The sequence below is a fragment of the Lepidochelys olivacea genome, assembly GCF_965140295.1.
Source record: "Lepidochelys olivacea isolate rLepOli2 genome assembly, chromosome: 27".
NCBI lineage: Eukaryota > Metazoa > Chordata > Testudines > Cheloniidae > Lepidochelys > Lepidochelys olivacea.
Window position 1 is genome coordinate 14,275,158 of NC_140437.1, and position 71,357 is coordinate 14,346,514.

General features: G+C 47.1%; 2 protein-coding genes across 3 annotated transcripts in view; both read right to left on the reverse strand.

The window, feature by feature from the left end:
* TBKBP1 (TBK1 binding protein 1) overlaps positions 1-7,253 on the reverse strand; it is a 59,518-nt gene extending 52,265 nt beyond the window's left edge. The window contains exon 1 of the mRNA XM_084615999.1: positions 6,883-7,253. The gene's annotated coding sequence lies outside the window, so the exon portion shown is untranslated. The remainder of the gene's footprint in view (positions 1-6,882) is intronic.
* A 14,177-nt stretch (positions 7,254-21,430) lies between these two features.
* Positions 21,431-56,481, reverse strand: KPNB1 (karyopherin subunit beta 1; the record flags this gene model as incomplete). 2 transcript variants are annotated; one of them, XM_084616063.1, is made up of 22 exons in its annotated part: positions 56,285-56,480; positions 55,844-55,902; positions 52,565-52,747; positions 47,744-47,944; positions 45,305-45,457; positions 43,747-43,806; positions 43,331-43,420; positions 41,158-41,268; positions 39,266-39,367; positions 36,600-36,824; positions 35,795-35,986; positions 33,982-34,112; positions 32,647-32,794; positions 32,287-32,358; positions 29,756-29,900; positions 27,689-27,771; positions 26,923-27,030; positions 26,537-26,680; positions 26,322-26,427; positions 26,103-26,217; positions 25,184-25,345; positions 21,431-24,598 (listed from the first exon to the last, which is right to left on the reverse strand). In XM_084616063.1, coding segments are annotated over exons 1-22 (2,631 nt in total). In that variant the 5' UTR covers positions 56,325-56,480. The 2 variants fall into 2 exon arrangements, with proteins under 2 accessions (XP_084472189.1, XP_084472188.1); XM_084616062.1 differs by lacking the exon at positions 21,431-24,598 and having other exon boundaries at positions 25,180-25,345; positions 56,285-56,481.
* Between the last annotated feature and the right edge of the window lie 14,876 nt (positions 56,482-71,357).

The window sequence follows — 71,357 nt, forward strand, 5'->3', positions numbered from 1 at the left end:
CACCATTCTGGAGTCCTTCATGTCTCAGTTATTTGTTCTGGTTTGTGCCCACCCCGAGGGGACGCATTTATTTCCGTTTCCCATGTCACAGGTTATTCCTTAAGAGGCCTGAGCTTACCCCAGAGGACTGGGCACAACAACATGCAGTTGTCCTAACCCAAGTTATCAGGAAACCCTTATATGTGAGATTTGCTTGAGACAAGCAAAGGCAGCACCGCCCAGCGAACAGGACTCCTGGGTTCTATTCCTGCTTCGAAGCGGGGAGTTGGTTTGAGTGCTTACAACAAAATGGACTGGGAAGCAGGACTCCTGGGTTCCATTCCTGGATCTGGAAAGGGAGTTGGGTTTAGTTAGAGCAGGACTGCTGGGTCCTAGTCCCCACTCTGCCATGGACTCACTGTGTGACCACTTTGCCTCTCTGTGCCTCGGTTTCCCCATCCGTACAATGTGGAATAATGAAACATACTCAAGAATGCACAGCGTGTATGCTGAGCGTCCTCGGGGCTTGTGCACTCTCCAGTAACCCCTTGCCTTCTCCAGCAGCCCTGTACAACAGCCTGGAGAGTCTGCAGCAGTGTCGGACAAATCAAAACATTGAGACATTCACTGAATCCAATAGGAAAGCAAACCATGCAATTGCTACAGCTTCCCCACTTATTGCATGCCATTTATTTTACAAGGCCTCTACATTTTTAATCGTCCGTCTGCTGCAGAACTTTGCAGTTAAATGCATTACTGCCTTGCAGGAGTTCTTGGCATAGGTGAAGCTGTGGGTTTTAGTAGCTGGGGAGAGGACAGGTGAGGTGTTTGGCACCTGGGAAGGTGTGGTGGCAAACGGCAATAAACATAATAGTAAGTATACCAATAGGTAACTAACTAGTTAACAATAGTTTAATAGTTGACACTGATTGTGTCATCATTAGTTTTCAGAGTTAACCGCCCCCTGATATGAACAAGGCAGTTCACCTCTCCTGTGTTTTGGTTTCAGGCTGTCTGCAGGCTCTGTGGGGGGAGGGATAGGAACTTGAATCACCGCCCCCCAGAAATACCTGAACTGGTGTCACTGGCAAGCATGATTGCATCAGTTATGTCTGAGTGATGAACTTTGCAACCATAAGGCCTAGAAACATTTTATTTACATGAAGGAACAAGAAGCCAAACATTCCCCAGCTGCAGAATCACGGTGCACCTGAGCCTCAAAAGCAGGTAGGCAAGTAACCGGTAGGATCAATTTCCAGCACGAACGCACAATCCCAAACACCAGGCAGGTGCTAGACTCCTTGGCCAAAATTCCCCAAGGGCGGCTTGATTCTCAATAGTTTATCATACCCTGGCCATCCCCATCGTCTTCGGTTCTCTCCCACAGGAGCCAGTCAATCCCACAGGAATCAGTGGGAGTTCCTCCTGTCCCAAGGGGAGACACTGGGCCCCGGCTGTGCAGCGTGACGGCTGGCTGGTGCATTTCAACAGCACCAAACCCAGCTCTGGTTTGCAGATCGCCCAGGGGGACAAGAGCTAGAGGGACCAAGGACCCTCCTCAGTGCCTGCTTCACTGCCTACTCCCAGCTCTCTCCCACTAAGAGCTGGCAAAGTGAACAAAGAATTCAGTTTTTCCACTGAATGCATCCGATGAAGTGAGCTGTAGCTCACGAAAGCTTATGCGCCACCTAGGGAGGTGGTGGAATCTCCTTCCTTAGAGGTTTTTAAGGTCAGGCTTGACAAAGCCCTGGCTGGGATGATTTAACTGGGAATTGGTCCTGCTTCAAGCAGGGGGTTGGACTAGATGACCTTCTGGGGTCCCTTCCAACCCTGATATTCTATGATTCTATGAAATAAATTGATTAGTCTCTAAGGTGCCACAAGTCCTCCTTTTCTTTTGCGAATATGGACTAACACGGCTGCTACTCTGAAAAGAATTCACTGAAACTCAGACCGACATTGACATTTGACAAGCACCACTTCACCATGGGACCATCCCAGATAACAACAGCTTCCCAGGCCCGGTAGTTTAAAAAGCAGGGGAAGATGATTCGAGAGTTACCCCCTTTCATAGCGTACCTTCCCCAGCCCCTACAAAAAACCAGCTATGGCTGTGTCCTCCCCACCCCCAGCAGATCTGAATCTCTTTCCTGCCCCTGAGCTTCTTGGTTACTCAGCAGTGATGGGAAAGATTCCTCCCTTAATTACTTTTCATTTCCCTTGCCTGCTTTCTCTTTCACTTGTGACCAAAGCAGCAGTAACTCGCTGCCCAACAGGGATCGCTCCAGGTATCGGGGAAGGCGGCAAAGATGGCGCGCATGGGTAAGGGGGGGGCTGGAACACTTTGCACTGTGGGGTTGCTGAGAGCCATTGAACCAAACGGCAAGCCCTGCATCCAATGGGAACCACTTCCAGCCCAGGGGTGCGGCAGCCTCTCTCCTTCCAGCACCTCTGCGCATGGGTGTGCAGCCGTGAGCCTCAAGCGTGCGAGCGAAATCCCGCCAGCGTGCGCGATGTGGGAGGGAAGCTTGCCAGCTGGCGTAGAGGAGCGTGAGAGAGCGCGCGCGTGTGTGTGTCTGGGTGCAAAGAGTGCGACAGTGTGTGTGACCAGCCGTACGAATGTGCGTGCGTGAGCCTGAGTGTGCACACCGGCACATGCCGCAGGGTAGCAGTGAGCGTGCCGGCGTGTAAGGCCGGGTGCGTGTGAAAGGAGCGTGCATCAGGGTGCGTAACACTGAGTGTGAACGTGCAACACTGTGCTCCTGAGCGTGCACACGGGCCTGTGACCCGCATCCCGTGTAAAGGGCGAGTCTGACTGTGCAGGCAACAGCGATGTTGTGAGAACAAGCCGCGAAACCGTTATCCCCTTCCTCTCTGCTCTGCGAACCGCAATGCAAACACTCAACTTCCCAAATGGAGGGCACCAGAGCAGGCCTGGGAGCCAGCCGAACATCCCTGCATCCGCTCCAGCCAGCCAGGAAGATGTTTGCAAACGATCAACTACCGTTACCTGGCTGGCAAAGCCCCAGCTCCCTGCTGTGAGCCTTCACAGAGATCAGCCTGCAAGCCCAGACTCCCTGCCCCTCCCTCTCACCCCACACAGAGTCATCCCAAGCAGCCAGATGTTGCATTTGCTTCCAGATGTCTGGTCCCTGAGCCCGAAGTAGAGCTGATGGGGGTGGGAGGGGAAGGGTCTGTCCAGCTGATCCCTCTAGTGTGTAGAGAGTGGGGTGAACACACACAATGGGAGCAGGATGGGGGAGGGGCATGCTTGCCATACTTGGGGGGAAGGGTCACCTGAATGGGCCAGGGTGTGGCGGGGGCTGCATGTGCAGCTGTATTAGCTTTACAAGTCACATATGCAGAGTGGTCAGAACGCGGGGGGGGGGGGGGGGGGGAAGTCACAGAGGCGGGGATTGCAATGGGATGGGGGGGACAATGATGCAATGGGGATGGGGGGTGGGGATCAGGGTTGGAGTGTCTCACAGACACAACAGGGTCCCGGGAGTTAGGCTGCGAGGGTCACAGATGCAATGGGGTCACAGGTCTTAGGATGCAGGAGGTCAGAATATGGAGGGCCCAGAGGTGCCCTGGGATCAGGATGGAGGAAGATCACAATTAGAGGGGTCACAGATTCAGGGTGTCAGTAAGCAATGGGGGGACAGACACAATGGGATCAGGGAGTTAGGGGTGTGGGGGTCATGTAGGCAGGGGTCAGCACACAGAGGTTGGAGGATCACAGATACAATTGGTTGCGGTGGGGTGTCAGGATGGGGGAGTCATGGATACAATGGATAGGATGGGGGGATGTTATAGATGCAGGGTGTTAGGATGCTATGAAGCAGTTGGCCCGAGATCAGAATGTGGGGCGGGGGGGGGGTCACAGATGCAGGGAGCTGGGGGTCAGGGTAGGGACCAGAGGCGAGGGGATTAGGATTGGACAGGTGGTACAGATGCAGGGAACCAGGCAGGTCACAGATACATTGGGACCAGGGGCTGGGGGTGGAAGGGTTGGTATACAATGTGGTCTGGGGAAATTAGGGTGCACATGTGGGGTCATAGATACAGGGGGCCAGGGTTTGGGGGGGTCAGTATACAATGGGGTCCAGGGAGATGGGGGGGGTCAGAGATGCAGAAGCTGAGGGGTGAGGGCAGGGATCAAACATGCAATGGGATCAAGTGGCTAGTGGTGGGGGTCACATATGCAGGGATCAGTATGAAATGGGGCATCACAGATGCAATGGAACCAAGCATTGAAGTGTGTGGGGGGGTCAGTACGCAATAGAGTCTGGGGACTCGGGGAGGTTGGGGTGTGGAGGACTCACGGATATAGGGGCCTGGGGGTGGGGATCAGGGCAGGAAGGGAGCAGGGGTGCAATGGGGCCAGGGGAGGGTCAGGATGGGGGGTCCGGGCACAGAGGAACTAGGGATGCAGTGGGGCCTCGGGGAGGGTTGGGATGGGGGGGTTCCAGATGCAGGGGCAAGGGAGGGGAGGGACCAGGGGTGCAATGGGGCCGAGGGAGGGTCAGGATGGGGGTCTGGGCAGGGAGGGAGTGGGGGTGCAATGGGTCCGGGGGAGGGTCGGGGCTGAGGGGGTCCGGGCAGGGAGGGACTCGGGGTGCAATGGGGCTGGAGGAGGGTCGGGGTGCGGAGTCCAGGCAGGGAGGGACCCGGGGTGCAATGGGGTTGGGGGGACCAGGGAGGGACCCGGGGTGCAATGGGGTTGGGGGGGTCGGGCTGGGGGGCTGGGCGGGGAGGGACCCAGGGTGCAATGGGGCCGGGAGGGTTGGGATGGGGGGGTCCAGGCAGCGAGCAAAGGACCAGGGGTGCAATGGGGCTGGGGGGGTCGGGCTGGGGGATCCGGGCAGGGGGGTAGCAGGGGTGCAGTGGGGCCAGGGGGTTCAGGATCGGGAGGTCCAGGCAGCGAGCGAGGGACCAGGGGAGCAATGGGGCAGGGGGAAGGACCTGGGGTGCAATGGGGCCGGGGCAGGGGGCATCCTGGGGGGTCCGGGCGGGGAGGTAGCGGGGGTGCAATGGGGCTGGGGGGAGGGAGTCCAGGCAGCGAGCCAGGGACCCGGGGTGCAATGGGGTGGGGGGGAAGGGAGGCTGTGGGGTCCGGGCGGGGAGGTAGCAAAGGTGCAATGGGGGGGTGTCGGGATGCGGGGGTCTAGGCAGCGAGCGAGGGACCCGGGGTGCAATGGGGCCGGGGGGGGGGGAGGCAGCGAAGGTGCAATGGGGCTGGGGGGGGTGTCGGGATGCGGGGGTCCAGGCAGCGAGCGAGGGACCCGGGGTGCAATGGGGCCGGGGGGAGGAGGCAGCGAAGGTGCAATGGGGCCGGGAGGGTGTCGGGATGCGGGGGTCTAGGCAGGGGTGCAATGGGGCCGGGGGGGGGATCGGGGGTCCAGGCAGCGAGCGAGGGACTCGGGGTGCAATGGGGCCGGGGGGGAGGGACTCGGGGTGCAATGGGGCCGGGGGGGGAGGCAGCGAAGGTGCAATGGGGCCGGGGGGGGAGGCAGCGAAGGTGCAATGGGGCCGGGGGGGGGGGAGGGGAGGCAGCGAAGGTGCAATGGGGCCGGGGGGTGTCGGGATGCGGGGGTCTAGGCAGGGGTGCAATGGGGCCGGGGGGGGGATCGGGGGTCCAGGCAGCGAGCGAGGGACCCGGGGTGCAATGGGGCCGGGGGGGTGTCGGGATGCGGGGGTCCAGGCAGCGAGCGAGGGACCCGGGGTGTAATGGGGCCGGGGGAGAGGGACCCGGGGTGCAATGGGGCCGGGGGAGAGGGACCCGGGGTGCAATGGGGCCGGGGGAGAGGGACCCGGGGTGCAATGGGGCCGGGGGAGAGGGACCCGGGGTGCAATGGGGCCGGGGGAGAGGGGAGGCAGCGAAGGTGCAATGGGGCCGGGGGAGAGGGAGGGACCCGGGGTGCAATGGGCCGGGGGGTGTCGGGATGCGGGGGTCTAGGCAGGGGTGCAATGGGGCCGGGGGGGAGGGACCCGGGGGGCAATGGGGCCGGGGGGGGGAGGCAGCGAAGGTGCAATGGGGCTGGGGGGGGGTGTCGGGATGCGGGGGTCCAGGCAGCGAGCGAGGGACCCGGGGTGCAATGGGGCCGGGGGGGGGGATCGGGGGTCCAGGCAGCGAGCGAGGGACCCGGGGTGCAATGGGGCTGGGGGGGGGATCGGGGGTCCAGGCAGCGAGCGAGGGACCCGGGGTGCAATGGGGCTGGGGGGGGGATCGGGGGTCCAGGCAGCGAGCGAGGGACCCGGGGTGCAATGGGGCTGGGGGGGGGATCGGGGGTCCAGGCAGCGAGCGAGGGACCCGGGGTGCAATGGGGCTGGGGGGGGGATCGGGGGTCCAGGCAGCGAGCGAGGGACCCGGGGTGCAATGGGGCTGGGGGGGGGATCGGGGGTCCAGGCAGCGAGCGAGGGACCCGGGGTGCAATGGGGCTGGGGGGGGGATCGGGGGTCCAGGCAGCGAGCGAGGGACCCGGGGTGCAATGGGGCCGGGGGGGGATCGGGGGTCCAGGCAGCGAGCGAGGGACCCGGGGTGCAATGGGGCCGGGGGGGGGATCGGGGGTCCAGGCAGCGAGCGAGGGACCCGGGGTGCAATGGGGCTGGGGGGGGGATCGGGGGTCCAGGCAGCGAGCGAGGGACCCGGGGTGCAATGGGGCCGGGGGTGGGGGGAGGCAGCGAAGGTGCAATGGGGCCGGGGGGGTGTCGGGATGCGGGGGTCTAGGCAGGGGTGCAATGGGGCGGGCTGGGGGGCGCGGGGGCCGGTACAGCCCGCGTTGCTCGGACCCGCCCGGAGGAGACAGCCCCGCCCCGCCCCTCCCCCCGTGGGACCCCCCAGCGCGGGGGCGGGGGCCCGACCCCCGGCCGCAGGCGCCCAGCGCGGCGGAGCCGACTCACCGCAGCCCGGCGGGCTCCATGCTCGGCGCGGCCGGATCCCCGCGAGCAGCGCCGGGGTGGGGGTGGGGCGGCTCCTTCGCCCCCCACCGGGAATGGCTCCGCCGCTTCCCTTTTCCTGCCGCCCCTTTCTTCCGCTCGCACTAGCCCCCGCCGGCCGCACCACGTGGCCCCCGCCGGGCCGGGCCGGGCCGGGCCGAGCCGAGCCGGGCCGGCTGGATCCCCACCCAGCCCGGCACCGCCCGCCCGCGGGCTCACCCCTTCGCCCGGCTCCCCGCCTGGCCGGGGCTCGCCTGGGCCATGCCGGCTCCTGCCCGGCGAGCAAATAAACAAACCAGACACAGGGCGAGAGGGCCAGAGCCGCCCTGGTCCTTTCCAAGAGGGTCGGATCCTGTCCCCTTATCCCCCCCCCCCTCAATCTCTGCCCCCCCCCCCTTTAAATGCAGCGATGTGTTTTTAAGGGAAGAGGAGGAGCTGGGGAAATAAACCTCCCCACGCCTCTCCTCTCCCCCAGCTGGCCGCCGCCTCTGCTGCTCATCCCACAACTTCCCAGAGAGGAGCGGCAGGTTCAATCTCCTCCGTGGTTATTTGTCTGGTGTCTGCCTCCCCCCCGCCCCCCCCAGTCTAAATGTCAAGAGGCGACTGACCTCGGCCGGCCAGAGCCCACTGAGTTAGCCACAGTTTCCCTCCCTCCCCTCCCAAAGATTAGGCTCAAACAAATTTGTGAGTCTGGAAGGTGCCACAAGTCCTCCTGTTCTTTCTGCTTCGTTTTTGGGGGGCCCAGATCTGAGACCCTCCCTTCGGGCACCCAATGTTCAGAGGCCTGCAGCCCGTCGCCTGTCCCTGCTGAAAACCAGGCCTCTTTAAGAAGGCTCAGGCCAGCCCCAAGACGACAGTCACTTTTGAAAACCCTAGGCCTGTGAGTTTCCCCCCCCCCCACCCCCGTCTGTGAAATTTCTCCTCCTTCACAAAGCTGCAGGGAGCCCTCAGGAGGGGATGTTTGCAAGTCGCTTGGCTAGGGGAAGTCCTGTGTAAACACTACCTCTGCCTGTGGTTATAATTGATTCGTTTAAGGTGATCAGCAGTTTCAGGACCTTGGTGTTGTTTCCTCCCCCTGCCAGTGCTGGAAATTTTACACACGAATCAAATTTAGTTCATTCCATTTATGCTGATGTCCTAGATGCGTAACGGGTGGGATTGTGAAAAGTGTCTAAGTAATTCAGGGGCATTTAAAGTGCCCACTGGAGAGGTTTTCCACACTGATCATTTCCAGGCCTAAGGTTTGACTGAGATTGTTTTGGTTTAGGGGTATTTGCTTGAAATGGGATTCTGTATACCCAAGGGGAAAAACTGAGTCTGCCAGTCTCTCCCCCCCTTGATAAAACAGACACTCTGTGCATGGAGCGAAGCAGAGATGGAGAACTGAATACCCCCCCACATCCCACCAACCTACACCCAGAGCCACACTGTAACTGCTATGCCAGCCTTCCAGCGGGAGTCTGTAACTCCTGGGCATGCCTGGTGCAGAGTTTATGGCCACTGAGTCTAAGCATTGATGCAACAACCGACTCTCAACACCCCCCTCCAGCCAACCTCACTGGAGCTTAGGATGGCATGATCACTTTACCTGTGTGCCCATCATGGGCAAGAGGTCTCCATGAGGGGGACTGTGGGTGGTACTTCCTCCAAAGGATGTATTTCATGCTAGCATCTACAACCCCCAGCATGCTCCCCAGTTCACTAGTCACGCAGCCCTGATTGACACGATGGGAAGTGTTTTGTTTTGTTGGAGAGCTCCTGCAAACTGATTTATTCCTTCTCAAGTCTTCTCAAGAAAGCCGTAGGAGTAGATTACTTCCATATTATGTATGAAAGATCAAAATAAAATTGAGACATTTTAAATAGAACAGTGGGAGAGAAAAAAAAACCAAAAAAACCAAACCCCATTAAATACATGCAATGGGGCGTGGGATTTTTTTTTCCCCAGTGAGAACATATTATTCTTTAAATATCTCTCTATTTTGAGGCTTCCATTATGGAATTACATTATTTTTTCAGTTAGCTGCCCAGGGGCTTTATTAATAACTGTTAGCCTTTCTCTGGTGAAGCTGTCACTGCGGGTTTTCATATAGCCGTGTATGTTAACGGGGGTTGATGCAGGGCCTGAATGTATCCTTTTAACAAACGCATCGTTGTCGGTGTCAAGAGGGCTGTAGAGTTGATGGTTGTTGGTTTTCTGAGGTCACACCCAGAGGCCCCAGTTGAGGTGTCCAGTTGTGGGGACGCACACACAGCCAGTAAGAGACATTGTCCTCCAGTGATCAGAGGGGTAGCTGTGTTAGTCTGTATCCACAAAAACAACAAGGAGTCCGGTGGCAAATAAATCTGTTAGTCTGTCACCGGACTCCTCATTGGTTTTGTCCTTCCATGGAAAGTCGGAGCCGAAGAACCTTTCAAGATCTGGGCCTTACAGTCTAAAATGGACAAAACAGACCAAAGAGTGGGAGAAAGGAAGCCTCATGAACCCCATTTCACAGATGGAGCACTGAAACCCAGAGAGATTTGAAACTGACCTGGGGATTTGGGGTGCCCCAAACCTGGGTGTCCAGAGAGCAGATGCTCAGTGCTTTGAAAACCAGGCTGCTTTAAGGAGGTTCCAGTTGCCCTTCCAAAATCAAAAGACTTTTCGAAATCTTGACCACGATCACACAGGATGTTTGTGACCGAGGCAGGAATTGAACCTACGTCTCAGAGGTCACTGCCTTCACCGGAAAGCCTTTCTTCCTGGAGTAGGGAGAATGGAAAAAGAAGTAAACGTGTGGTTGATTGGAAAACCAAACTGTGTTTGTATGTAAATACCCGAGATGAATGCTGCAAATAACACATGAATCTTCACCATATTTCATCTCTGTGGGCTCTTATCTCCCTTTTACAGATAGGGAAACTGAGTCAGAGTGACGTGACTTCACCCTCAGTGGCACAGCTGGGCCACGTACTCAGGAGATCCTGGGTAGTCCTTTAGTGTCTGATTTTGTGCTAGTGTAACCAACAGGAATATGGATATTAAAGTCAGCTACTCAGTGACTTTTCTCTCAGTCATATTTTTCACTTGTTGAATGAGTTGTCTCTGCATGCCCACAAAGGGGAAATTCACTGATAGCTGAAAGAGATCTTGTCTCAGTGGCAGATCGCTGTGTGCTCTGACCCTTCCAGCTCCCACAGGCTGTGCTACGTCGTTACTTGGGTGGGCCCCTAAGAAGCAGTGCTGGTCATTCAGTAGGCGACAGTCTTCCCTCTAGGTAAGAGTTTAACCAATGTCCCAGCCCAGGGTTAAGAGGGATGGTGGGTCTTGTATGGTGCAATAAAAGAAATCCTACTATGACACTTTTCACTAATAATAGGAATACCTAGCTCTTATTTTTATCCCTAGATCTCAAAGCCCTTTCCAAAGCAAGTCAGTATTATTACCCTATTTTACAGATGGGGAAACTGAGGCACAAGGGGAGACACGACTTACCCATGGTCATGCAGCAAGCCACTGACAGAGCTAGGAAAGGAATCCAGGTCTCCTGAGTCCCCATCTAATGCCCTATCCACTAGGCAATACTGCCATCCCCCGCTGTTTGGGCCAAACCCCTCCTTGGGTAATTCCATTCGCATCCACCCCTTCTGCAGTTTCACTTGGTTATGCTCCTCTTCATTTCCTGCTCTAAGCAGTTGCGTAACATTGCTGGAAGCAGTTACACAGCTTCCACGTTCTGCCCCAGAGGTGGCTGCTTTTCAGGCGTGGGGGATGTGATCCCTGTGTATAGTGCACAAAGTGCTATGGCGATGAAAGACGCTAAAGTATTTCTGCTGGTCAATAGACTTCATAATGTCTAGCTCTTGGGAAAGTGCTTTGACATTGTCATAGTAACTCACTCCAGTCAATTATATATTTTTTCAAAGAGTGTCCCCTACTTCACCATTGCAAGCAGCATAATTTGCCCTGCTACTGCATATCGTGAACTGTGTTTTCATGTTTCATCACCCAACAGCGAAGATGAAACTAGCCTGACAGTTTTTCATTTATTAGCCGCTGAACACTGACAATGCGCCAAAGTAACTGCCCCAGCAAGCTTACGCTCTGAGGGCCTGAGTCTGCAAATCTTTGCTTGCCCAGTCCTTACCTCTAAAAGCAGACAAGAGGGACGATTACTCAGGTGAGTAAAGGTTAGTAGGGTGTGTGTGTGTGTGTGTTCAGGTTAGGGTAGATATGAGTGTGTGTTCATGTTAATAAACTTTAGCAGCAAAATGCATTCATTTCCCTTTTCGTCTGTGCTTAACTCTTAAGCACCCTGTCAAGTGGGCTCAATTATTACAGGTTTCAGAGTAACAGCCGTGTTAGTCTGTATTCGCAAAAAGAAAAGGAGTACTTAAGAGACTAACCAATTTGAGCAATAAATTGGTTAGTCTCTAAGGTGCCACACGTACTCCTTTTCAATTATTACAGTGATTGTGCACTGCAGAGATAGATAGATATTGAATACCGATGGTGATGACAGACAGATATTGCGTGATATTCCATAGATAGATCGATAGCCCTGATTCTAGGGAAGCAGAGTTTCACTAAAGCAGAATTAAAATGCACAAGCCAGGCTTGTAAATATGCCTTGGCGTTTGGGACTTAACAAGAAAACCCAACCTCGCTCCTCTACCGCAAATAGGGCTATGGAAAAAAACAAAAAACCAAGAGACAGAATTTCAGGATTTGTTCACGCTCGCAGATTGCCGCAGAATACTTTGAAGTGCAAATTGAGGCCTTCTATCAGGTCTGAAGTTAATTTCGATGCAAAGAAAAAACTCAGCACGGCCTCTGTCTGTGCATGTTGGGGGGGGGAAGCAGGTGTCACGGCATCTGAATTCAGCGTCTGGAGTCAGCTGAGAACTGACGTCCTTGCAAGAATTAGCACAGGAGGGGAAAAGAGCGAGACGCTTGGAAACCTGAGTCCAGCCCCAGAACGAGCATTAAGGGATAGCACATTTGGACGCTCTCGGACTGAAATATGAAACTTAACCTTGCTTTTGTAAGTGGGTTAAAATCTTATAACGTTCCACTGAGAAGATTCCATGCTGTAGACTAGTCTGATGGGCTCAGTAGAAATGCACAGACACAGAGATATTAGAAGGCCAGTTTTGACAGGTGTCGGGCCTGAGTCACAGCGGGCTTTGACCCACCCCCTCGCAGGGTCCGAGGACCCAGGTCCTGAGTGTTGCTGACTCGTGTGTGGATGGAAGTGGGGATTGGGCTCAAACCTGAGCCAGACCCCGAGCTTGTGTGTGCAGTGTAAACATACCCTAATAGAGATTGGCTAAAACCCTGAAACGTAAGGTTGACTGTCCCTCCCAGAACCCGTTTTACTATTAACTATAACAGCTCAGGCCATCCTTGTTATCCACAGGAACACACCACCAGGAGGGACGCCCTGGGTCGTGGAGTCCCCTACTAACACAGACAACTCCTAATACTCCCATTCATAAACTTATCAAGCTCCATTTGAAAATGAGTTAGATCTTTTATTCCCACTACATCCAACCCCTCTTTTCATCTGGCTAAATTCTGGGGCCCAACAATAGCATGAGGCAGGAAGTTCTGCAATCAAATCACACGCTTTGTGGAAAAGTATTTCCTTTGATCAATTTTGAAGTTGCGCCCTACCTCCTGGTTTCATTTCTCATCAGGCATTCTCTCCTCATTGGTGAAGCTTAATGCTAAATGAAACTTAGAGCCAGATTCTTAAAGGTATTGGGTACCCAACTCTCACTGAAATCAAAGGACCCTAAACTATCTTTAAGAATCTGGCCTCTTAGTGCTTTCTTTATTGAAACGGTTGAATTGAGGGGAGGCAGCAGATTAGCCAAAGAAGTTCCTTTCACATTACTATAACTGAAACATCATTCCACCATTCCCATTGACTGTCAATAGGAATGGGGTCCCTAACTCCCTCAGGCGCCTTGAAAATCCCAGCTACAATCAAGATCTGCAAAGGCAACAATGCTTTTGAGGAAAAGATGCTCACGTGGTTCCGGATAACAAACAGATTGGCAATGGGGGCTTTCACCAGTCTCTCGCCAGCTCTAATCCAGTCCAGGTTGGGCAGTAACAAAAAAACCCACCTCTTATTTACCCTACTGTCATCCACTTGGATTCCACGTCTGAAATCAATGGGAGTTCAGCGCTTCACATTCTAGGCCTTTGTCCTCAGCTTTCTGCCTCAAAGTTGGATCTGGCATATTATTTGTATTACAGGTACTGTCTAGCATCCCCAGTCATTGGCGTTGTAGGTATCCAAGCCTTACTGCTCACTTTGCATTACGCATGCACCCAGATCCTGCTCTTGCAAAGGGACGCCCTTGGGGGAGATTACCCACGTGAATAAGGGGTTAGCCTGATCTGGCCCCGATATTCCACGCAAAGGAATGGTCTCACATTTCTACAATCAACCCCCAGAGAACCCCAACCCCGATAACCCAGCAGGGAAAAGGAGGAGGAACATCTCTGGTGTCGAAGGAGCTGTGCCAGTGTGACAGGGCAATCGCCCACCTGAGGAAGGAGCCAGGGTATCTTACCTTGTAGTTTTACTCCCTCGGATTGTTCGAATACACTGGCTTCTTGTATAAATCCACAAAGGGCTGGAGGTAAAATGTCCCCCTGTGGCCCGTATTCCGGAATCAAAGAGATTTTATCTAGAATAATTACTCTGCTTTGTAAGTAACAGAGTGGGTAGCTACTCTGCAATAAGTGTGCCGATCAATTGCCACATGCACGAGCCCTTAAAGCATTAATGTCATGGACCCGTGTTAAAAAAACCATCAGCTTGGGTGAAATCCTGGCTCCACTGAGGTCAATGGCAAAACACCCATAGACTTCCACGGAGTCAGGATTTCACCCCTTCTCTCTGTCGATGTAAGAACACAACCACCTATCTCCCTCTCAAACAGCAACTCTGGCTCCCCCAGCGATTGCAGAATCCAGTTCAAAACTGCCATCTTTGTTCTTAAATCCCTCCATGGACAATATTCTGACTCTCCTCCTTCTGCCTGCTTAGATCTGACCTCCCCTTCACCTCTTAGTTTCTCCACTGTTTGTGCAAGACCTCCTATCACAGTCTCCCCTACATCTCTCCACCTCACCTGCTCTGCATGGATTTTCAAGCATCTCATGTTTGTGTTTCTCTCTCTCATATTTATGTTAACTTGGTAACTAAGTTACTTAAACAGAGCGAGGTGCTGCACAACCTCCTAGGGGAGAGACATGCTCTATCTTGACGACGTTATAATCTAAGGCGAGAGCGGGGGACAATAAGGAACTGCAGGACATCTGCAGAAAACCAAGGCCAGTAAATGTAGAGAAATCCCAATGACTTCAGCGGGCACGGGCCATAGCTAGGATGTTGGGAGACAAACCGGCTAAGAATCTCTTGGAAGGACATCTTTACAGCGTCTGACCAAGGAGAAGATGAAGTGATAGTATTCTGTTTGCCGAAAGCCGGGAATGGGTGATTGGGGATGGATCACTTGACGATTCCCTGTTCTGTTCATTCCCGCTGAAGCGCCGGGCATTGGCCACTGTCGGAAGACAGGGTACTGGGCTAGATGGACCTTTGATCTGACCCAGTGTGGCCGTTCTTATGCACTGAGCAAGATGTAAGAGCTCTTAATGTGAATTACGAACAGTGGGGAAAATATGCCCTTGACAGAAAGAGGTAGGGGAAGCTGTGAGAGCTGCCTAGGTCCTCCGTGGTCTATAAAGCCAGGGAGTAAATCAGTCAAAGGGTGGGGGGGAGGGGAAATGGTCCATTTTGCACATGGGGAACTAAGGCCCAGAGAGAGGTTGAGTGACTTGACTAAAAGCACACAGGAAACCTGTGGCAGAGCCAGGAATTTAACCAAGATCTCCCAAGTCCCAAGCCAGTGGCTTAAGCTCAAGACCAAGCTTCCTAACTCAATTTAAGGTCCTTTTTGGAATGAAATCAAGCCCCGGGAAGTAGGTGAGTTTGGACCTACTGCAAGCCATGAGTTGGTGCAGGGCGTAGAATCGTTTTTCAAGGCTATGAAATAGCATCTCAAAACAGAAGCAACCCGCCTTCCACAGGCCATGTCAGGCAGTTCCCACAATAGGGCGCGCTTATTCTCGCTACAGCGCTCACAACAGGGTGGTGGCAATGCTTATGGACAGAGTGCCAGGAATAAAAGATTTATTCCCAAGAGATTAGTCTGGTAGTAGCTGTGGTACGTTTTCACCATGACCTGGGTCTTTCACAAGCCCAGAGGAAGAGTTTTAAGTTTAAAAACAAAAAAACAAAACAGTATTTTTTGGAGGCTCCATAGACTACGTGAAAAACACCACATTTAGCCACTTCCTCTTGCTGGGCCTCCATTTCCTCTCCCACCCCTTTGCCTTGTCTATTTAGGCTGTAGTTCTTCAGGGCAGGGACCGTTTCAGACTGTAGACGTACAGCACCAAGCACAATGGACCAACCACCGTAATACCACCACCTTTATTTAAATTGTGCGTTCATTTACCATTAACACAGCAGCGCTGGCCCGAAGTGGTTATGATTTTCCAGTGGCTCTGGGGAGAGCCATGAAAGCTCACCAGTGACCGCTGCGCAGCTGGTGCTGGGGGGGATCCACAGCCCTACCTGTCAGGCTCGGTCTATGGTAAGGAAATTTGCACGGCCCAAATGTAATGTAGGCAAGCTGCGTGGGTGCAAACTGGTTCCCTTGAGTAGGGCACCAGATTAAGCTGCAGCTGGTTGCAGGTGCCACTTTGCGTTGCTGCAGCGTGTCTGCATAGGATTTGCACAAGGGTAACTACACAATGCGCGTGTTTTCACTAATTTCCCAATGTAGGCTGGCCCAAAAGACGGGCTTTTGTTTCAGTCGCAGCCCAGTAGTCCGAAGGCAAACCACAAACCAGCAGCTTGTTGTCTGACACTGCTTAACGAACATGCACTTGAGAGGCTGAATCCTTACTTCTGATCTGAATTACCATAGTGCCTGGAGTTCCCAAGGAAGCTCAGGGTTGTGCTAGAATCTGTACAAACAAATAATCAGAAAGACAGTCCCAGCCACAAAGAATGTACAATCTAAGCAGACAAGCCCAAAGATGGGAGAGGAAACAGCAGTACTGAGAGGGTAAGTGACTTGCCCAAAATCACACAGCAGGTGAGGGGCAGGAATAGAATCTAGATGGCTTGGCTGCCAGCCCAGTGTCTTACCCACTAGACAATGCTGCTACCCAAGAAAGTCCTACATTCGTTCCACCCTGCAAACTCTCAGGCTTCACGGGAGGTTCCAGACATACCAGGAATGCCATCTGAGCCCGAAGATCCATTTTTCCACCATCTCTTTCATGAATTCCATTTAGCAAACAGGTCTGTTTTCTCCTTCGGTATTATTGAATATATTGCTTTAATAATAGCCAGCAGGAGCTGGGGAGCTGTGCAGCCCTTTCACATCAGTAGAACTGCTCACCTAGGTTACTCACATGCCAGAAGGTTTGCAGAATTGGACTCCTCCATTCCATCTTGCAAAAATAACCTAATTGTCCTTTTACCAGGGAAACTTAAAAAAAAACAAAACCAACAAGAGCAAAAAATGAAGGCATAATAAAATATCATTAGTTTTCTTCATTCTCCCCCTATAGGCTTGGCTTTTAAATGTTGATATTCAAGAACCTCCTTCAGCATTGTCTGGTACCACGGCTGCAGTAAGGATGCGTGGGAAGATTTTATGCCTGGGCTGGTAAATTCTGATGTCAATTTAACATAGTTGTTGTAGATCAGACTTGTGTTCTACCTCCTCTTTGTTAAGATCGCGATGCTTTAAAGAATCAACCTCATTTGCAGCCACATTTGTGTGCTGCGGCTAACGTCATTCATTTGAAATTAGAAACTAAAGGCTGGGGTTTTCAAAAGCATGACAGGGAATGTCAGGAGCCAAACTCCACTGAAATTCAAGGGGAGTCAAGCCCCTAAATCCAGATTCTCAGCTGGTGTAATTCAGCATAGCTCCAGCCTTGGAACACTACATAAGTTGCAGAAAACTGGATAGCTAACGTTATGCCAAAATTGAAAAAGGGTAAATAGGATGATCCGGGTAATTATAAGCCTGTTGGTCTAACATCCGTTTCAAGCAAGACAATGGAGCAGGTAATAAAGGACTCAATTAATAAAAATTAAAGGATAGCAATATAATTAGTATCAATCAACACGGGTTTATGGAAAATAGATCCTGGCCAACTGTTCGTTTGTTCTTTAAAAGAGATCACAAGTTTGCTCAATAAAAGTAACCAGGCTGATATAATATACTTAGACTTCCGTAAGGCATTCAACTTGGTACTGAAAGGCATTTTGATTAGAAAAACTAGAATGATATAAAATTAACCTGGCACATATTTAATTGATTAAAAACTGACTGATAGGTCTCCAAACGTAATTGTAAATGGGGAGTTATCACTAAGCGAGTGTGTCCCACAGGGATCTGTTCTTGGCCCTACACTATTTAACATTTTGATCGATGACCTAGAAGAAAACATGAAATCATCACTGATAGAGTTTGCAGATGACAAAAATGGGGGGAAATGGTCAATAATGAAGAGGACAGGTCGCTAATACAGAGTGATCTGGATCGCTTGGTAAACTGGATAACAAGCAAACAATAAAAGTGTTTTTATATGGGTAAATGTAAATGTATATATCTAGGAACAAAGAATGGAGGCTGTACTTACAGGATGAAGATTTGGGGGTGGATAATCAGCTGAATGTGAGCTCCCAGTGCGACGTTGTGGCCAAAAGGGGTAATGAGATCCTTGGATGCATAAATAGTGGACTCTCGAGTCCATTAGAGAGGTTATTTCACTTCTGCATTTAGCATTTGTGCAACTGCTGCTGGAATACTGTGTCCAGTTCTGGTGTCTACATTTCAAGAAGGATGTGGATAAATTGGGAGAGGATTCAGAGAAGAGCCAGAAAACTTACTTTATAGTGATCAGCTCAATCTATGTAGTTTAAAAGAGAGAAGATTAAGGGGGTGACTTGACAACAGTCTATATGAACCCACATAGGGAACAAATATTTACTAACGGACTCTTCTGTCTAGCAGAGAAAGGTCTAATACAATCCAATGGCTGGAAGTTGAAGCTAGATAAATGCCGATTGGAAAGAAGACATACATTTGTAACAGTGAAAATAATTAACCATTGGAACAATTTACCAAGGGCCACAGTGGATTCTCCATCACCAGCAATTTTTAAATCAAGATTAGGTATTTTTATAAAGGATCTGTTCTGGGAATTATTTTGCAGGAAGTTCTCTGGCCTGTGTTATACAAGAGCTGAGACTAGATGATCACAATGGTTCCTTTTGGCCTGGGGATCTAGGAATTTACATCAGCTGAGGACCCACCCTATTTTTCTTTTTCCCCTCCCACATTCAGGACAAAACTAATGGTGCAAGTACAAGTAATTGGTTCTTAAAGTGCAATCAAATCCCATGCTCAGCTACGTTATTTATAACCCCTCTTAAGTACGGACAATTTTTATTTGATGATCAAAGAGGATTCACCCTTGTTCCATTCAGCAGCCAGTTTACAGGCACTGCAGGTTCTGCGACATTACCACGACGTTCACAGTTTTGGTCTTGACAAAGTCACCAACACCAAAAGATGCTCTGGATGTTGGGCGCTACTTTGGGCTGGCAAGCTTGGTGTGGCTTTCTTAAATAAGTTTTGTGGCATCAGGATGTCACCAGAAGCAACGTAAAGCATCTGTGGCTTTAACAACTGTAGCTGCAGGATGGCATTAGTGTAACTGGGTAGGGGGAAAATCAAATGATTTAATGAGGTTGTGGCATAATACAGGCCTCTTTTTCAGAGCCCACCTTTGGAATCTAGAGACCTCTTTTCTGGTACTTTCAACCCCTTATTTGGGTAAGTGGACCACTGTCTGTGAGCTAGCAATATCAATGGAGATGATCTTAAATCTCACTTGCCTTTGCAAGAAGCCACAGGGACTTCTGTGGGATTGCTCTCCAGGGTAGGAGGACATGGGCCAGTATGGATATGCAAATCAGTGGGCAAATAGTCCTAGCTCTAGGCATGCGTAGAGTCTGCCTATCAGGTTCATAAGCCTAGACAGTGAAAAACATCTGAAGTTTACACGGGCCTATCTCGTGCCTTGTTTTACGCTGGCACGTTGTTACAGAACCAACCCTCCCTTCCTTCCCCACCCGACTACAAGAGAACACCAGGCTGTTAGGTGTTGAAATAAGAGGTCCTGACCAGATAGTAATTTAAGGCTCCAGGAACCTTTGAAAAGAGAAATGTGTTAACACTAGGGGCCTGGTTGAACTCCAGTGAGAGAAACTCCATTCCATCTCACTGGTTTGCCCCTGCATTTCAACAGGGTACAGTAGTGGGCAGGGATGGGGACCCTAGCCTCTGGTTTGCCAGAAGTTGGGAAAGGGTGACACAGAATCACTTGATTACCTGTTTTGTTCATTTCCTCTGAAGCACCTGGCATTGGCCACTGTCGTAAGACAGGATACTGGACTAGATGGACCATTGGTCTTACCCCGTATAGCTGTTCTTATGTAGTGTTGTTCATTTCACATCAGGCAGAAGGAGGTTGCGAAGCTTAGTGAATGGACAGTGCTTTCAGATCACGGGGTGGCAGGTGCTGCAGATGGTCTCCAGCCCTCACTCTTGTACAGCACCGCAATGCCCCTCTGCTGTTTTACATTCAGATGCAGTGTTCTCAGTAAGGCAGTCAGAACTCAGCAGTTAGATGAAGGAAGCAGGAAGGGTCCTAAGTGGAGGCTACTGTTAACACCATCATAGACGAGGTTGTGTCCTAATGGGGCAGCGTGCAGTTCCAGAGAGGTGATTTTAATGCCATTGAACCCATCAGATACACAGGGCCCTGAGGCTGAAGGAGGCTATTTGGCGCACAATTTTAACCTGCTGAACTGCAGGATGGCTCTTGAGAAGTAATACTGGCAGAACAGAGCCTGGGGGATGAACCCACAGTATTCCTGCTGTTGCTACCTCTGTCAGGAGCTGAAGATGCAGCAAGTACAAGGCGTAGGGAGTGTGTCGTGGCAACGGGGAACCAGCTGCACCGTGATCCAGGGAGAATGAGACATACACCATGAATCACCTCCCTGGAGGCCTTACCTGATCAGCACAAGTGCGCCTTTCAGAATGGTACTCATCCTGGTTCGGATTCGTACAAGCTGAACATCAGCAGCACTGGTGGTAAAAGCTGGCTCTAGCGACCTGACTTGTATGAGCAGGAAGGTACTATAATTTCTCTGATCAGCTAGGTGAGATTTCACAGTACAGATTGTAGGAACTGCATGGACTGTGTACCATCTTCCCCCTCCCCGACAAAGCCTACCATCTCTCCTGAGGTTGGGGGGGGGGGGAAGGAGGTAGGATATAGGTGAGCACATTAGGAAGTCCCTAACTAGGCTTGGCTAAGACATCGTTCTCAAGTTTCTCAGTATTGAGATCTTCCCTCCCATTCACATATCACCCAACAGCCCAGCTGCAAATGCCTCCATGGAAAAGACAGATTTTCACTTCTTTTAATGCTGCAGAGCAGCTGGAAACAGGGAGCTATTCCACACATCATAAGGCCACAATCTTGGGAGGCACTGGTTCAAGAGATGAGACATAAAACTAAAGCCCTGCCCACTCAGTGGATGCCTGGGGACTTCACCTAAGAGGGTAATCAGAGGGTAATGGCAAGACCCTGTTGACTCATTGCATTCTACCTCCCTGCACCGCCTCCTTTGCTACAGCTAGACATCAATACTTGCCTAAGATGTCATAGGCTTGCCATGCCGTCAGAAATGGCCACATCCCAAACGGGGAAATGAGATTCTCAGGGACTGCCAAAGCCACCTCGTTCATCCAGCTATCTAAACACAAGATCATATGTATGTGCAGAGACTAGTTTTGTCAAAGTGAGCAGTGGGTGTTACACTCATAAGCCCAGGTTTTAATTGGCAGTAAGTGGGATCCCAGCAAGCTCAGTCCTCCTTTACAAACAGGTTGATAAGCCTCTCACCTGTGCTTTGTGGTTCTACCCCCGCTGCTCAAGTTATGCATTATGGCCGGGGGAGGCGGGGGGGAGGAAGGAGGCAGGCAAATAACTAACCATCACTTAGGAGGCTACACAGCAAATGCACATACAGAAGAGAGGCAGCGCTGGAGATCAAAAAACCAAAACAGACAGCCAACCCTGATCGAAGAAACCAGACTTCTTCCATGAAAAGTTTTGTACAGTGCTGCTATTCCTTGCTCAGTGATGATGCATGTCAGAATAGCACATATGGGCGGATGAGACATCAGTCACCTCCAGCTCCCCCAAACAGGAAACTAGACGAGAGAGAGTGTCATTCATGCAATCAGAGAGTACACCCACACAGTCTCACTGAGCAAAGTAGAGGAGGAGGGTTTCTGGCAAGAGATGCGGTAGCTATATAAAATGAAGCAGCAAAAATAATGAAAACCAAAATAAAGCAGCTTTTATTTAGAAGGTAAATAAAATCAGTGGTACCAATTTGTTAGTAAGAGGGACCCTGTCCGATCAGTCATCGTCAACAGGTCACACTGCCAATTCATAGGTGACACAGTAACAGTATGTAAGTGTCAATACAGATTAAAGATATATAAAAAACGTACTCTCAGAAGCCAAATAAGCACCAACCTCATTAGGTCTGGCTGACAATTTGACAGAATTGAGACAGTTAAGGTTGCTTGGTTCTGAACTGGACCGCATTAGGACTAGGACTGCATTAAGTGGGCACTTTGAAAGGTTACATTAACTTTTTCCCCTCCGTTCAACTGCAAGGGCAGTGCCATTAGCTGCCTTTGGCAAGACATTTGACCAGGAAAAGAAAAGCGTAAGGAACATACAGAAATGCTACAGCACAATATGAACTGAACTGCTACTTGAGACCAAAAGCTTCTTAAGCCACTTCCAGCACAGCAATATTTCCGGCCCTCTGTATCCCTTCCCCAATCACACATTAACCTTTCCCTCATGTGGCAGGGCAAAGCTGGTGGCGCAAAGCCCAGGCTGTGAGCTACCAAAATGCTTTGCTGAAACAAGCACATTTTGATCCGGGTGCTGAAATCGCACATTTAAAAATCAAGGATTTAACCCATTAAGTAAGTCTGCCAGGCAGTGAAACTGGCTTTTAAGATTTTTTTTTTTTTAAAAAACATTTATATATTTGTCCCTCTCTCCAAACCACAGCGGTTACAGGATTAAAGGATAACAGTTGCAGGCCTGGCACCAACACTGGAGGTGACAGACAGTTTTTCCTCACTACCACACTGTGGGATGGTGTTGCTTGTGTGAAAGTTGTTAAGGATTAGCTTGAACCGTTTCAAGAACTGCTTTCCCTGGAACAAAAACATGACAGACACAAGATTTGTTTCTACTACTGTCTCAGCGTACTTTATTCTCCTGCTGTCTACAGCTGAACAGCCACACAGGACAGAAACAGGTAGCACTGAGGAATGACCAGATTTCTCCCCTCCACGTCCCCCTCCCCAACTTCAGGAATGGCTTTTTTAGGAAACCCCAACCCACGTCAAGAAACAAAACGAAAAGAAAAGGCATTAATAGAAATGTGACCCAGGTCTCTCCCTAACCAATGTTTAGGAGGTGGTCAACTCTCCCAATTCACAAACAGAGCTGTCCTCTCCTCTAAACACCTGGGATTTTTTTTTTTTTTTTGTACACTGGTTCAAAGGTCGGCACTTTGACTGCATTCTGAACCCGGCACTGAAAGGCACATATCCGATACCCTGTACAAGAGCTATTGTGGATGCTGCAGTGCAGATGGGCAACAGAAGTGGATTCCATCATCATGGATTCCAGGATCAGTTGCGGAAAGAAGGAAGGGGATAAAACAGATTTGTACCTGCTTCTTGCAAAATACTAGATGAAGGTTTTCCCTTCTCCCTCCCACAGGCAAACAGCTTTAAAAATGCCCAAGTTAAGCTGCAAATTCAGAAATGCTGGTAATATCAATAACTGCATAATAAAGATGAAATTAAAAACTGTTTCAAACCCTACACCTTCTCGATTTTTCATGTCTTATTGCTGATAAAATCCAGAATAATTGAGGGACTATGCCTCAAAGAACAAAAAAACTGATTTAAAAAGAGACAAGAGATTTTGATCCTTCACATCCTTCATGTTAGGGAATAAAACAAAGCTGTATGCTTAAGGGAGTGGCAAACAGCCAGTCTGTCCCAAGGTTGCCCATCAGACTTTTGGTACACTGTTAAAAACAAGCTAATGGGTTCCCCTTTTAATTGGAAAGACCAAGAATACAAAAAGAAAAGTACTGGGGAATGTTTGACACCATTTTATTAATCTTCAACTGCAGTGGAAAAATAGAACCTTTTACAAGTGCCGTCTTGTGTAAGCTCAAGCCAGTATATATATATTTATATAAATTTCTCTTTTTTTTCCTTTTTTGTTTTGAAGTGCAGCAAGAGACCAATACCACATTAAATTCGATCAAATAAAAGAGCACAAAAGGCCAAGCAGTTTCCAAATGGCATTTTATCAGATTTTGTTTGAACATTGAATTTATCCTCATTTTGCAATCCAAAATATTACCTGAAGTTTACTTTATTGTTTTTAAACTCTTTGGCACAATTTAGTGGGTGTTCGGGCTGCTACAGTACAAGTCAGGAGAGATCTTTCCCTTTGCGTTCTCATTGCCAATTCGGAGCACTTACATTTATGGGTTTTTTTGTTTTGTTTTGTTTAAGTCTGAAATCTTGTTTGACAGTTTGTTTCTATTCCCTCTAACGCAAGAGTTTTTTCCCCCCTCCCCCATTTCTACATTCACAGTTGAACAATATTAAGGAAGGAAAGGCGCTTTGATGAAACAAGATCATGAAAAGCGTCACTCAGAACGGGAGCTCTGAACATTCGTCAGTGTTTCCCTAAAATAAAAAGCCCTAAAGAGCGACTTTCCTTTTTTTCCTCTTTTCTTTTTACACCTCTTATGCTGCATCAGTAGACTGAACTTCGGTTAGTTTATGAAATGCAACTGCTAACCCTTTTTTGGGAAAAGATAAACTGCAATGACTTGAAGTTGAGAATGTGGATACCGCCTCATTCACACACACTCACTCTTAGACTGAAAATCCTTCACCCCTCCTTTTATCCCATGCACTGACAGCATTGTGTGGCAAAGGTTACAGAAGGCGGGCCAGAGACCCAGACTCCATCTCTCTTCAGCAGCAAAAGCCAGACCTCAAACAAAGAGCACCACAGTTGAACCTAGTTTCCTCTCTCCCAAACTAGTCATTCCGCTTCGCACTGGCCAAAAGACAGAAAAGCTAGTTCTAGTCTCTGTCGGAAGAAGAGACTGCTTATTTTTGATAGAAACCAGTCATTCCCTCTTCCTGAAGACGGCCGATGTCAGGTTTTCTACGCAAGTCAGTGCTCAGCTCACTAACAGCGCTGCTGCTGTTGTTGCTGTGGCGGGATTTTCAATGTGGTGTGTTTCAAGCCTCACTCACTCATCCTCTCATTCCCAAACATTCAGCATCCGTGCACACTCCTCACTTCCGGGTTTTTTCAAAAGATTGGAGATTTCCAGTGGGGGTCTCGGGTGTCATCCCAATGGTAACAGATCTGCAATCAGAGAGGGACAGTTGTAGAAATTAAAAAAAAAAAAGGCCCTCTTTGGAGCCAACGTGAGGCCACTTACAGGAGGCGAGGAAAAAGCAACTTTGCAAAACCAGAAGTGGCCCTCTTTCCGTGAATTCCAAGTTCAGGAATCACAATGTCCCCCAGTGCACAGGAAACCTGTTCCCCGCTCTTCTGTTCCTTTTAAAAGCCCTTACTCATACTGGGGGTCAAAATTTTACTAGCTACAACTAATAAACCACGAAACCCCCAGAAAAATCCATGCCCCTGTGACCCAGAGAAACCTACTAAAACTCCTTATTAGCTATAGCAGCATAGTTCTGACTCCAGTGTGGAGAGGACCTTATTCTAGACTTGTTACTGTCAAGCATCTGTTCTTTTCTCCAGAAGCAAGCAGTGGCTATCTGGGCTTTATAGCTTTAAATGGATAGTTTATGGAGGACTAAACAAGGAAAAGCCTTTTTATCAGCAAGAGGCTTCTGTGAAGTGTCTCCTCCAATGGGCCTGAGCTTAGAAGTTTAACCTGTGTGGTCATTTTGCAATATGAAGGAAAGGGAGAAGGCTCCTTACCAAGCTTGATTCTTCAGTTTTCTCAGTTCTTTAGTTGCCCAGGTAGCAAGGGTTTTTGTTTTGTTTGTCTTGGATCTTCTTCCTTCAGTTAGAAGTTCATGTATCATGGGCCTAGCTTCTACTAATTTCAGTACATCCTTTCCAAATGCTGTACACAAATCCCTGTGGGAAACAAAGAGGAGAGAATGGGCTTTAATGCTTGCTGAATGCCACAACCAGAAACATGCCAGTGAGATCAGCTTTTGCTCGCAACAAGAAAAGACGGACTCACGGCTAATGTCCCCTTTTAAATGTTGCAGATGGTCAGCAACATGAGAGCCAAACAGCCTCCTAAACGGCTATTTGCTGGAAACATCCATGTCTCCTGTCCAAAGGATGTCCTCCCTGAAAGTTTCATCCAACTCCCACTGAAGTCAAGAGAAAAGACTCCCATTGACTTCAATGACAGTTGAACTGGGCCCTTCACTGTCAATTCACAAGCTGAAAATTTCATTGTAGGAAGCCTTCCTTTAAGATCATTGTCCCTGACACCTTTTAATGCATATGCAATTTGCCCCTTCATGGCAATGACTGACAGGGAGCAAATGGGCCACCCACCAGGGCTGGTACTCAGCTTGTGGTGAGGAACCACCATGCTGCACAGTCCTCCAATTTCACTCCTGTTCCTGGTTTAGAACCCAACAATGAGTTACAAAACTCCTAAACTGAAGATTCTGTGGTTAGCACTTCAGATACATGAAGGAAGACTCAAATAAGTCCCTTTACAGGCTCTGGTCTCTCAAGAACCATTTCCAATTCAGGCAGATAATCTTAAAAAAAGCTCTTCTTGTAATGTATTTTGTTTACTGTACTAACAATAATCTACCTGGAGAGTGCACGGTCACTTATCCTCTATCCAAAGAGAGTCTGGAATGCTTACCCTATCAGCCCAGCAGCACAAGCTACTACTCCATCTGTGTGATCCTCATCTCCAGCAATGTGGTCGATGAAAGACAGAATAAATTCTACTCTGGGCTGCACAAGCATCACATCCGCTGAAAGGAAATGACTGGTTTAGTGTAGCAGGCTTAAGTTACAGCATATCTTTAAAAAAGGTCTCCCCTTCCCTAAAGACGCTGCCACAGGACAAAATACTCACGATGCACATTTTCTTGGTCTCCTTTCAGTCCCTGAATGATGCCAGTGTAAGCTTCCAGACAGCCCTCCCTCAGCTCATTCAGGTAGTCCACCATGTCATAGTCAGACTAGATAGAAAACAAAGAACATGTCTGTACAATGACCTTTGGCAAGCAACTAAGACAGACTTATTTCACGTTGGATGAGAAGGAACTGCCAAGTTAGCTGCTAGTTTACCTTATCGACCTGGGCTTGTGAGGCCTGCTGGAGAGTATTCAATACAACCTCTAGATATTTTTTAAACTCTCCTCCGATGGCCAGGGCAATATCGCCAAACACAGAGAGAATCTGAGGCTTCACGGACCTATGGACATTCTCATTCTGAGAGAGAGAGAGATTGGAAATGAAGATGAATGACCGGCAACTTACATCCCCTCCTCCCACAGAGGACACCTGAGTTCTCTACAAATTACCACGTTAGCTAGCTATATATTGCTTATGTCTCCCGATATAACTTTTTCAAACATCTCTAACTTCTCCCAATACCGTCTCTGCCTCTCACTTCCCTTTATCACCACTAATAGCTCGTTTGCTTAACTGGCTGAAAGTAGGTAAGCACTTACCCCCAAGTTCTCCAAGAGCAGCTGCATAACCTCGTCACAGAAAGGCAAGATGTTGGACTGCAGGGCTCTACATAAATCTCCAACTAGGCCTACTGCAGCCAGACAAACCTACAAAGGGAACAGTAAGTTATGCACCAACCCAATATAAGTTGGTATTCCCCATACTGCCTGTCCTTACAGCGGTAGCCTATTAAACACTAAATTACGGCACTGCGACAGGCAGGAAATAAAATCATCACTGAATAGTGACCCTCATCTGCAATTGCCCATAGAAGTCAGAGCTTTGTTAACCGTTGAAATGGTAAGTCAAAGAAGAGAGCTGAATAAGTTTACCCGATCGGGGGTGAGAGTTCCAGATACCAACGAGTGACAGATACTTGTTTTAAAGACGTGCTGAAAATGTTCAGCAGCCAGGCGTTCTAAGGATCAGCACCAGAGTAAATACCATGGCATGCATGGTCTATTAGAAATTCATTCCTAGTAGCAACTTCTCTCCTGATCAATGCCACTGAATATGCAGTCAATGCAGAACCTCAGATGTCAAGCTGATGACGGCCTGCTGTGGACCATTTTAAATAGAGGAGAGTCTATAAATTCATTTACAAGTGCAGCCAGTAATGACTGAGTTCCTACAGTGCTCACCTGCTGGCTTCCTCACCAGAAGCCGATAGGCCTCAGGGGATGCAATCCCAAAGAACTCTGTAAATCCCTAACTACCAACAGATGCAAACGTTCTGAACTTGGGGCTTCCAGGTTCAGGTCCTACCTGGTACTCTGCATAGTTCTTCAGTCCAATGCCCAGGAAGGGTTTGAAGGCATCCATATACTTCAGAAATTCTCCACCCAAGACTGCACAGAAAACACTCTGATTAGGTCTAATCCCCACAGGATAGTCTACATGTTTGCCTGATGTCTAAAACAAGGAAACCCAGCCCGTTCCAGCTCTCAGGAAGAGCATGCACATTCAACAGAAGCATGACAAATTGATTCTCCACTAAATTTTACACGAAGAATTGAGCACCAGCGGAAAACAGCCTTCTGTAATAAAATGGACTTCAAGAGACTTGTAGGAGATGCAGGCCACTGAAGATAAGGAACAGATCCTTCCTGTGCTCAGAAGTGGCTACAGAGTTTCCCACAATATATACACAGCACCCTTTAGAGCAGTGGTTTTCAGCCTTGAATTACCCAGACCTCACATACCTGGTTTTTTTGTGGCTGCAAAAGGACAGTGAAAGTGGGATCATGGCAAAAAATACGGCTGCGCCTGTGTGGGGTTCTCCACGCAGCATTCAGTAGCGTGGGGGTGCACGGGGCAGCGCCAGGCCACACTACACCCGTTGGAGAAGTCCTACTTTGGGGGTGGGGGACAGCACGAATGAGACAATAGTAAAATCCTCCTGTTGGAACAGTTGTCCAGCTTCTATTTTAGCTGTGGAAGAACTGTGGGGCCCAAGCGTAGATGAATATTTGGGACGCTTGTATTTGAAGAACATTTAACTATTTGGTGAAAGAAAAGGCTTCCTTTTATATTACATATCTGCTTTCCCCCAGCGCCTTATTACAAATTAACCCACAAGTTACTATTAACCTCTGGCAACAAGAATGGCTTTGCCCAAAAAGGGTGTCATAACATTTATTCACAAGTCAGCCCATTAGCCAGGGTCACAACCAACTCCCAGCAATCAGCCATTCTGCTTCCTCACTTGCAGACCTGGCCAATCAATTTAATTGATTCCACTCAAAGGATACTGATCACTTCAAGTGTAGTCACAAATAACACCCCCCCAGAAGGAGGTGCCGGCCGGGCAAAGTCACAAACCTGTTCTAAGAAAGCAGGTACTCCAGGAAGCCAGAATTAACTTCTCTGCTTTTTCAGACTCTCATATATTCTGAGAGCAATTAGACATGTGTCCTCTGCACTAAAACCAGGCCCAGTCCCCAGGAGAGCAGCCCCTCAATGAGCTAGCCACACTAATGGCCTCAGAAACATGAAGGAAGATTCAAATAAGTCCCTTTACAGGCTCCTGTTTCTCTAGAACCATTTCCCAATCAAGCACGGTCTTTAAAGGAGATTAACAGTTTTTCCAACAGTGAAATCATTTATGGATTTCTAACAGCACCCAACTTTCACATCCAAACATACAGTGTTTGAAAACACAATGCATTCCTAGAGCTCAATATCATGCCATAGCAACAGCATTCTAAAGAGGAATCACAATGAAGCTCTAAAACTGTCTGGTATGCCACAACCTCAACTTTAGTAAGAATCAGAATTTGCAACGAAAAATAAATTTCAGTCTCTGCACTGTGTGGTTTTTAAAGACACAAAAAACACATCAACCACTGACATAACTACACAAATCAATGGTAACAGATAACAGCAAACGTAAATCAGAATATTAATTTTCATTGCAATAGCATCTAGAGACCAGCAGCCCATTGTGCTAAGCACTGTACAAAAATAAAGAGAAAGTCCTATATACTGCCTATTCAACACACACAGTACCCACGTTATCTACAGAAAAAACACCACACATACAAGAAATACAGTCAAGGAGAATCAAGCTGTCATCTGATTTGTTTGACCGGCTAGCCTCAAATCTTCACAGATCTGAAGGCATTATTCTGGAATAGCTATGCAGTCAAATTTGCATCTGCGTAAACGCAACTATTTAGCAAAGGATGTTATACGTTAAGCCTTCATCAACAGAAGCAGCTGGCAGGGACAGACATAGTGCCAATTGCAAACCTGCAAGTCTGATTTACTCACTCAGAGCGGTTTGTGCATTGCATAAAGCAAGAGACTTTTTTTCCAGTCTCCACTACTGACCTTCCACCAGGGTGCTGACTGCCATGAGGGCATCCTCTTGCACTCCCCCTGATCCAGCCGTGCTCTGGAACATTCTCAACAGAGATGCCATAACCACATCAGAGATCTGCAAAGCATCCTGGTGCTGCACTTTCCGGAGAACATTCTAGGTATGGGGGAAGGGGGGGGGAGAAAAGGAAGAGACTGTAATACTCCCATATACACTAGGGTAAATTCTTCCTTTGAATTTTCCACACTAGCTCAGAACACTACAGTTTTATCAAAGCCATACTATGCTTTTAAAAAAAGATCTTCCATTGCTCTGAACACCATTGCTGCAAAAAATGCTTTGTCAGTACAAGAACAGAACGCTGTTCTCATTTTATCTTTCCTTGATTTTTCCAGCTACAGAACAAGCAGAGTTTATCTTTCCTGCTAGAGAGGCTGTTCTCTGGGCATTTAATTTACGACTGGAATTATGTTTGGCTAGACTTAAGCAATCCCTTTTTAACACTGCCTATTTCCCACTGTAACAATCTCTCAGCAATTTTATTTCCGATTGTGGAATGTAATTGAACTTTGCTGGTAGCCCCATGAAGAGATAGGGAATTCCAGTTGCTCTGCGTGCTTCATGTACACCATAGTATTAACAGGCTGGACACATTTTACCATCAGTGCTATAGAACAGGGTTTCCTACAACATTCCTAAATATTGTTCCTACCAGGTTCCTCAAAGACCCCCCCCCCAAACTATTATATATGCTCTCTTTTCACTGCAAAGTTCTCCCCATCACCATCTTTAACTTGACCTCAGAAATTTAGTTTTGGCAGTTCGCTATTTAACAAACAAGAAGCCCCAATATTCACCAAGTGAAGGACACAAAGATCCTTTAACCACTTGCCTCCACATGCTTGGCAAAAAATTTAAACTAGTATATTTCACATATGACACTTCAAGGAATGTTTTGAACTTGAATTTTTAAATTGACCCACTTCAGAAAGTGAGTTTCACCATTACAATAGTAGGTCTTGCTCTTTTTCTTAAAATTCTTTGTACAAATATTTTTAAAGTAATTTCTTATGTTGCACGCTTATCTTTTCAGCAGGAGACAAATGACTGCCTACACACCAGAAACAGTGAAACTGATTACATACAAAGTTCAGTCAAATAAAGCTGAAAGAAGTGCTCTCCATTAATTTTTCACTTAGTCATGTTAAGTATTGTAACTACAGTAAGTATGAAATTCAGAGAAATGTGATTCAGGTTGACAGTATACCTTAGAAAAGTAAAACCAAACTGAAAATTTTAATCAGTGCTATTAAGTGTTTTGCAAATGACTGGAGGCAACTCAAAAGGGATAATTAATCTCATACTACTGAGATGAGAGAGATTCCAGACATCAGACATCTATGATTCTGCTGGGTTTGATGGGGTCAAGGATCTTACTATTCGCTTCCGTGATTTGAAACTTTCTTTCATTCTCTCCAAATTTCACAGAGCCCCAGCTGATGCTACTTGCTTTTGAACATGAGGGTGTTAAAATCATTTCAGACTCTTACGTTAATGGAAATGGGAGAAGTCATGAACCCATAATGAGCACACAGCAAAAACGGGGGAAAAAAGTGAGTTTCAAATAAAGATGGGTGTTCAATAACTGCTTTTATTTCAGTGTACTTGATGTTCAAACACACCTCTAGGAATGTTACCATACAAAAGAGAGCAGGGTCTGCTTCTGAATCCTGCACGGAGCATGCTGAATCCATGTCTACTGTAAAGTATTTTGGAGAATTGTATTAAAGCTTATAATATGCTAATATTTTCCAGTAATAAACAGAGGTATTAATTGCAATACTGCATATTAGAAAAAAGTTACAGCAATGCTGGAAAACATACAGTAGGCACGATCCCACAGTAGCTCCAGCCCTTTTGCAATACAGGCAGCAGGAAACGATCATGTGATAGCAGAAAAACTGTCTGATGGATTTCCCGAGAGGCTTAGAATAAGGATGGCAGTTTTCAGTAGCCTTTAAGACTAGGTAAGCAAGTGGAATGAGCTAATGCTCCCGAAACAGGTGAGGTGTTCTTTACTAAGTTGTTTAATTTCAAGGACACTCAGTGCATTTTAATTAGTGCATATTTGAATGAGTCTGAACTCCAACCACAAGCAGCAGTGAACAAGGTAAAGCTGTTAATTTCTTTGATGAGTGTTGACAAAAGTGAGTGACTGTTCAATCTTACACTAACATGACAGCCAGTGTGAAACTGCAAAAGGTATTTTACTTTAAACATGCTGGTAAGATGTGTTCTGTTCCACAAAAACAAGAGTATTTTGTTGCTGTTTTTAAACCAGGCACTTAGTTGTAAGAATGGCTCCATCCTTTCATATGTTTAAACTTCTCTGCCCCTTTCACACTAACTTGGGTGTAAGGAGTGGGATTTCATTTTAAAAATTTCATCTGCAAGCGTGCACATTTTGGGATGCATGAGCTTGTCACAAGATTCTACCTATTTCCTCTCCATGGATGTCAGCACTGGTAGGAAAGTGGTTTACCTGTAGAGTAGCACATAGTAGAGACTGAAGATCATTGAACTGGATTCTGTCTGATGTGCTCTGGATATGAGACTGCAGGAGAACAAAAACAGGTTCTTTTAATACTTAGAAGAAAGATCTCTGCTGTTGTACCATGGACACTAAGATGTCACAGCAATGGCAGTGCTATGACCAGAAGGAATTCAGCTTTAAATTTGTTTGTTCCACTTCAAGCTTCTCAAAAGACACTTGCTATATATATAGACAATCAACAGCAGAACTCATTGGCTAGAGACTAAAGCCAGAATACAGCCAAGTGATTATGCCGCTGAGTATTACATTTGCCCTATGCCCCTGGTAGCGAATTTGGCCTCTGTCTACCTCCATCTGCAGCACTTGCTGCAGCCGCTCCATAATGACCAAAGTTGTCTTCTGGACAGCAGGGTAACAGTCCTTGGCACTGTTTTTCACTATTTCCATCAGAGCTTCATATGCAGCACTCCGCAGGTTATTCTGGTGTCCATCCGGCCTAAACAGGAAGCAAAGAGTTTAAGAGTTTATTTTTTTGCTCTAAGTGGCCATGCTGGCTTCAATACAGACCTTGTTTGACCAATTAGTAAAAGTTAAACCTCAATGCTACAGCAGAAGCTGAACATATCTGTACTATTAATTACTGCATACCAAGGCTTGAATCTAGGCTAAATTTTTGATAGTTTGGTTTTATTAATCTGTGTTAATGAAAGATGCTGAAACTCCTTTATTTAGCCACAGACAGCAGGGGCTGCACTTTCAGAAAAAGCTTCCCAACACTCTCTCCTGATGTGCCTTCGTCCTCGAGGTACCACCTCAAAGACTGATCTTGTAGTTAAAGCACTAGAGCAAGGACTCAAAAGATCAACGTTCAATTACTGGATCAGCCAGACTCCCTATTTGTCCTCTGGCAAGTCACTTACTCTGTGCCTTACTCCCCATCTGCAAAATGGCGGTCTTGTCTATTTTTGCGAGCTGTTTGGGGCCAGGGACAATGCTACTGTGTGGTTTCAGAGTAACAGCCGTGTTAGTCTGTATTCGCAAAAAGAAAAGGAGGACTTGTGGCACCTTAGAGACTAACTAATTTATCTGAGCATAAGCTTTCGTGAGCTACAGCTCACTTCATCAGATGCTACTGTGTGTATACCATGTCTAGCATAACATGGTTGTGATCTGCTGTGGGGCCTCTAGGTACTACTGTAGTATCAAAATAAAAACTACACCACGATACGCTGCATACATGCAAACTACAGAGATGAAAGGCACACCACACACACAGTTCTAGTCTGTCTTGCTACAGTCTTGACTACTTAGTGACTCTCAGGACAGACAGGATATCTGAAATGGCTTGCTGAATATTGTGCAGACCTCTGTATGTTTCTGACTGTGTACAGTTTTACATGATATTCCACAACTTGAAGGAAAGCATTGGAGGAGAAAATTACATTTACAGTATGCTCCAGAGATATCAATAAGGATGAATGAGACCAAAAACTGGAAAAATCCCTGTATGTGTAAATATGACTTTTCTCTTGGGATACTCCAAGTCACACAAACTTTAGGCCATGATGAATTGACACCCTTAACACATCACTTCACATAAGAGCTTTAGGAGGCAACAGGAGTGGGACAGGGGAATAAAAAAAGGCATTTCTGCAGCAATTAGGCCGGCTGGTTTGAGAGTACCTGTCTGTGGTCTCCAGAAGTTTCTGAACTATTAGCTCAAACGAGGAGGATAAACAGTAGGTTGCTGGCTCTTCTTGATCATCTGCCACATCTGCAGCTTCATAGGCAGCTTCAGCCAGACTAGAGAAGGCCTGAAATACAGAACAGGTTACAGTCTCTACAATGGAGTGAGTTTATCATAACAAACTAGCCCAGCCACATACATGGCCTCGCCAGTTTAAGGGATGGCAAGTGACACATTTAAAGTAATAATCTGTCAGCCTGCCCAGTCATTCCCATGGCAGCATCAATGGTCTAGGAGAGACTGTGATGTGTGGCCAAATTAATTCGCCGAACACAATAGGAAACGGTCAGCGGAATGAAAATTCAGCTCACAATATGAAACAAGCTGACTAGCAGGAAGAAAACTTGTCGTTGTTTATAGTCCAGTAGCAAGCGAGGGGCAGGAAGTCCAGGCACCAACACTAGGAGTCATCAAAGTCACCCACAGAGAAGGCCAAGTGCAGGACTAATGACTTCGTCCCCATGGCCAGCTACCCAAGCGTAGTGACGTTTCAAACCAATAATGAAGCCTGAGGCCTTGTCAAGACTAGGATATAAGATGTGTTAATAGCCTACTCTTTAAAGGCGCACAGTCCTGACTCTATGAGGCTTTTAACACGTGAATTGACACCTGTTAGCTAACTTGTACTATCATCTCACTTTAAAACCTTAGTCTAGACAAGGCCTGAGAGAATGCTAACATTGCCAGCTGCAGGGCCAGGCAGTGACTGCAACTGCCTTAAAGGACAAAAGAACTGAACAGATGAAAAGGTGAAAGCCTTATGATTTTCATTTTGATTTGCAAAATTTACATTCGTTCACGTCTTCAGAAGAAAAAAGCCCCAGTAACATGAGTCCTTGCCAGGGTCAATGGGATCAGGAAGAGCCCCTGGCTGAGCAGAGGCCCCACAGGTTCCTGGGACCAGTTGAGAAAATATACTAAGGAAAATTAAAATGTTAATTACACAGCTCCTAATGCTTGATTTAACATCATAATCCTCACACATCTCTGCTGGAACATAACAAAAGGACTCAAAAATGTTGCAGAGGTAGTTGATTGGTTAAAAGGCATGCCTCCTCCTTGCAAGGACACTACAAGTTTGTTCAGATAGGCTGCCTAATATTAAATGCATTAGGAAGAAGGTAAAGTTGAACTTGCCAAGCCAGCCCAGTGGTTTGGCCATAGCACAACTTGACCATAGGCAAGGGAATGAGATGTATCTCGTGTTCCTTGAGTTAGTGTTGCAGAGACAGTACGCTCAGCTAATATGGAGAGAAAACATCCTGTCTCCCCCGTCAGATGAATGAGCAGCCTTCGCTGCCCGAGGAGGGAAGCTAGACAATACAAAAGAAAGTGCATTAAAACAGAGTCATCTGAAGACCTCTCTTTTATACAGTTACCATAACCACTTAGGTCTTTGTAGGGAAGAGTAGTCGCCCCAGCATTTTCAAACTGAAGACTTCACACACTGGATTCCTTCCTGAGCATCTTTCCAGTTAGCTTTCTCCCCATCAGCTTCCTTCCTTTTTTCCTGTCCCACCAGAGGGTGGCACTACAGACTTGAGGCTCGTTCACACAAGGTTTCTTGTGGTGGATGAACAAGTCAGTCATCTCTTCACATCATTTAAGTGAGTACCCCATAGGCTGCTGAACGCCTCTATTTTACATAGGAGGTGTGCTTACAAGAATTGGTCAGTAAATCCTTCAACCCCACACCTGTTGGTAGAAGCCCCGCCCATACTGTCACATAACAGTGGAGTCCTGCCTTACCCAGCACACATTGGAAGCCACTCTGGGCTCAGCACTCAGGCCCTCAATGAGACACTGCAACAGCGGAGCGAGGTAAATGTCATTGATGGCAGCTTCAGGGAGCAGCTCGCAGATCCTGCCCACAGTCCAGGCAGTTGTATCTCGAACCACCACACTAGGATCTTTCATTAGTTCTATTAGAGTGGGCATGGCCTGGAACAGAACCACACAGTTAGTAGTAAGTCAGAATCATACCTAATTCACTTGCATGATGCCAATGAGCCTGCACTTGTTTGGGCATATGGTCTTTTAAGAGTAGTTACTCCATGGTCTACCGATAAATGGGACCCCCCCAAGCTAAGAAGCCACCTTTTGATGTAAAGAAGGCCCATGAAGTAAAGTATTCCGTAGTGACAAGGCCAGGAGCACTGAACCCTACAAATTTCAATTCTCAAATCCTACGTACTGCCTCACAGGGAGAGTTAACACACACAGGGTTAAAAGCCTGCGCTAACCAAAAGCTGTGTGGGCTGAGTGTGCCTTCCATGTGCCTCACAAACAAAGGTGTTCCTGCTCTAAAGATAGCTACTCCAACTGATCACAAGAGTTGGCCGAACACATGCAAACACCCGCATGTTACAATACTGCTAAAATTTAGTCGTCTTAAAAATCTCCTTTGCAGATTGTTCAGCAACTGAGCAAAACTAACGGGTTACACTCCACCATGATCTCGGACCTCCCTTCCTGGGTAGTGCTCAAAGTAGTTACATTAAATCAAATATTTTTGTCCAAGCAAGCCAACCTCCCAAGAAAAACTTGGTCTGACCTGAATAACTAGTGGTTTGAGCTGGTTGGGCTCTGGCCCTTCCAAAATACACCCAAAAGCCATGACAGCTGCATCTCTGTATCGCCAATCTGGGTTTTTAATGTGTTCTTTAATGAAGGGCAGCACATGAGGAACAATGTCATCTTCACAGCAGGTTGCCAGAAGCATGAGGCAAACCCCAGCTGCTTTACAGGGATTCCAGTCGTCGTCATCATCATTTTCATCCTGGGAAGAGAACACCACTTGGGTCACTCTTAGCAAAAATATCTGTTACCAGCCAGACTTTGCTTCTACCGCTTACAGATAAAATGATCTTGCTGGATCCAAGGGCAAGGAATATGAACAGGTACTGACTGTTTTGACATGAATTCAGTCCACATTACAAACGTAAAAAAGTAAATGTCAGTTACTGGGCAAACTGCGCCCTAGAGCCCCTTTATTCTCTCAGGAGTACACCTCTTTAGGTGACGGGCACCTTACTCTGGGTGGAACCACATGGTCCAACCACTCAGAATGGATCTCTGGGTGGAGCCCTGTGGTTCCCAACTGTGTTAACTCTGTTTTGGCTCCTGTATGAGTTTCCCTTCAGGAGCCCAACGAGAGCATAATTTTGCAGTCACACAAACAAACATCATCTTCAAATCAAAGTGTTATTCTTTCATCAGAAGATAAAACAATTTACATCAAAGTGTAAACACAATAAAAGGTCTGCAGGCATGGGTATTATCTATACCATAGATTCTCAAACTGTGGTCCGCGGACCGCCAGTAGTCCGTGAGCTCCATTCAGGTGGTCCACGGATAGTTCCCTCTAAGGTGCACACCTGGGTGGCCGCACATGAGAGAATGAAGGGCCACCCACCTAATTAGTGGAACTGTGCAGGTGTGGCTCCACTAATTAGGTGCCTAGACCCTGGAGAAGATGCACATGTAAGGGGAGGTGGTGGCGTTGCGGGGGGAATAGGAGGTAGGTGGGAGGGGGCAGTAGGGTGAGAAGAGGGGGTGGAGAGAATTTGGGACCTGGAGGGCTGCAGCAGCCAAAGACGCAACTTTCCCCAGCTCCAGGGCAGCAGCTGCCAGGGAGAGACAGCCCTCCTTCCCAGCCCCAGCTCGGGGGGCTACCGCAGTGGGGGAGAGAGGGAGAGATGGCCCTCCTTCCCAGCCCCAGCTCGGGGGATGCTGCGGGGGGGGGGGGGAAGGAGAGAAGAGAGAGGACACATCCATTGCATTAGAAAGGTAAGACTACGGATATTAAAATAAGAGTGGTGTGCTTTTATTTGTAGAGCAAAAAAACGTTAATAATTAAGTTTTTTTTATATAATGCTTTTATCCAAAGCGCTTTACAATAGCTTGCTAGCAGTACAAACAACATTTGGAAAGATCATTAAGGAGGTCTGCCAAGACCTTAAGCAATTTTCAAGTGGCCCGTGAAACAAACAGTTTGAGAACCACTGACCTACTCCTTTGTAAGTTCTCTTTTTCCAGCTAGCTCCATCTCTGTCAGGAAGAAGCAGTGACTCTCTATGCAGTTAATTGACACCCTCAGTAGCCTCTTCTAGACCACACACCACACCCTTTTCGGGGTCTGAGATTTTAGGTCTCCTTTAACCCCAGGCTTAGCCTTTGGAAGAGTAACCCATTCTAGCTTGGATGGAACCAGTTAGGTAGCTTCTCCTTCCAGCTGATGGCTCTGCCATTGTTAACCTAACTCCTTTGAAGGTGCACATCTGAGGATGACTTATGCTTCCTGATTAGTTCAATCACAGGAGGCTGTAAGGTTGTTAAAGAACCATTTATTCAGGCAAGTAGCAATAAAACATGGAACAGGGAAGCAATCTCAAACAGCCATTAAAAATTGCAGCTATTTCCTGTGAAGTTTGAGACACACTAGAGCAAACAAAGGAACTTGATACTACATGAATTTTGTAACTGTTATTTAATATGTTAACTAGATTTGGTACAGCAAGTGATTTCATTAGGTTTTGTTTGGATTCGGTTTGTTCCACAGTCTAAATTAGCTCCTGAGAAGTCCTCATAAAAACAAACAAGTGTGGTAAAATGTGGTACTCAGAGCTTAGAATTTAAGGTTTAAAAAACCAAAAATGGGGTTCTAAATGAGGCAAACAAAACCTTGATGTCCTGTTTTTAATTCCACAAACAAACACCAAACACTTCATGCTAAATGATACTGCAGACTCATGATAACCTATCAAAAGCTTTCAGTAATCGGAAAGGGAAACCTGCCTTAATGAAATGTTGTACAATAATAAAACCACCTCAAGTGGCTGGAACCAGCTTCACTGCAGCCTCAAGTCTCAGCTTTCACAAAGAATGCATCATTCAGTCAGAGTGGTGCATGATGTCTCATCATAGACCAAGGACTGCTACATGAGGTGTTCAGAACAAGCATGCCTTTACCAACAACTCTATAAAGAGCCTAAAGGATCTTCCAGTCCCAGTTCATTAGTGAATCATCTATGAAAACAGAATAGTGATTCAATGACCAGGGGCCACATTATTTAACTAATGGCATTCTATCCTACATAATTGGACTGACAGCATTCCAGCAGTGGCTTGTGTAACTTAAGGCTGGTACCATAAGCGTAAGGTTCTTGGTGCACAGAGACAACTCCAGACAATGCACATAGTAAGGAACCTCCAACTCACCTGTTTAGTTAGTGTCTGCGTGAGAATTGGGACCAGATACTGTAGTGCTCCCTTAGCATAAAATTTGCTAGTGTGCTCTGGAGGCCTTCCTTGCTCTGCTGCCTAGAAAGAAAGGTTACAAAACAATCCTCAATAGCTATACAGAAACACTTTTCCTTCTGGGGGAAAAAAATAAAATAAAAATAAAAGTCACAAAATGAATTACATCTAAGTTATCTACTTTATGCTGTAAGATCACCAGCAAAAGCTGGAACTCTTTCCCAGGAGGACTTCTTGAATTCTATTCTAGTTAAATGTTTGACATATGTGGTCAATTTGCTATTCCGCAAACGCATGCTGCCACTCCCCACGTTACACAAATATGCTGAAGACAAACTGCAAATATTTACAAATTAAACAATTACTAAATGCCTCCAAACAGGAAGGGTAAGAGGCACTTAGCATACAGACTAGACCTCTGTGCCGACTGTCCCTTTACCCTTGCTATTTTGAGCATTCAGCAGAAAAATACATTTAGCTCCCTTTAAAGAAGGAAGTTTACACTACCAGTTCTTGGAAAGAAAGAGCATCTGCATGGAGAACAAGACACCATTTTCTTTTTCAATCCATCCACTCTAAAGAATACGAACTTATTTTAGCCAATTGCTTTTTATAACCAAAACCATAAATCTCATGTATTATACACAATGTAATCCTTTAAACGTTCCTAGAGGTAAACTACTGGTGCCAGTATCACTGAACTCCTAAATCATGTCATTGGCTCGTGGTACAGAAATCATTATTATTCACAGCACTAAGGAAACTTCAGCCTAAGAAAATACTCATGTGGCCCTGTTCAGTACAAGGACCGAGGAAGGGCTCTAATAAGCCTTAATGAGGCAAGAGATCTAAAGTTTTCCAAGATGCTGAGAACTTTATGCACAAAGCTCAATGTAATGTGCAAACCAATGCGTGTGTTCACTATGCGGCCGTATCAGCCACTCATATGGGACCTCACTTGTCTTTAAAAGAATGCTAAAAAATCATGCCCAAAATATGCACTTTACAAACGCTCTTTTCAAATAGCCAAAACTCCCAAATCACAACCTAATTTCATCAGAATATTCAAAGACATCTCTTTAGCCCTGCTGAGTTTCAATTCCCAGCCACTCTGGCACTCAAACTAAGTCCTGTTCTAGTCCCATCTCAGAACAGCAGAAATATTTTGCTCCAGCTTTCCCAAAAAATTTACCTCAAGAGAGCCACTCAGCCTGAAGAATTTCAGCCTGATGGATAGAAATTTGGAGAACTTACAAAAGCAACTTATAGGGACTCAAGAATGGAAACACTCCTGCAACTTGTGCTTCAACTGTAGTAAGTATTTCCAAGGCACTCAAACCCAGAAATATTTGGGCAGCCTGTCAAGGACAGAGCAAGTTATTGGCCAAAAACAATGAGCTGGGAAAAAGCTTTTGCAGCTGCTAAACAAACTTGAGATACTTGCAAATACAAAACTTTACTTGTAAACCCCTGACAGACATCCAGCCGTCTAAGCCAGTGAATGAGAAATTTTGCTACTGAATTGCTCTTCATAAAGACAGCAGCCGGAAATGGGTGAAGCCAGCATACTGCCTTGTATACCATGCAGCCTCAAGTCTCAGCTTCCATAATAGATATGCATCACTTAATACTCAGAGTGGTGCATGATCTCTCATCATGGACCTAGGACTGCTACACAAGGGTTCAGAGTCAGCTCTCTCATTTAAAAAAAAAAAAAAAAAAAAATCGCACCTTGGAAGAACAAAGGAGCTTCCAGACCTGGTTCAGTCCCTCCTTTTCAATGTTTCGAAACAACAGTTGCCTGTTTTACTCACCTAACACTGACCTCCACAAAACACCAATTCCAAGCTCACCTCAGATGCTTCAATAGCCAGATCCATTTCCTCATCACAGACGTTTGACCAGAATTCTATTCCCTGCAGAGCCACCTCGTCAATGTCACTTTTCATTGCTTCAATTGTGATCTTCAGAAACAGGAGAGGTAGAGAAAAAGGGGACATTTTAGAGAAAGTAATTCAGATGCCACATATTGGCAGCATGGTACAGGAACCTAGATGTCCTGACACAAGAGACAGCTCGAGAGAGCGTGTCTTTCTTAGGGTTTGTCTACATGTGAAACGCTACAGCGTGGACCCTACCTATGCCAGCAGGAGAGGTTCACCCGTGGGCACAGATAACCCACCTCCCCAAGAGACGGTAGCTAGGTCAACAGAAAACTTCTTTTGTTGAACTAGCCCTGTCTATACCGAAGGTTAGGTATATATAGCTACGACTTACAGGGGTGTGAAAAATCTACACTCCAGAGAGATGTAGCTATGCCAATACAAGTTCCAAGTGGAGACCGCTGCTAAACAATACCTCCACATTTTAAGAGAGTACGACTTGGCAATAGGGAGAATAGCCTTTAAGGACTGCAGAATAGCAACCAATTGCTCATGAACACTGCTTAGACACAAATGTTCACAGTACCAAGCACAAACAGAGATGCGACTCCAGTCATTGGTTACATGGATTTGATTGGAATAGGGGTGTTTGTAGAGAGACCTTACAAAAAAAAGATAGGGTTATACCAAAAACTAGAGAAGATACTGTTAGAAATTCTTGCATAGGGACCTGCTGTTTTTTACATTCAGGATGTCTTGCTTATGAAGGTATTGCCCAGGTTTAGTGGTACATAAGAGGGTGGTGTGGAGGCAGAAGGCGACCTATGAGATGGAAAAATCTAGAGATATTGGCAAAGTTTGTGAATTTTGTGTATTCCATTATTTATCTGAAATTAATGTAGGCTTACTGTCCCTTCAAAATATAGTTCCAACTACAATATGTGGTTCTTTAACTGAGACCTAAGTCAGAAGTCCTGAGTCCTCTGCCAGGATATAAGATTCTTTTGCTTTTTAGTAAAAACAGATGTTTCCCCCTTCACTACTATGTAATGCTACTGTATATGCTAGTTAGTTGCAGTGCTCTGTCCCAGAGGTGGGTGCATTATAGTTGTACTATAAGCATCCAGGTTGAAATATTCTGCAATTGTTCAGGAAGAGAAGGGCTTTAGAAATTAAAATGAAAAGCAGGCACGCCTGCAGCTAACGTAGAGACCACATTTATATTTAGACTCAGCCTTTAGTGCCCTAAGCCTGTAAAAGAACAGGCAATGAAAAGTGCCAGGTCCCGTCCCCTGTGACTACAGCACTGCCAGGTGATTTGTGAATATGCAGTTTTTAAAAGCTAAGTGCCCACCCATCCTCTAGTAGCAACTGCCACACAGAAGAAATGGAAAAGAAAATTCCAATGAGGAAGGGGCAGAAAACCAATTTCCTCTTCACACAGGCGGAGTGGCAGGTAAGTCCTACTTTAAACAAACATGCAGAAATCCAGTCCTGTGTAAAGGGATGGGGAAAGCATAAGGAATGTCTAAGAGTATCTGAACGTTTCTTAGATTACCTATGTTTGGGATTAGTTATTTTACAATCCACTTAACACAGAGGGAGGGGCACTATGAACATAGCTGACAACCGTTGCTGTGAAGAGGTGAGATGCTTTTATGTTCAGATTAAAAAAAAAAAATCTATTTCCCATACATTTGGAGTTAAAGTAGGGGGACCAAGAATCAGGAGTTCAGGGCTCTATTCCTAGCTCTGCCAGTGACTACAAAACCTTGGGTGCATGTCATCTAATTCAATCTGTAAAATGTGACCACTACAACACTGATATAATTAAATAGATATAATTTCAGGAGAGGATGTCCGTACAAGGATTCATTCTTTGTGGAGGAAAGTCACTATAACTGCAAATTATGGTAATGTATAAATGGTTCTATCCCACCCTAGGAAGGAAAGATGCCCTCTTTCCAGATTGGGGAGTGTGGGAACATGAGCGGAAGGCTGCTCTTCCCTCTCCAGTTCTTGCACTGCAGGGGTTGGAGTGGGAGACACAGGGGAGCAATTTTCTTGGTTCCTGTCCCTCGGATTGTAAGCATGAGCACACTGGAGTTAAGCCACTATTCCATTTTTGATTTACAGTACTCACGGCAAAAAGAGCAGGACCCATATATGTCTCCATATACTGATAATAAAGGGACATTATCTTCACCAAGTTCTGTAAGGCAGCCACTCGTACCTGTCAGAGAAGGAAGCGGGTCATTTTTCTGAGCACGTCAAGAAAACGTTACTCTCGAAGCAGAATTCATGCAACCATCACAAACACTCTTTTCAGAGACTAATACTCAATATTAGCATGTTTGTAGCCAAACAGAACACGACTAAAACAAAGGGAAGCAAATATCAAGGCAAATTATTAGTGATTAAAATTATTCCACAGCCCAATTAAAACGAGTTTATACACTTATTCATATAGCACTATTTCTTTAAATATAAGATTTAAAATTCTAGAGGTCACTGGATGGTGCAGCGACAGACAGTTCAAGATGTTATATTATCACTTACCCTTGTATCTGGACATTGCGTTGCTTCACAAACTACTTGCATAATAAAGTGCCTTTCAGACTGCAAATGAAAAAGAATTAGAAGTGTAATTATGCAAAAGGGTTTAAAAATCTTCCAAACAGGATTATATTTTAATTCTTTGGCTCAGAGAGCACCTGATCGTCTCAGCAATTATTGCCACCAACATTACATTGCTACAAGAGCTAGGAAGGATATAGGCAGCCACTCGCCACACAGCGTTTTCATAATTACTTCCAAATGATAAGCGGCCACTGCAATTGTGAATCCCAAATTTGAATGTCACATGCAAGTAGGTACATTGCTCTAATCCCCCTCCCAAAAAAAGAAGGTCACAGCACTAGGGAAAGTAAGTTCTACAAAAAAAAAAGCTATGGTCATCCCCTAGATTTATTCCAGCAATTATTACAAGGGATGTCAAAAGCCGATTTAGCTGGGACACTAATTTTCTGGGAGGTTAAGAGGAGATCGGGAATACAATAATTTAACATTCTATTTACTACTCCCAGGCCCATTTAGAGGGCAGAAGTCCACTACAAATGCAAGCTGAATGGATTACTCAACCAGCTCAAACGTTAAGGCACCAACTGAAATCAACAACCGCTGAACGGTTGACTAGGGAAAAGCTTTTATTAAGAGAGCATCCCAACTTTAATTACTAGTTCCATTTTCTATGAAATCTCTATGGTAGGAACACGAGGGGTGTACTGACCTCAGAATGCTAGCAGAGGTCTCTACTTTAATGCCACCTCCCCCAATTAGGGCACACAATTTCAGAGGTAGAGTCAAAAAGCTAGATTGCTGCCACACCACTAGAAAGGAAATGCTGATCCATGCTTAGCCATGGTCTACACTATAGAGTTAGGTCGATGTAAGACATCTTATGTTGACCTCTGTAAGCATCTACACTAAAAATGTAGCTCTCACCGATAAAACTCGCCCACTACACTGACTTAACTCCACCTCCGTGAGAGGGGTAGTGCTTTAATGGCTGTAGTTAGGTCAACAGTGTCAACATAGACACTGTTGTTTACACTGACCGTTGTTGCCCTTCAGACGCTGTCCCACAACGCTCCACCCTGGCAGTTAAATTGGTGGATGTGCTCCTGGTGAGGACACGCACCGCTGATACAAGGAGCGTAGCGTGGACATGCAAAAGTGATTTAATTACTGATGTCCAAGTAACTTAGATTGAATGAATTATGTAGTGTAGACTTACCCTTGGGCTACAACAACATTGCAGAGTGTTTGATTAGGACACAGCGTGTGTAACAGGCTAAGCTCTAAGTTCAGTCCATATTTAGCCAAAAAAGCTAGTGATGCTCCCTTTTCATTTTATAAGTCTTCTCCAAACACTTCCACAGTATTTCTGCATCACAGCAGCCTTTAAAACTTTAATTTTACAGACAAGAACCCAAGTCTCAGCTCCAGTGGAATTACGCATCAAGCAAAATTCAGCGTGGTGCACGATTTCTCATCACAGACCATGGATTCACTCCTTGCCTTTTGCACCCAGAATTCCGTTGCTTCCTTTACTCACCTCTTTGTCAAAGTTTGCTTTGGTGAATTCCAAAGAGTTTAAGAGTGCATTAGTAGCTGCTAGCTTCACATTGTTACTGGGCTCTTCCTTTCGCATCCCTTGGATAATGGCTGTGAGAATTTCATTGGATTTGTCCTGAAGCTGCTCTGGGTCCTGAAACAAGGAATAAATAGTGGCGAAGTTCTGATGGCTAGCAGCTTGCTTCTCTGCTTTTCAGGTGCCTGCTCCCCTATGCATCAAGCCCCCCCACCCCAGTACGGTTTGGCAGTGAATTCTACAGCCAGAGGAAATTCAAGTCCTTTAAGGCCATAAGGCCTTTTGTTCACTAGAAACGCCAGGAGTCAAATATGAGCAACTTAACACCTCACTGTGACTCCGAGGCAGTGCACCCTTAACAAAGAGAGCACAGTCTGCTGCACCTGAACAGCATATGCATTCCAGAGTTTGAATCGCTAGTGCCAAATATTAAAAATAAATATTAAATATTACCACTGTGCTTCAAGTCAGCAAGCCTCAGACTGCCTCATTCAGCTATGTTATAGTGAGGTCAAACAACTGCCAATTTCCACTCTATTACCGTTTGAGCAGAGAGGCATGTATCAGTGGTCACTAATAGGCCCACGTTTGGTATACTGCCAGTGGATCATGCAAGGATGGACAGCTATAACCAAAAGAGGTAGTAGAGGTTAATCATTCAGGGTTGGAGGGACTAAATGATGAATACAGAACACCATCACTTACACCACAGGAAAAAATGAGTACCTGGAATGCAAGATCCCAAGGGTCCCTAAACTATTGTGTTAGGATTTATCAATATCACATTGAGGCACAATACAAAACAGTGTAGAAGGGACTCCTGTTAGGAAAAATTCTGTTCAGCAATCCAGGACAATCAAAAAATCCACTATGGATTAGTGAAGCTTAATTACTTGCTGTCTTCCAGACAACGGCTGACATGCACTTAGAAATCCTGGGTGTATTTGTAACTGACAATGGTTGACCTGAAGCCCCGCTATTCTAGTAGTAGTGATTGCAACTTTGAATCACCTCCTCATTTTACGTATCTCAGTATCCGTATTTTCCCTCCCAAGCCTGTTTACTTGCCCCAGAACTTATTACTGAAAAAATTTTTAGTTTTCAATTCAAATCAGTCAGGCAGCAACTCAAACCCTTCAGACACTCAGTGCAGCAAGAGGCACACTTATCTTTTCAGGTCGCTTTCAAAATCTGTTTTTCCTCTGGTCTCTCCTCCTGCCTTATTTTTGTTGGTTTCTTCCACTCCCTGTCCTCACTGACACTTCTGATACTGTTTCTTCACTTTACCCTATGAGGCTTCCCTCACTGCCTGCTCCCTGTCTCTCTCCTCTTCAAGGAGGGGACCCGCCTTCTGCAGTCATTACACGTTCTTCAGACCTCTCCGTCTACCACGGAAGCTTCCCAAACTTTGATTCCAATATTCCATCCTTTCTCCTGTAAAAGGGACACCACCTAAAATATCCCACTTGCTGCATGAATAGCAGTAGAAGGGGAAAACATGTTTATCCTATTACACACTGACTGACAAGATGTTTGACCATAGACTGAAAAGTGAAAGCGGACCTCCTGCTTTCCTTGTGAAAGCCATCACGCAGAAAATTTGCCTGACTAGAGCACTGCTTTTATAAACTTCTCTGGCTCTGATGAACTAGATGCACTGCACTTTACACTTCAGAAGGAGCACATCTGTACTCTTTCCAAAGTGTAATAAGGGGCAAAACAACCATTCAATGGCATTTACACAGAAACAGGCAGGAAGCCAGTTTTTGTTTTCAGCCTTAGGTCAGAACACAGGGTTTTTAAGTGCAGTTCAGATCAGCCACTTGTCCTATATACACAACACAGTTTGATACTAAAAACAAGTTGTTCACAAAAATTGTGACCGCTGTTTTCTTAAGGTCCTTGGCAGGAAGGTGCTGTACAGAGCAAAATATTTTGGTCAATATATAGAAGATACCTAGCCCATGATATAATGAAATAATTTAGACTTTCGAGTCCCCAGAGACAACCTCAGTAAGCATTTACCACTTAGTTGTAATAATTTTACTCATCAGGACATTTAACTGGGTTCTGAAAATGGCACCCATCTCCACAGGCTGAACACCATGCACACTCCATGATTAAATCTGCACTTTAGTAAAGATGACCTGGATTTATGTCGTGAAACCAGGTCAATTCTTCCTTCAGATGCCACTCTGTACTTTGGTCTCATCCGTGGGTTTTGTGGGGAATCATTCTGCTGCCTAACTCTTAGTATAGACATCCTCAACCTGCAGGCAACAAAACAGCCTATACGGGTTTGTTGCAGTTGACTGCAAATAACTGTCTAGAGAAAACAAGTTTAGAAGGGAGAAAGGGTGAGAAAAGACACTGCATACCATATATTCAAGAGAACGCACTTACAATATCCTGACAGATGTAACCAATCGCCTCCAACGTTGACTCTTTCATGTGTTCAGTGCTATGCTGATTTGTAACGTTAGCTACCAGCTGAGGAATGAGTTCAGGCCACTGGTTCATGGGAATCTCGGCACAAGCAATGCCAGCCACACACTGTGAGGCTGAGCTGGGCCTGTATGTTTCCGTACCCAATGTCTGCAACACCTGTGGAGAAAACATCAGCAATTTAGTCAGATATTTCCAAATCAATTTCATAGTCTACACTTTGATTATTTGATATCAGAGACCCAACATAAGAAGATTGGAATCAAAGATCTCTACTTTAAGGGAAGGGAAGGGAGGGAGAGAGTACAGCAAATTTAACTAGCATGAGTTAGCTGATCAATTTTATTTTTACCCACAAACATGGATTAAAACAGGTAGATTTTCTGTCTCTCTCTCTCTACAAACAAGCATATAACCCCAGCATCTGAAATGAGTTTGCCCTTATATTAACAAGGTAGTTGTTTATCCCCTCCAGGCAGCAGGATTTGTCTGCATGATTCCATACATTTCGCAAAGGCACCCTTCATTTTCTGTGAAGAGTGCCCATATGCAATGAAACAGGAAGGGAACAATTCCCCTTTTTCTTCTATAAGATTATAAATCAGAAAAATCATCAGCAAAAGAAAGCTTTTCAACTTAAGAGAAGAATTACATTAATTTGAAGCAATTTGGACCCCATTTCTTGATACACTTGACAAAGAATGCTGAGATAGCTCAAACAACGCTAAACTTCCATTCTACCTGACCTCTCGGCTTTTTCCGCTCCAACTTCCCACCCCTCCACCCTCTCCTTCCTTGTTTTGCCTGTGTATGTAAGTTTTTTTAAATTGTTACTCCCCCCCGCCCTAACATGTTATGCCTGTGTAATATTGTCCGATTCTCTATCGCCTGGTCTTGCAGCTTTGATGAGTTGTAAAGCTGAATAACTGCATTGGATATCCTGGGAAATGGGCAGCATTTGGTAAACATATATATGCTGGGAGTCATTTACCTCTGTATTATGAAAACGAATAAAAATTAATCACAAAAAAATTGGATAAATGGCATTCCAAATCAAAAATATAACTGGACAGCTTATGAGAAGATTATTTTTGAGTGGGGGTGAATAATATTTTAAATTTCTGTTACAGTTGAATCTCTAAGTCAAACTGTCCCAATAGGAAGCACTGAACTGCTTCTGGCTGACTAGTATGGCACAAATTATTGTGACCTTTCTGCTTATTCTAACTGGTTGACTTGCTGAACAGTCCTTCTAGTCTTTGTTCAGCAGCGAAGACATTTTGTACTCTCCACTTCAACAAATAACTTCCATTTTTTTAAAAAAAAATTCTACTAATTGCAGGCACTCAGCCTTGGATACTTAGATCTTCCATTTATCCATACAATAGGTACAGCAATGTTGGTGGTATTGCAAGGTTCTCCCAAGCAACCTACCACTATTGTCTTAGTTGACCTTTAGGAATAGGGGAAAAGCTTCCATGGCCATTCAATCTTTGGTATTCACAATACCAGCTGGAGCCAAATGCGACTGATACACCAACTCATTTCACATTAGGCTACTGATAATCAGACAGTAGCAATTGGTCAACACATTCCTGTCACAGTTTAGGTCAACTGCACCCCCCCTGTGATCCAGCAAATGCATCCACTATTAGGTTTTTGGCTCCCAGCCATCATCTCGCTTGGATGGAGAGGCATCTTTCTCCATCCTGATCAGTGTTCTTCCATGCTGTACAGTCCCCAGTCTAAACTGAGAATTTCCCAGCAAACCAATCTGCCTTAATTGGTCAGCATCTGCACGTTGCTTTCACTCCAAAGGCTTTGTAATTGCCCAGTTTTAAGTTACCACAGTGCCCTCTCTAAGCAAGTACATTTATTCTTAAAGTGAAAGCATTACAGAGAAAATACATTAAAAACAGTAAAAACCCACACATACGCTAATAAGCTTACCAGAAATGACCCCACCCCCGCCGCCCCAACTCCAACAAGGGTCTGGCAGGCAATCAGCCCTTTAAATCCTATTAAGGGTTTACCAGCTTTTAGCCCAGAACAAGCATATTCATAACTCAATCTTTTTTTATATACAGCTTGGGTCTTTGATCTTTAGAGACCATGAACATGTTATCAGTCAGATAATGGTTCTTTTCAGGGTGTAGCTTCAAAAGGTTGGGTCTGGAGGTGGGAACTTGCATTCACCCCTTCCCCACCCAATCCCGGTGTCTCCTAGGAAACCTATTTAATTTTGTTTGTCCCCAAGTTCCTTCTTATCTGGCATATTGTTTAAAATAATACTTTGACACTTCTCCGGTTTTACATTGGCCAAGTCTCCTCCCCAGATAAGTTACATATAATCTCACAATAATATATACACTTTTCATTCATAATACAATGGACTCCAAAGCTATTTAAGTTTAGTTCAATAAGATCTCCCAAAGATATCACAGGAAATTGCCCTGTCACAACTCCCACTTAACTTCTAAACAGGAAAAAGGGTAGTGCAAATAAGAATATTCTCCAAGTTTTTAAGAAAGAGCTAGTCATCAGGAATCTTAACTCAAAAAGTTCTCTCAGTAGATCACTTGCACCAGATGATCCAATGACAATAAGTAAACGATTATTACTTTAATTCTTTGGAGGGACAGTATTAAAAGCAAATGAAACTGATGAGTTTCCTTCAATATACTACAACACTGCAGCTCCTAAACTAGGGATCTGTTATTTTGTAACTATACTATTACCAGAAACAAAAGCTACTAAATTTCCTGACACACATTTGACAACTGAAGTCAAAAACATCAAAACAGCATTACCCCCTTCCCCTCCCATTGAAAGTAATAACTGAAAAAAGTTAAATTATCACACAATATCTAATCATCCAACCTTACTCTGGAGAACACTACGTAAGTGTTAAACATTCAAAGACACCAATTATCCGAGACAAATGATTATGCAGAATGGGTAGTCCATTTGCATCCAGAATGTACCCACTATAAAGTTCTGCATAGATCCAAGTGCACATACATCTTCAAAAGTCAAAAAGATAACCAGCACAAAGGACACTCTGGCTGACAGCAAATGACCCATTGTCATTAAAGAATATAGCAGTTATTTGTTGGAAAGTCATTATTGCCAGGCCAGCATTATGTCTCTTCATGCTAACCACTTGCTAGCACAGCTAAAATCTCTTGCCATCTCCTCTGACAAAGGTCATAGCTTTTAGCTTGACAAATCACAAAGACACTCCACATCTTTACAAAACTTAGCGGTAGCTTTCAGCACCTGGAATTTAGGTAACTATTTTAACTGTATTCTGTAAACACCCACAGTGTGCTAGGCCCAGCGTACACACAGAAAGACTGTCCCTGTCTCAGAGACTTCACAATGGAAGCTACAATTAACACGGTTAAAAAAAAAATTGAAGAAATTGTTCAAGTATGAAGAATAAAAATCAAATCCCAATGCATCTGTAAATTACTAGTGATGAAAACTATATCCTCCAAAAAGTCTGGAATCACAGTTCACCATTCAGAAATCTTTCTATCTGGCTATTCATGTGCTTCTGAAGAATGCTTTAACACAATACAAAAGCAGTCTCAGTTTTTGCCCCAAAACCTCACCTATAACTTTTCCTTCAAGCACCATGCTCCAACAGCAAATCCCACCTTTTTTTCCATGGTAAGGAAGAGAAAAACTAGTAGCAGAACAGAGGTGGAAAAACCTACCCTCTAACGTTATCTTAATGGGTGCTGGACATATTATTCTTCCCTAAGCACTATCCTACATTGCTTATTTAAGCATCAGAAGTAGACATTTGCCACATATTTTACACATCCGGCAACGACGAGATTGGGAAGAGTACTTACCAGGCTGCAAAGACTGGAGAGGAATAACTAAAGCAGAGGTTCCCCAACTTTTCTTATGGAAATACCCTGTTCCAGATCTACCAGATGCCCACATACCCCCACCATTCTCATCACTGATGCATTGTGTGTTCTTCCTAACACCACCTGTTCTTTAGCCATTTGCCCATATTTTACTGTTACATACAGAGATAGTTACAGTGGACATATACAACTGGGGAAAAACCCCAAAACAACCCTGACTAAATTCCGAGCTCAGTTAGACTGGACAGTTGCTGGGCAACTGAACCTGTGGTGTATGGTGTTTGGAGTTGAGTGCTCTGTACGTCAGTGTCTCTGTGTTCTCATTGGTCTATCTTGAAATAAATTAACTACCGTATTTTATAACGCAAATTCCCCCAGAGTTTTAAAGCTTCATCTATGCAGCCTATTATGAAAATGCAATAAATAAAATCCACCATTACACAGTCTCTCCCACGAACCCCCCAGAGAGGTCTCATGTACCCCCCCCAGGGGTACACATATCACAGTTTGAGAACCCCTGAACTAAAGCAACACAGCCCTAGACCTCGGATTACGAGAAATTAAAAAACCCCACAGTGCTGTGTTCTACCCCAGAGATAGCTGCATTACAGAGTTGGTGAACTTGTTCCCTCTCCTATCCTTTAGCTACCTCTCAGATGTGTTCTGCAATTTAATGCTTGTGAAACAGCTCCTCAGATTAAAGGTGCTAAAGCAACATAAAGTATTAAGTACAAATGAGGTTCATTGTTCCATAATGGTAAGAAAAGTAACAATTTTTCTAACAGTGAGAAATAAGTCAAATGTTCGTTACTCAGCCATATTGTGGGAAAAGTGATAAGCTGTTTGGAAGTGAATGGACAAAAATGGAATTCACTGAAGTACAGAAGTTACTTACATAGTTCTTGACTTCCCTGCGAGCATTGGCATCGATTGCAAGCCATCTCTGTTGGTACTGGGCCTTGATATCTGGGTCCTTAGACGTCAAAGAGTTCTTGATCTGTAAACCAGCTGCAACTCTGGCAACCTGGCTGTTCCCTGGATTTGCCAGCACTCTGGACAGTTCCACAAGGAAAGTGGGCTGGGTCAGGAGAAGAAAACTTGTTTATCAATGGATACAAACACATAATCTGCTCTTAATCTGAATCCGATCCATTAGGTTTTTCTAACTAAAGAGAATTAAATTTTTACCCAACCAAACAAGAGCAAAACTCTTTGGACAATTTGGAAAGTATCTGACCAATAGCATACTGCTGCTACCATACAATGACTGTATTTTATACCAAGATTACGAACGTTAAGATTCTAATTAGAACTACCGGAAAGCAATCTAACTAGATGTGACTTTGTTGGATTTTTTTCAGACTACTTGAGACACTCAGATACCTTTCACAATCCTATTGTCTGTTTAAAGTAGGCCTTTAAATAAAGCACTCAGGTCCTATTCCAAGGCCTATATCACCCAGGACTGTCTGTGTTCTTAAAACTAAGATGAATTTAAATGTCACATCGAATAAAAAAATATTTCTTTTTTCCAAGGGGAGCACCAAGCCAGTTTCCTTTTGGAATTTTTTTAATGCTTTTAAAAGCTCAAATCAGGTGCTTTATATACAGTAAAATATTTCTGTAAGAGTAAGTTTATTACACAATTTCTCTAATGTCAAAGATATCATTTTTGCAGGGCTATTTAACGTATGTTTATCAATACCTGCATTTGTACTGTTTGGTTTTGGTAACAAGTGAAAAAGTCTTTAGGATTTGGACTACTCGCAATTTGACAGCTTGACACGTGATACGTTTCTGCTTTGTGTGGTATGGAGAAAGAGCTCCATTAGTGCGACTCTTGTGCGAAGACTGACCAAAGCCTTGTCTCCACTAAAAATTGTGTATGTGTTTTTCGGTGCAGCTGCACTGGTTTCAATATCAATTCATACCAAAGTGATTCAGACATGGTGGAATCAAGCCTTTCTGAAATGGTTTTCTCTACTTTATACTAGCATTTAACCAATCTTTTAAATTGGTGCAACTGCACTCATAGTTAATACAAACAAAATTTCTAGTGGAAACCAGGGCCTAAGAAAGACTACCTAAAAGTAGCTATGCAGCCATTTTTAAGCAGGTAGTGAGGACAGAGGAACGTGTGTTCTTCATGGTCCAAAATATCCCCTAAAAAAGTTAAATAAGCTATCAAAGAATCTGTTTTAACACCCAAACTGCAGAGTTTGTAAACAAATATATAGTTTAAAACCACCATTTTAAGCTAAATCAGTCTTGCAAAAATATCCTGAAAAATGCAATGCCCAAGGCAAGAAATCTACTTGTTCACCTTTTACCATAATGAAAAAGCTACGTTTACTTATCCATCAAAAATGTATTAATATTTGAGACACAAAATTTTGCAAGCCTGGATTAAATTAAAAATGGGGGAAGCTTTCAGGAAAGGAATGTTTTTGGGATAGAAAGTGAAAGTGTTGCAAGGACACATCCCTTGAGGGGAAACAGTGGGCTCAACTCCCCAAATGCCATATATCTGATGAAGACTATGCCAGGAAAATCCACTAAAGGTAAGAGTAGCCAGCAGTCACCAGTTCTTTATTTTCTCTCACCTGCCTCCCTCAAATGGTTAGGTGCTGTTTTTTTTTTTTAAAACTACTGACAATAGCTTTATTCATTCTAGGCCCAAAAATCACAATTCTAATTTAGAATTTCTTATTTAATTTTTCTAGACTGCAAACCCAAACCCAATTGGGGTGTACTCACAGCTTCCACACACAGAAGCATTGCAGGAAGACTCAGCAAGAGCCCCAAAGTAAGGGCAGAAAAAACTCGAGTTTCACTGGAGGGCAATGATTCATTAAACAGTTAGCCAGAGAATTGGAGCTAATGTGAAACGGTAAGCAACTTTGATTACCAGATTTCACAAGCCTTTAACATTAAATTACATACAAATAACCTGCATAGGCTGTCAATTTATGCTGGTGGAGAGGAAAGAATGTATATGCTTGCCAAAAAATTGAACACCCAATTTTTTTTTACCTCCAATCCATCAGACAAGTCAGTGCCAACTAACCTTCACAGCAGCAAAGAGGAATGCAATAATTCACTCATATTTAATCACTCACACAAAGAACCAGAGATTGCCTCCAGGATGAAAGCAGAATAGCAATTCTAAGAATAAGATCCATGCACCCTTATTGTAGAGTAATGGTTGTAATGTTGTGCCTTGATTACACACACAACATACATTAACGGTAGGACATATTTTTAACTTAATCCTCCCTTGATTTTAGTATGTGCATGTGTAGACGATACTAAGAGTTCATAACACACTAATGGCAGTGTGTCATTTGCAGATTTTTGAGTACCCTTTCCCTCTGGAACAAAGTGACCCGGAGCCTTTCGTTTCCCTTAAATGCATTCTAAATCTGCTCTAGCTCCACCCAGGGCAGTGGACCCCAACAGTGTTAACACCTTCATCCCCTACCTCCACCTTATCTGGGCCACAGACAAGTGGGAGGGGACGGGGGGGGGGAGGGGAAGTGAGGGGAGAAGCGCCTAGTTCAGAAGAGAGTGAGGGTCCAATTAAGAGTAAAGGGGGCTAGGATGAAAGGTAAACAGGATCCAAACACTGGAAGAGGAAAGAGGAAAACGAAGGGGCCAAGAATGAGACAATCAGAAGGCCTGGCAAAGGGAAGAAGGAATGTACCGGCCCATGAGAGCAATGGGGGGGAGGGGAGATTGAGAGCAGGCAGAGAAGGGTAAAGGCCCAGCATGGCAGGCACAAGATAAAGGGGGCAGGATGAAGGATCAGGTTCTGCCTGGGGCGGGGGGAACAGAGGGGAAGTGAAGGGCCTACAGGGAGGTGGCTGGGGGTGGGGGGGGGGGGTGTCCCAGCTCCAGGGCCTCTTCCGGGCGCACCCTACGCAGCCCGGTCTCCCCACATGGAGCGCAGGCCCCGTCGCGGCACACGCAGCGCCGCGCAGCCTACCGCCCTCCCCCGCGCCCCGGCTCCGCGCCCCCATTGGCCGGCGCGGCTCCCGGGCGCGTCACCATTGGCCGGCCGCCGCCCCGGCTGGCAGCCGGCAAGTTGGGCTGCGCCCTTGATGGCGGTTCGGCCTGCGCGGGGCAGGGCGGGGCGCTCCCCGCCCGCGGGACCCCGCCGCCCCGCGGCGCTCACCAGGTTCTCGATCGCCGCCTGCTCCAGGAACTTCTGCGCCGCCTCCAGCTCGGAGCGGTCTGCGGGGTGGGGGGGGGAGCCGGAGTCAGTCACTGCCCGAGCCCGCCCCTCCCCCCGCTCCTCTCCCCCCGGCCCGGCGCGGGGCGAACGGGCTCCCCGCGGCCTAGCGCCTCCGCCCGGCCTCCGCCCTCATCCAGCGCCCGGCCTCGGGCCCCCCCTCCCGCTCCCCAAGCCCCGCTGCAGGGCCGGCTTCGCCCCCCGCCGCCAGCCGGGGCAGGCCCCACGCCCGGCCTCGCCCGGAGCCCGCCTCCCAGCCCGGCCTCCCGCCGCCAGGCCCGGCCACCCCCTCAGGTCCGGCCGCGCCCTCCCGGGGCTCGGCGGCGGCCGCCGCCGCCGCCGCCCGGCCGCTCCCCGGGCCCTCCCCCACGTGCTGGCCCCTACCCGGCGAGACCGTCTTCTCCAGGATCGTGATGAGCTCCATGGCGGCGGCGCGTCTCCGGCACGGGGCGGGGTCCCGCTCGCTCGCTCGCGCTCTCGGCTCCTGGTGCGTGGGGGACCCCGGGGCGGGCGGGCGGCGGAGGGAGAAAGGGCCGCGCGGGTGGGGGAGCGCGCGCACCGACTAGGCGGAGCGGGGGGGGAAGGGGCCGGGCAGCCGCGCGGGCGGAGGGATATGGCTGAGCCGGGCCCGCGCCGCGCCGCTGCACAGACTCATTGGCTGGCAGCGCCCCGCACGCCCGGCGCTCATTGGGCCGGCGCCGGCGCCGCCGCACGCGCGGCCATTGGCTGAGCGGGGCTCCGGCGCCGCGCGCCGATTGGCCCGTTTGGCCGGGCTGGGCAAGGGCGGCCCAGAGAAGCGGATGGAGAGGCCGGGGCCGTCAGCAGAAGTTCCCGAGGGGGAGGGGCCATCAGGGCCAGGGGCTAGCGGGGGGCGGAGCCATCCGGGGCTGCTGGGGAGCTGAGGGGGGGCTAGAAGGGGGTGGGGCCTATCAGGGCCATGGGCTAGAGGGGGTGGGGCTTATCAGACCAGGGCCTAGAGGGGGGTGGGGCCATCAGGGGCTCCTGGGGGGGAGGTTAGAGGGGGTGGGGCTTATCAGGGCCAGGGGCTAGAAGGGGTGGGGCCATCAGGGGCCGCTGGGGACCTAAATCGGGGGGGGGGGGATAGGGCCCATCAGGGGCTGCTGGGGGCTAGAGGGGGTGGGGCCATCAGGGGCTCCTCGGGGGTGGGGGGGAGGTTAGAGGGGGTGGGGCTTATCAGGGCCAGGGGCTAGAAGGGGTGGGGCCATCAGGGGCCGCTGGGGACCTAAATCGGGGGGGGGGGGGATAGGGCCCATCAGGGGCTGCTGGGGGCTAGAGGGGGTGGGGCCATCAGGGGCTCCTCGGGGGTGGGGGGGAGGTTAGAGGGGGTGGGGCTTATCAGGGCCAGGGGCTGCTGGGGGGTTAGAGAGGGGTGGGGCCATCAGGGGCTGCTGGGGGCCTAGGTGGGGGTTGGGCCATCAGGGCAAGGGGCTGCTGGGGCTCTAGCGGGGGTGAGGCCATAAAGGAAGCTATATGTGGTTGGGATTACAAGGGACAGGAGCTGGGGCCATATGAAAGGATGTGAAGCGAGCGGGTTCTAGGAGCTGGGGCTGTACGATAGGGGAATGACTGAGGAGGCCCTGTTTTAAATCAGAAGAAATAGCGCTGTGTCTGGAGAGGACTGTGGTTTTAGAAATGTAGGAATTGCTATGGGATCAGATCAATAATACATCTGGGCGAGTGCCAGAGGCTTCAGAGGAAGGGGTAAGAAACTCATAATGGACAATTCTGGAATCCTCTGCCCACGGGGGCAGTTTCTTCCTAAGCAGCTAGTGGTTGGTGCATGCTCTAAAGCAAGAGGATTTCTAGCCCATATGTAATTATTATGCTAATGTAGCTGTGGATACTCTCCTTTTCAATAGGGGCTGCAGCTCAAGGGCCTGGGTCAATAGGAACACTGTCTGTAATGGCTGGTCTATAGCATTAGTCAGCCACTCACTGCTTGGGGTTAAGGAGACGCTGCCATGGGTCGGTTGCCCATCATTGTCCATCATAGTGTTTCTCATACATTCCTCTGCAACATCTGGTAGGTACAGTCCACTCTTGGAGACCTGTTGCTGAACTAAATGGATCACTGGAGATAGTATAGGCTAGTGGGTGGAGCACTGCTGGGATACAGCAGACTGGGGTCTATTCCTGGCTCTGCTATACCTGCCAGGTCTTAGTTTCCCCATATGTAAAATGGGGAGAATAATACTGACCACCTTTGGAAAGTACTTTGAGATGGACTGATGAAAATAACTAGGTGTTAATAATTATTAATTTGTATTGTTGGTATGACCTTTTTCTAGGTTCCTGTAGGAGACTGTGGTTACAGGAGGATGGGTTAGCATTCTGGGAACTGGGCTTGCAGGGGAAGGTGCTGTGCCTATGAGGACTAGAGGGGAAGGACATATTGGGACTCCAGGGAGTATGGGAAATGGACTAAAAGGGTTTGTGGCTAACTTCGTAATAAAGTGCTTCCTAGGGATGATTAAACCCATCATGAAAGGAAGTGCTGGAGTTAATACACATCTCTTTGAAAGCTTTTTGGGGGAGCTGAGGGGTTTTTAGGACATCTTCAGCCCTCCCCTGTTCAGAGGGCATTTGAAACATGGTAGGTATACAATGGAAGACAGAAGATAATGGTGTGAATGCAGCAGATTTCCCTCCAGCATTGTCTGTAGCCAGACCTAACGACTCAGTATAGATAAAGAACACTGGGATAGTGGTGGGATTAGAGATGTTTGCCAGTAGGACACACCACTGTCCCTTGGGGCTGATAGCGATGGCTGGCATGGTGGAAATACAAGTTTTCAAAGGAGCAAGGAATAACTACCTCAGGGGCCCGTACAACATCCTTCTTCCCAGCGGAACACGGTAGGGTAGCTGTGCTTCACATTTTCAACAGGTTTTATAAACATGAATTAATTCACCCTTCACACTCTCCTTATCCCCATATTTGGGGTTGGGGGGTGACTCCTGCAATGGGGACGTGAAGCAACTTTCCTGAGCCCGCATAGGGCGCAGTAGCCTCTCTTGCCCATGTCCACCTGAGCAGCATCCCCCCCCCAGCAGTGTCACTTCCCGTGTCCTCTCGACACCTGTGACAGCATCAGAGGTCACCCAATCTGAGGGGAAGCCCAGACTAACACCTGAGAAGAAACAGGAAAGCTTATAGTTTGCTACCTGGGAGGTAGCCCAGGATCTAACTGAAACGTAATGCTGTAGTCACAGAGCTGAAAGCGCCTTCATCGCTGGACCCTGGGAAGCTAAGGGCTGCCCCCCCCCCCACTACGTGCCACAACCCCAAAGAACCAGAAAATAAACTCCTTGGAGGATCCCATCTTCCAAAAAGGCTTTGGGCTTGACAGAATTTCCAGACTGGTTATCCTAAAAACTGCGATGAAGGCAAGGTTGAAATTAAGGCAGACGTTGACTGTGATCTCATTGGGGCTTCTTTTTGGTCTGTGTTTATACAGCACGTAGCTCACTGGGGTCTTGGTCCTGGACTGGGGCTCTGTGGTTCTACCACAATAGAAGTGGTAAATAATAATAGTGCAGCCTGGTCCACACCCTGGTTTCATACTGGTGTCATACAGATATTTCAGTTAGAGTGGTGAGGATTGTTGGGATGGAAATAGTTGTACCAGTACAATCCCTAGCGTGGGTTATACTGGCAGAAAGGTGCTTTTGATCACTGGAGCTACATAGGAAGAGCTATACCAGTATAAAGCACCTTTGTACTAGTAAAGCTGCATTCACATTAAGGGGGTTGTATCACTTTAACGAGAGCGGTTTAGTAAAAGCAGTACAGCTTGTGTGTGTAGACAAGACCTAAGTGAAACTTGCAAGATGCTCTGATGGAAAATCAAGAGCGTCAGAAGAGGAAAATAGGGGAACAGAGGTGCAGCTGAATAATTAAACCAAGGTGAAGAGGGTCTCTTGCTGCAGGAGAAAGAGTAGTTAGTAACACAGTCAGGCTCTGTTGTGGTATTAAATACAAATGCCATGTGGAGAGGGGGAAGTTCGCCAAATATGTTCAATTCTCTCTTGCTACAGGTAGGAAGCAGCCCAAGGCTAATAACAGAGAGGGGATAAAACAGGCCCAATTGCTTGCACAAGAAGAAAGATGAGAAGGAAAGTCCAGTCTCTTTTGGCAGATGTATATTAGGTCCTTCCTGCTGCAGCCAGAATGAGACATAACTCTCCTGGTCTGACATGAAATTCACGCCCTGTAATTGACCATACGTCATACGCATATGTAAGGCACTCTGGGAATGGGAAGCATTTTAAGTTCTATGTGCCACTGAAATGCAACCACCTCTGGAGAGGAGGCTAAGAGAGGGAGGGAAAAGTTTAGTTGATACCAGAGGAAAAAAATCTACTCTTCTGAAAAGAGCCCTGGGATCTTTAATGTCAATATGTAGCAGATCAGGTCTCAGCTTACAAGGTCTCCTCTTAAGGTCCCATGCACAATAAACTCCATGGAATTCTCAGTTGACTCTTTCAAGATATGAACCTGGGGATCAAGGGAGTGTGTATGTTTAAAACCTGTTGCATAGACCTCCAAGTCACCTTTTCAAGCCATTAAGCCCTTCGCAACAGGGCTTGTTCTGCTAATTTTACAAATGGGGACACTGAGGCACAGTGAGTCCAAGATCACATAGGGCAGAGGTTCTCAGACTCTGGTCCATGAGCTCCGTTCAGGTGGTCCGCAGATAGTTCCCTCTAAGGTGCACACCTGGGTGGCCGCACACAAGAGAATGAGGGGCCACCCACCTAATTAGTGGAGCCATGCAGGCGTGGCTCCGCTAATTACGTGCCTGGATCCTGGAGGAGACGCACATGTAAGGTGAGGTGGTGGCCTTGAGGGTCAGAAGAGGTGGTGGAGGGAATTTGGGATGCGCAGGGCTGCGGCGGCCAGAGAAAGAGGCAACTTTCCTCAGCTCCAGGGCTGTGGCTACCGGGGAGAGACCCTCCTTCCCAGCCCCAGCTCGGGAGAGAGGGCACATCCATTGTATTAGAAAGGTAAGACTACTGATATTAAGTATGAGTTGTGGGCTTTTATTTGTAGAACAAAAAAAGTTTATTATTAAGGGTGTTTTTATATAGCGCTTTTACCCAAAGTGCTTTACAATAGCTAGCTAACGGTACAAACAACATTTGGAAAGATCATTAAGTGGCCTGCCGAGACCCTCAGCAATTTTCAAGTGGTCCTCGAAAAAGAAAGTTTGAGAACCAGTAACATAGGGCCAGAAATAGAATCCAGGAGTCCTGGGTTACCAGTGCCTTGCTCTAACCACTGGCTAACTAGCCCCTTGCTAAATGATTGACCCTGGCAGAAGGGTGCACTGATAAAGGGTAAAAAGGAACAACATATAAACTGGAAAAAACAACTGGGCAGCCCTGATCAAGAGCAGAAGGGCTTGGGGGGTATTGTGGATGCAGCACACACTGTCCCTGGGGGCAGGGAGTTTCTTCTTCCTCAGTAGCTACTAGAGCTTGGCGAGGAGCAGTTTTGCCGTCCCACAGATATTTTCCAGAGTTTGAAATTTCCTGTCTTGAATTGAGATGAAATGTCAAAAATATTCGCCCACTGAAGACCGAGTTTTTGTTTGTTTTGGGTCATTCAATAGGTTTTGTTTAAACTTTGACTTTTTTGTCCTATTTTTCAACCTTCTTCTCAGCCTCATTAGCTGCAATTTCAAAGCTGAAAAAGGGGTCTCAGAAGTGGGAAACTGGAATTTTTCATTTCAGACTGGGTCCAAATGAAACACGTTGACAATTTCAGACCTTTGTTTCTCCACGTGGTTTCCAGTCGGGAATTCATCAAGCTGTTTAGCAAACGGTTTTGACGAATCGACATGTTTCAATGAAAAAACAATATGTAGAAAAATTCCCAACCAGCCCATGTAGTGACCGCTGCTAGCGGACTCCTGGGGGTTGCAAACTCTTAGCCTTCCCCACATTACTAAGTGGGCTACATTGAGAACCCCTTCCCTAGACTATCCTGTATCAACTCAACCCCCACCCCATTTACTATGGCAGCAGGAACCCAGCTGCCCACAGCCAGCTAGGAGACACCGTCTTTTGATCGTTCGCTGCAGGGATGGATTAGACAGACACGTGTGTCTACTGAGTGCTAGCAACTTCCCAAGATACCTTAGCCATTGGCTTTGTTCGCTCTGTGATGCTCCTGACGCAGGCTGCTACAAGGGACCCTGTTTGCTTTCCTCCTCATGGGTTTCTCTGTTGCAGCTGGCACTGGGAGTTACAATTGGCCAGTGGAAAAGCGGCTCCCCAGTCCCGCGCTATCTGTGCCTCCTCTGAGGAACCCCAGCTCCTCCTCTTAGCATGTAAACATTTCCCCTAGTTCAGCCTAAGCAGCAAAGCAAGACTGGATGTTGTCCTAGAAGACCTGCTCTGGTTCAAACAGGAAGTCATTCAATTGTGGCCTGTGGCCTGTATTTCAATATAGCAGGTCGGATAATGATCTAATGATCCCTTCTGGCCCTGTAACGTGTGAAGTTGTGAACTTGGGACACTGTCCCTGAAAGCTAACAATACCAGCACCCCAGAAGCAGGTTGTCTTTCCCATCTGAGTTGACTCTGAGCAACGTCTGACAGACAGACCTTAAAAGAACAGTGCCCTCCTCTCAACCACCAAATTCCACCTCCCAGACTCCTCTCGCACCTGCAGTTCTGAATTAAGAACAGCCATACTGTGTCAAGCCAATAGTCCATCTAGCCCATCATCCTGTCTTGCTCCAGTGGCCAGTGCCAGGTGCTTCACAGGGAATGAACAGAAACAGAGCAGTTTATCAAGTGATTCATCCCCTGGCATCAAGTCCCAGCTTTTGGCCGTCAGAGGATTATGGACACCCAGAGCATGGGCTTGCATCCCTGACCATCTTGACTAATTGCCATCGATGGACCTATCCTCCATGAACTCATCTAATTATTTTTTGTACTGTTATACTTTTGGCCTTTACAACTTCCCTTGGCAATGAGTTCCACAGGTTGACAATGTGTTGTGTGAAGTAATTCATCCTAACTGCCATGTCCAGCTGGCTCTACCCCCTCCCAACCCCTTGCCCTGCCAATCACCATTTCCAGCTATCCCTTTTAATGGCCTCATCCACTCCCAAAGACCCCTTCCCATTCCCAGCTGCGATCTGTAACAGCCCCTCTCTCATTCTCTGGGCCCAAAGCCCAGAGGGTGTCATAGGGCAAGTTGCAACCAGACACATGCAGCAATCTCAGCTCTGGGGCCTTTGTGTGAGATGCTTCCGTGAGCTGTCCCTAAGTAAACGGGCCACTCATTTCTGCTCCAAGCTGAAGTTCCCAAGTAGGCTTCCAAGTGCTACCTTACAGGTTGTTCTTGAGGACTAACATTACCTGCCATTTCATCCTGAAGAATCCAAAAGTGCTTTTAAACTGTAACAAATTGATATAATATCACTTGCCCCACCAGTAAAGGGCAGCCACCTCCGAGGCAGAACGCAGGTGGTGATTAAGAGCAACGCTGTACCAGGATTGCTTACCGCGCCCTGATATGCAGCCACCTCTGAGGCAGAATGCAGGTGGTGTTTAACAGCTGAGTAATGCTGCAGAGGGATTGCTCAGCCAATGCTGAAATGAGACCTCCCTTGGGGGTGGACCGTGGGAGCCATTTGACAGCCTCCCAGTAATGCTGCCCAATGGTTTAGCCCAGGAAGGGAAGAATCCCATGTCTGGTGAAACTGAGAGGAAGGGGAACCTCTGGTCCTCCAAACAACGCCATGGATTTCTAGTCTGGCTGTACTTCAGGGTGAGTCACCGAAGCTGCTATTGCCCGACAGCCGGGGGACTAATGACCGAGCCAGCTCATGCATGGCAAGCACCCATAGCAACATCCTCAATCAGGGAGCCGAGTCTAGCAATAAAGCAAAGGAGGCGGTCTTACACCAAGGCTACATGCATCACAGGGAATGCCCGTTGTCCCCTGGCCCATTCAGCCGATTTTATATACAGCTGGTGAGTAGAGCGAAGCTTAAGATAGTCAAAAGGGAGGAAATAAAAGAGTAGGGCCAGGAGTCTATCCTGGGTCTATCCCCAGCTTTGCCGCTGGCGTAATGGATGAGTCACTGTGCCTCTCTCTGTCTCAGGCTCTCCATCTGTAAAACAGGGTCTGGCTACTCTTTGCTGCAGTGTTAACGCAGGTTATAGCCCTAACCACCTTACCGTACACACACACACAGCTGAATATGGAGGTGCTCTGAACCCAGGCTGGCTTGCCCACCTGGGAGTATAGGTCAGAGCTCAGGTTCTGTTTTAACTCAGGCTGTCACCCATCTCAGTGTGGACACGGGCTATAACCCCAGTTACTTATCTCGGGTGCTCGTAGCCTTCCGGAGCCTTCGCACAATTCCCTCAGGGCTGTATTCTGCACCAGAAGGCTCCCACCAGTTCCTAGACCCCACTTTGGTGATTCAGCCCCCATCTTCCACAAGGCCTGCTGCATATCCACAGCCCATGAGCAGCGGGGTCACCTGGGAGACCCTCATCCCAGCATGCTGACCCAAAGTGCTTACCCTAGAACAGAGCAGCACTAAGACCCATGGGATTTGCCTGGGCTAACCTAGTGCCTAGACCCAGGTTAACTCTGTAGTGACAACATATGCTCAGGGATGATCCTTGCTCAAGATGTGAGGGGGCAGAGTTCATTAATGCCTGTAAAGTGCTTTGAGATCATCAGATGGGGACGGGGTCCCAGGCATGGGCAGAAGGTTGTGCAGAATTCACAGCTACACTGGCTAAGACCACTTACTATTTGCTCCTCAACTCACGAAACGGCTGTGAGGGGTTATTCAGACACAAGGAGTGGATCCCCTCTCCTGGTAAACCCCCGTCACTGGGGTCCCTCCGCTAGCAAGGCAAAAGGCTCAAGGTGAAACTCACCTCAAACTGCACGGTTTGGGTTGAAATCACAACGCCAATAACTTGCACGTTGGTTCCACCCAAAATGGTAACCTGGCCCCAGCTCCTGGGTTTGGCCGAAGGGTGGCCTGGCTCTATCTAAGCGTGGGCATTAGGGCATGTGTGAAAAACGCCAACCCTTCGGCATGCATGGCTGGAGTTTTATGAAACGCAGCGTTATGCACAGCTCGGCCTTCCCTAAGGGTGTGCTCCTTCAGGGCGGCCAAGGAGCGCGGGGGTAAGGAGCCAGGTACAAATCTGTCCCCCTGGCAGAGATCAAAGCACTGAAGACTAGTGTAAAATCAGGCTTGAGCAGAGAACTGAGATCGCAGCGTCCGCTCCGATTGGTCTGACGGCTGCTGGGGCTGTTCTCTGGAGGTGGATGCAGGCTCCCGCTCTTCATTGCCATACATGGTGTGCTCGGCCTCTGTGGTACAACGGGCTTGTATCATCTAGTTTTCATAAACGGACTAGCTGAACTAGGGAAGGAAATCCTGGAATCCCCCTCCAGATAAACAGCTGACCTTTAGAACAATGCTCAAGCCAGTTGCAGGTACTCTGGGGACGTGATACTTCCATCGGGGTGATTGGTCTACCAGGGGGAGGGGTTTGAGCGAGAACTGGGAGTGCCAGGCCTCCTTGGTTCTAGTCCTAACTTCGGAAGCACAGTTCAGTGGTTAGAGCAGACGTCCGAAGGCTGGGAGTGCTGGGTTTTCCTGCCAACTCTAGCTCACCGCGTGACCATGAATGAGTCACTTAACCACTCTGTGCCTCGGTTGCCCTATCTGTAAAAGGGGCGCGCTTCATTGTGCAGCTGAACGTTGGCACAGCTTTGAAAGGCCCAGCTGAGAGGACGCAGAGCAGTGGAGTGGAGAAGGCAGCCGGCGTACATGGCACGAAAGCGAGGTTCTGTTCTTGGCTCCGGCTCTGCTCTGACGTGTAACTGTGAGAAAGTCCCTTTCCCTGCCCCCTTTTTGGCTATGCTCTTAAATTACATGGCCTGAAATTCAGTGGGATTTGGCTGCCGCTTTGACAGTCCAGCGCCATAGATTGCAAGCTCCAGAGAGCAGGGACTGTCTCTTCCTAGCTGGTTGTAGAGTGCCCAAGCACACCGGGGCCCTGATTGCAGGTGAGGCCCTTACATGCTCCTGAAGTTCAAATAAAGTTCCGACAGGAGTGAAAATGCTGGTAAGACACTTGGAGCTGTTTCTACACTCACACCCCCCTTTGAAGAAGGTGCAACAGTGAGGAAGCAAATGTAGGCATAGCTGGAAATGCAGCCACCTCTGGGGTGGAATGTACCAATAGTTCAACAAGGCAAAGGGATATTGCCTGAGTTTAGGACAGGAAGTGAAGGAGGATACCAGAGCTGATTGAGAATGTGCGGGGGATGTAATTACCCCAAACTGGACCAGAGCAGGACTCCAGCACTGAACCTCACACTGATGGAAAGATCCAGGGAATTTTTAAGAACCACATCGGAGGCAGAGCTCCCGTTTGCGTCTCGTTGAAAGGATAGTGCCAGCTGTAACGGTTACCCCTTGTGCAATGGCAGGGCGGAGGCAGAGGAAAATAGCGCCACTGACTGACCTACCCACGCTACTTTCTGCAACACCTCGTGGGTCTTCAGGGCTTGGGTACCCCACCCTACCTAAAGCGGAATTAACACTCAAGCGTAGACAGGCCTTTGGAGTCAGCTCAGCCCTGTAACAAACAGGATCAGCAGTACAGTGGGGTCAAGCTGTGCCCTTTGGGATTTTATACACACACTTCCCCGCACGCTGAAAGGAGAACCGAGCAGGTTTGTCCTTTCCCCTCTGAAGGAATTTAAACAGCAGCAGTTGGGTAGATGGTCACCTTTTTCCTTCCCTCTCACTTGCCCTTAATGTAGCGGCCCAAAGTCTTTTACCTCCAGTGCAGGGAGAGGAGGCATTTCTGTGGCAGTCCAGGTGAAACGCTGCATCAGCAGCTACCATAGTCTGCTCCAGACTCCCATTTCTACCGTGGATGGTCAATCGATTGCACGCTTCTCTTAAATGGACAGATCCTTTCCCACTCTGGCTTCAGCCGAACCCAGCACTAGGAACACGGCCCTGTTCCAGGTAAGGGAAAACATCCGTTCGGAGCCAAGCCGCTGCCAATTGCTCTGCCCTAAGGCTGCGTCTAGTGCCTAAGCAGCATTGCACTGCTTTATGGTCCTTTGCACACTCGGCACAGAACTAGGCTAGCTCCCGCATGCCTGTGGCTAGAGGAGCTGCAGCATGCTTTCCTCTTGACTAGCCCTGTAGCCTCGTGTCAAGGGAAATGTGCGAGAATCAAGCTAGCCACAACCCTGCCTTTACCCATCACTCGAATGGTTCTGAGTCTGGGGGTTGCAAGGAATAAATTGGGGTAGCTAACACATTCCCCACTTTCCACAGAGTTCGGTGGGGGGTTTTTCCGCAGGGGCTAAGGCAGATTTTGTTAACTCGTGAAGAGTCCCTCAGATTAATAGAGGAGTGGAAGGATGTTCAGCATGTAAGGATTACCTGGCTGACTACAAGCAAGAGAGAGCAGAGGGACCTCACAGCATCATCTTAGCAGGGGTGGTGGAACAATTTGTATTGTTCAAATACAGACGACAGAGGTTATTCACTGTTGTACCTTAATTAGCCCTGTGACAGTAAGAAATAAATAACATGTTCTTAATGCAGTTCTGGTTTGGAAAAAGAAAGGGCCCTGGCCTTTAGGGATGGGAAAACTTCACCTCTTTCCAGATGCTGCAACCCAGACTCTGCCAGAGAGAACATTCCTGACTTTGGAAGCTGAGTTTTTTGGGAGAGTGGGACAGGGTGTGAAAATTTTATGTCCAGCTTAATTCCACACGAGCCTGGCAGGATCATACTTCCCCCTCCGCACCCAACTCTGAGACCAAATATTCTCTCTCATCCCCAGGGAACGAGGTTTCAAGCATCAGCGGTGGCTGTATGCAGGAAGGCCCCTCTCTCTCTCTATATATATATATTTAAAAAAATAAAACATCTGAAGTTTTCTAAATTGCTTCCCAGAGTTGGCATTTGTGATTAGATAGAAAACGGATCTGACTCGCGTCAAGTCAGAACAGCCTGTGATGTGTTCATGTCCAGAGGAAGCACTGATCCAGGTAGGAACACCCAGTGGGTGTTACTTTTATCCTTTGCCTGAACCCGAAACGTTTGGGAAGGTAACATTCTGCGTAAGATGGAGAGCCTGGGACATTGCTCAAAAGTAGTAAAGCTCCTTGTCAAAAGGCTAGAACAAGCTTCCTGCTGCGTACCAGCCATGATGAGGACTCCCAGGAGCTCAGCCCCACAGCCTAGCCAGACTTCGGCTAACAAGCAGTTATTTTCTAGAATGCAGATACTTGCCCACTCCAAATTGGCTTGATCCACTTCACACAGACTAGCAAACTGTCAGGGGACCGTAATTCCCAATCACAACCAAGGCTGGCTGCATTTGAATCAGGGTCCTAGAGGCTAAAATGAAGGATATAGTTAGCATCCTTTCCCAGACAGGACCAACTAGAAATTAGCATTTAGAGTTTGAGCCCTGCTCATATCTGTCTGCTTCAGGTGAGCTAGCAGAATTGATAGGATAGGACGTACTGAGTAGAAAACCCTAAATGGATTAGTAAGTAAACAAAAATTCAAGTCAAATGTAACCTCTAAATTGTTGTAAAAAGTTCACATAAAACTTAAAACCAATATAAGTATTTCAATGACATTTTTAAAATGCCAGTGGAGAGTCTAAACCAGAATCTTCCTCTACAGCATTTGCAGTCCAGACATGGAAGTGCTGGTGGAGGAGAACTTGAACAGGAAATTGAGGAGGACTGTAGGTAAAGTGAAACTAGGCTACTTTCATGGTCCAAGCTGCGAAAATGGCAAAAGCAAACAAACCATAGGAAGTGAAGAGTTTGAGGTCTGTATTTTTTAAAAGCTGAGTTTTAATGATCTAAGTTGGGGTTTGTAGCATAAGCAAGGAAGTTGATTTGAAAATATGATTTAACTTTACTAGGTCCCGGTAGCCTTAGGTGTAGAGAGATCAGATAGTTAAACCTTCCACCCAAAGCAAAGCACGCAGCTCATTTCTGTTACTTTGAGGCTTTGTGCTTAGGGAAGGCCGGCCACCAGTTTGCACAGAGCAGGAAGTGAGGTCTGTGGTAGGAGCAGCATCTGTTCCAGACCTACACAGCACCTCGGTTCACTGGGATTCAAATGAGCTGCTTTAGCACAGCTGTCAGAAGACCAGATAGGGGATCAGGAGCACCATTTCCAAGCGGGGGTGTTTCAATCCCAGAGCTTAGCAAAGCCCACCTGCCATTCTAGCACATGCAAAGCTCCTGCTCCTTTAAAAGGACATTCCACACAGGATGTGTATGGTTGCAATCCCAGCACAACCAGTCGGGACAGAAATCAGCCAAGTCCCTGAGGCTGAGGTGTCATTACCCTAGCCCTCCACTCCAGTATGCAGAGTAACATGAGAAGGGGGTAAGGAACCTTTCACGACAGCATCTTAGTGTTTAAGATTCACTCAGACCTCAGCCTGCCTGGGAGGCAAGTGTGGTACCCAAGACGAGGCACAGATTACTCCTCCAAAGTGTCACAGCCACCAGGATTAGACCCCAGGAGTTCCACTCTTGCACTTCGCTCGCTGCTTCTCACATTTACACTTAGGGATACAGCATGACCAGGAGCTATAAGCCCTGGTAGGTATGTAGAATATACCCAGATTGTCAGATGAGACCCTCAGAAAGCCGATGTTTCAGTGAGGGAAGGTAACAGATTCGATACAGATTTTTCCACAAACCACCTTGGGATGTGAGTCAGCCTCGTAGCAAGGTTCCTGCAGGGAGAATAGATTTGGTGGTATTGCGAGGCCAGTGATGGGATGGGATGGAAGCAAACTTCTCCAAAGCAGGCTTGGAAAGCTTTTAGTACTGCTTTCTGTGCTGTCCGTCTCCTACTTCCTGCCTCATTTAGATCTCAGTGAGGAGCTAGTGGGATAAAGAGTGAAACAGACGAGAAGGGGGAAAAAGAACAAACAGAATTCTATGTAACATTTCAAGGGCTTAACTTCCAAATGCAATACAGTGGAGCCCTTGTTTAATGAGCTGACATGGAAGTTACTTATCATCCCTGATGTTCCAACCATGGGCTGCACACACCATTGCAAAATACACCTTACTCCTAACCTGCAAAATTCCTGTTGTTCATCACCGAAGCCTCAGGCCAAGCTCCACCAAGGCAGCTCAGTCCTGATCGGCAGCAACTCCTGCTACTCCTGTCCTGGATCTCTTTAGACAGGGTACTAGTTTGTACCAAGTTGCAGGATGATTGCATTGACGTGGACAAAAGAAATGAGATTTATTTTCATCCGGGATCCAACCTAGATCAACTCTCCTGGATCCAGAAGACCCAAGCTTTCAATTTGTTAGTCAGCCAACTGAACAGTGACCACAAATTTCAGAGTCGCAGCCGTGTTAGTCTGTATTTGCAAAAAGAAAAGGAGGACTTGTGGCACCTTAGAGACAAACCAATTTATTTGAGCATGAGCTTCTGTGAGCTACAGCTCATAGTTGTTGTTTTTGTTGTTCTACCTCAATAACTTGCAAATCAAATATGCTTCGTTTACAAGTCAAAATGAGACGGTCTTAACTTAGCAGCTGCATCTGGTGTCAAAAAACCAGACAGCACTCTGTTCTCTTCATACATCACCAATCACACTGGAAGGAGAACTTTGCAGGTTATTTGGTCAGCGCACAAGAGGCAGAAGAGAAACCAGCTTGCTCTTCTGCAGTTACATTGGCACTGCAGCCCTGACAGCAAGGAAAAAACGGTTTGGGTCAGTAAATGAAGTCGATATGACTCAGAACACGTAGGGAGCAGACCAACTGCCTATTTTAATCACATTTCAATCACATTTCTGATCATGTAGCCACACTCTCTAGGGATGCTGGTGTTTTTCAGACCAACCATTATCTGCCATAGCTATAAAGCTGCCTGTTACCCATGTACTTCACCGCTGTGACTCAGTATCTTTGCTCAAGTGATCCATGCCTTGAGCATCCTTCTGTAGCTTTGAGTCCCAGCTTGCCTGCCTATAGCTTATGCAAAATGTTCCTCCCCGCCCCTCTCACATACACATTAAGCATGGCCACATTAACCCAACTCAGACTCCTTTACTGCTTCCCTTTCCATTTCAGGATTCAGCTCCAAGTTCCCTCCTTGGCTTTTAAAGCCCATGATGCCTTGTGCCCACAGTCTTTATACCACTAGTTTCTATTTTATTCCCCTTTCTCTGTACCGCTAGATAATCTCATCTCTGCTTGTGCACATGCTCCTCTGCAGCTCCTGCCACTTTAAAAGTCTTCCTGCATCTTTATCACCCTGACTCTTCACCTCGTGTTTTCAGCTGAGATTTGGAATCTCTCCTCCCTTGTCCACCCTTCGTAAATTCTGTCCCTCGGCTATTAGTTCTG